Here is a 58,489-nt window from a genome sequence, read left to right as displayed (position 1 = left end):
ATCGCGCATCGCTATGACAGCGATCGCATGGCTGCCGAGGGTGGGAGCTGATTCAACTCGTTGTCGCCCAAGGGGAGGGAGTGTTGTACGAATTGGTTCGGTCACCTCCTTCACGATTCCGTCGATATCGCGCATGTGTGGCGGCGGACAGGACACCAGCGAGGGCGCAAGAGTTGCGCGTCCCTCCGGTGGCTGGTCTGGCCGATCAGTGTGTAGAAACCTTAATGCAACGGATGAAATATTAATTAAATTACAATTTAGTCCCTGTAACTTTTAGAAATTTTCAGAATGGTCTTTTTAGGGTAAAAAATAAAAAAAATGTTTTTAGTTTATAAATTAAATGGCTATTTAATTTAAAATAGTTTTTATTAATTTGGGCCATTTAAATATTTTGACAGTAATTAAAATTAATTTTGTATATTTTTTAATTTGATTAAAATTAATTTTATATATTTTTTAATTTGATTAGAAACATGAATAAAATTATTTTATTTATTAAATTAATTTTCAAAATTAATGACATTAAATTTAATTTTACAATTTATTATTAAAATTAATTTTTTAATATAATTAAAGATTTGAATAAAAATTATTTTATTCATAAATTATTTTTTATTGACACAAAAATTAAAATATTAATGTGTTTAATTTTTAATTTTAACACACAAAAACTAATAAATATAAAATAAATTAATAATTAATTTATATGCATTTAATATAATTTATTTGCATGATGAATGGTTATGGATTGGAGTGAGCATCCAGTTGGTTTAGTTCAAAATCGAACTAAACCGAATAAACCGAAAATTAAAATTTAATATTTATGAAAATCGAATCGATTTTAATAAAAAACTGAATCGAATTAAATCAGTCTGATTTGGTTCGTTTGATCAATTTAAATTTTTAATAAATTTTTTTACTTAAAGTATTTTAAAATTTAATTGAAATATTTTAATATTGATTATGATCTAATATCTCTATATTATTAAAAATAATATATTATTATCACTAATCGATTCGATTCAGTTTTTTCGATTTTTTCTGATCAAAACCGAATCGAAATAACTGAAAATTTTTAAATTAAAAACCAAACTGAAATGAATAAAAAATCGAACTGAATTTCTGAATTAATTTGATTTGATTGATTTTTTCGGTTTAAACCGAATACTGCTTACATTTAATTATAGACAAATTTTGAAAAGACCAATGTGTTTGGATGAATGATTATTCATTTTTGGTAATTCTAAATAGGATCTACGTGTTTTGTCTTTCCTTATTATTTTAGGTTGTAAAATTCTTTTCTCATCTACCTCCCCTTAAATGTAACTCAAGATTTTTTTTTTCCAGTTATGTAATTGTTATGTAATTAGATTATGTAAATAGGAAATTTTTATAAATCTATTAAGAAAATGAAACATTAAAAAAAATTACATAAAACATTGGACATGGTACAATGGATGAGCCCTTTTGACTTGTGAAGATTAAAGAAGCTGCCACTCATGTGTTTAAACCATAAGTTCTCTTTATAGCTTAAAAGGAATTGTTTTTAAAATGTGTGTAATCATCCAATTAAAATGGCATGTTAGAGGATGTATGTTTATCTATGTGATATGTATGATATACAACAATAATATTTATGCATGAGATCTTAATAGAAATCTTAGAATTAAAATTTATAATTAAAATTTTAAGTATATGTTAAGAACATGGTAACTTATCACCTATTATTATAACATAAAATTCGAGTTCAATTTTTATTAATTTGTTGAGCAAACCCAAGGTTAATTTCACCTGAATATATTTAGTATTATGAAATATTGGATATTTCTGAACAATAGTTTTACTTAACTAAATTACTTAATTTGGATTAGCAAACCCATTATCATGTAAGTTTAGGGTAAGAGTTAGGTATAATATATAAAATATGATAAAGATAAAGAGTTGTCACCTAACTGATTTAGAAATCACATAGAGATGTGATTGATAAATTATGTTATCTACCTAATTTAATTTATAATAATTTATTGGGCAAACTCAATGTTATTTAAATTAAATGGGATCCTAGTCTATCAGGAGATTTACTGCTGGATTTCCTGAATTAATAGATAGGGCTATTAATTTGAATAAAATAGTGAGAGACTAATTAAAGATTAAAGACTTTATCTAATAATTAGAAAAATACATGAGACTAATAATTAAATATCTCTATAGGAATAGAATCTAGTTCCATCATGAGTAAATTATCTATTCTTGTGTAGCATACTTGATGCTAACTAATTAACTAAATCGAACTTCTTATACTAGTATCACAATTTGAGAATTGTTCTGAAGCAGAAAAAGAGACTATATGTTCTCGATCAAGACATATCTAATGTTCTTGATAAGAATGCTAGTGATGATGTCAATGACAAGTACGCTCGTTGTATTGATGATGATGTGCAAGTTACGTGTGTGATGTTAACTAACATGAGTCCTGAGTTTCATGAATATTTATAAAGGAGAGGTGAACTTACGAGTGGCGGACCTATGAGTGGCAAATGGAGCAAAGATTGCTATATTAGTTGTAGAAATTTATTATCTTGCCTTTACCTTCTGCCTTAGTATTAGAATTGAATAATTATTATTATGTTCTAACACTTTGCAGAAATATGATTTCAGTTCCATTTTAGCCTTGAATATTGGATTCAAGTTTATTATTGAGAATAATACTTGTTCTTTTATAATAAAGGAGCTTATTATGAAACTGAAATTTATATAGATAGTCTATATAATGTTTCTTCTAAAAAGTCTATTCTCAATATGAAAGAGAGTCAAATTAGATAATCAAATTCTATATTAAATTTGGCATTGTAGACTTGATCATATAAAATAAGAATAAAACTTGGCTTAGAACAAGTCAGATAGAAGCAGTGGGAGTCAGATAGAACTTAGAACAAGAACCAAAGACTGTAACGTTTACCATAGATACACAAGCTATCATCGAAAATATCTGTAATACCCGGCTAGACTCCGGTATCGAAATTCCTACCGTCCGGTGGAATCTCGGATGTCGAAAACCTCTAGAAGGGTAAAATCATGTTTTCATAAAATGTTTTAATGTATTTTAAGGTTTTAAGTAAGAAAGAAATTGAGTTTTGAATGAAAAAGACCATGGAGGCATTTCCAGATTCGGCCGCCGAACCTCAAGTTCGGCCGCCGAACGTGGGATAGTTTAGGGGGGCACGTTAGGCTTCCGAATGTGGCTCATGTTCGGCCGCCGAACCTCATGTTCGGCCGCCAAATATGCATGCATTTTGGAGTCGCCTTCGGCTTCCGAAGGTGGCCTGGCTAGCCACCTATAAAAGGACCCATGGCCGAAAATGGGCGAGCTTTCTCCCCTATTTTCGGCCAACGGTGAGTCCATGCTCTCCTATGGTTGGTTTTGGTGATTTTCCTCAAATCTTTCAAGACTTAACGAGTTTTAACTTGGTTTTGAAGAGTTTTGGAGCTTAGAGCAAGTTTTGGAGCTTGGAGGTCCAAGGAGCTAGATTTCTCCCATCTCCAAGTTAGGATCGTCTTTCCTCTCGATCTTCAAGAGGTAAGCCTAGATCCTACCTTTCTTGTATGTTTTAAACAAGTTTTATGAAGTTTATGGGGTAGAAATGCATATGTAAGTTAGTTGATTGCATGTTAGGGTTAATGTTGAGTTTATGAGTAATGTATGTTGTTTGAGTTGCCTTTTGTGTTTGTGTTGGGGTTTAGGATAGTTTGAGACCCCTAAATGCTTATTTGCTTGTGTATGCTTGTTGTAGAATAGGTAAATGCATGTTTGAATGGTTTGGGAGGCAAAATGTATATATGGAGGCTGAGTTCTACCCTTTGAAAGAACTCAGGTTCGGCAGCCGAAGGACTTTCGGCCGCCGAACCTGCCTGTGGAGGCAAGCTTTTGGCTGCCGAACCCTGCCCCTCGAAAGTGGACTTTCGGCTCTGGAGGGAAGATTCGGCTGCCGAAGGTGCCGCCGAACATGCATGAGTTTCGGCTCTGGAACCACTTTCGGCCGCCGAAGGTGCCGCCGAAAGTGGCTGAGTTTCGGCTCTGGAGGGACTTTCGGCCGCTGAACCTGCCGCCGAAAGTGCCCTGTTCAGCCTTCCTTTGCATGTTTTCTATGATTGTTTTAAGGTGTTTTAGGGGGTTTTTGGGGAATAGTTTAGAGTCATGTTCATGTATGTTTGGTCCCTCATTTGAGTCCACCTGTGTAGGTTCGGACCCTAGGAACCGAGGACCCCAGCAGTGAGATAGCTGCATCAGTGTCTTGTCAGAGCTAGCCTGAGGTGAGTAGAATGACTCTTTATATTTCAAAGCAAATAATGAAAGTTTTAGCATGATTCACGCATCATGAATGCCATGAGATATATTAGGGTGCTTGTATTAGAATTCACAAATATGTTGCATTGCATATTATATTGTTGATGTGGATGAATGTTGGATGATCCTTTAGCCTGCACTATGATATGATATGATATGAGATAGTGATGATACGGTATGAAAGACTAGTGAGGCCCATTCTACGCCCCTGGCACTATGTAAGAGAAAGACCAGTGAGGCCCATTCTACGCCCCTGACATATTGGAATGTTATGTTATGTTAATGTAAGAGAAAGACCAGTTAGGCCCATTCTACGCCCTGGCACCATTGGAATGTGTAGTGGGCTATCGGTGACAAGTTCATCCTTGATGTGATTTGTCTGTGATGTGATGCATTCCATGATGGCATATGTTTTAAGTGTTTTTATTATTCTGCTCACTGGGCTCTAGTAGCTCACCCCATTCCCTTAATCCCCCAGGTTGCAGGTACGGGATAGGATCAGGAGGTCAGCAAGAATAAGAAATGCTTTATGTAATAGCTAGATGTGGACATAAAAATGATGTAATGTAAAGTATAGTACAGTAATGTAATATAATGAGGTTTAGAGTTGTGCTTGACCCTAGTATGTCGGTTAATCCCTTTGTACATGATCTATAAAATATTTTATCAATGTTTATGTAAACCAGACTTTATGTATGATATATTGCCCCATTGGAACATTTGTTGAGGGCTCCAGTGTGGGGTTTGATGTTTATGGTTATGAGTTGTGCATGCACAAGTTAAGCTTGGTGAATGAAAGAGTAAGTTCAAAATTTTTATGTTTATGTTTGATCATGTATGGGATTTAACAGGTATACAGGATGTATGTTAGGCTTGCTCCGGATCCCGGTGGCCTTAAGCCGATCTGGATCCTAGTGCCGGTAGCGGTCCGGTTTTCGGGTCGTTACAATATCTGTTAGGATAAGTCATAATCCAATAAGGTTAGACCTTATTGTGGAGACTTATAATAATGTCTCACTCATACCTGATGAGCCTAACAGTGATGAAGAAGCAATGTATGACATTGATTCTTCAAATTGGCTTGAAGCAATGAAATCTGAAATGGATTTTATGTACACTAATCAAGTATGAACTTTGAACTTTGGTTGATGCACCTAAATGCACCTAAATGAATAAAACCTATTAGATCCAAGTGAGGTTTTAAGAGAAAACTGGTATGGAAAGCAATGTACAAACGTACAAAGTTAGGCTAGTTGCTAAAGGGTACAGACAAAGATAGGGTGTTGACTTTGATGAAACCTTTTTCACCGGTAGCTATGTTTAAATTCATAAAAATTTTATTTGCAAAAGCAACATACAATGATTATGAAATTTAGCAAATGGATGTCAAAGTAACATTCTTGAATGAGAATCTTCTTGAGGATGTGTACATGACACAACCTGAAGGTTTTGAATCCAAGAAATTTCCTAATAAGGTATGCAAATTGCAAAGTTTATTTATGGACTTAAGCAAACTTCGCGGCGTTGGAACATTCATTTTGACGAAATAGTCAAATAGTTTGATTTTGTCAAAAGTATGGATGCCTTGTGTATACAAGAAGATTAGTGGGAGTGGAGTTGTATTTTCTATTTTCTATACAGATGACATATTAATAATAAGAAATAATATTCCACTACTATAAATCTGTAAAGATTTAATTGTCTAAGAATTTATTCATGAAGGATTTGGGAGAAGCTATTAAGATCTATAGAGATAGATTTAAAAGGTTGCTTGCTTATTCAAATCCATTCATATTGACAAAGTGCTAAAAACAATTTAGCATGGAGAAATCTAATAAAGGACTCTTGACTATGTCACTTGAAGGGACTGATAGATATTCGAATGGAAATTTCCAATCAGATTTTAATGATAACAAATCTTAATCTAGTTATAATCTAAATGGTGGAGCAGTAAGTTGGAAAGGTTTTAAACTAGAGATCACTATAGATTCTATTATAAAAGTCAAGTACACTTCTGTGTCCTAGGCAGCAAAGGGGACAGTTTTGGATCAAAAGTTCATTTCTAAACTTGGCGGGGTTCCTAGCATTGTTAATCCAGTTATAATGAACTGTGACGACAATAGAGTCATTGCATAAGCAAAAGAACCCATGTCTCATTAAATATCCAAGTATGTACTTAGACGATTCTAAATGATTAGAGAGATCATTGAAAGAAAAGATGTGGAGATAAAGCGAGTTCCACTAATAAGAATCTTAAAGATTTTCTTACTAAGGTATTGTTCCAGTAGAAATATAATTATCGCATTTATACTTATGTGATAAGTCATATGAGTGATTGACTTTAGTGCAAGTGAGAGATTATTAGTAATATGTCCTACAACCAATCTGTTAGTTATAGTTGAATATAATTATTCGTGTATTTTAAGTATTTTAATACAATTTTATAAAGGCAATTATTTATCTTTAGTGTTAATTTAATTGAATCTCAAGTAAAGATAAAGTTCATGAAACTATATTATTGTGCAAATAAAATTATAATTGTGAGATTTCTATTGCATTTAAGTAATGTCTCCAAATGTTTCTGATCGATATTCTTATCATGATTTGACAATGATTAGAACTGTTGAGACTAATACATATTATGTTCTTTCATTTTAGAGAAAGTAACTAATCTCATAGATTTAAATATATGAGATATATAGAACTAATTGAGATATCTAGAACTAATATGTAAGTACTTATTTTATGAATAATTGCATTGAACTGACCCACATGAGAAATCCATATAAAAAGTAATCTATATCTATGGATTACTCAAGTGATGGTTGTGTAAGTGATCATTCGATTTGAAATTAATAAATAATCTTATAGGGACTTTTATATTTTGATTCATCTTACACGTTGATTGGTTCATGAGTAACAAACGAGAATGAATTGAATATATTAGGAACTATATGGAAGTATTTATGTGATTGAGATAAAATTCATCACTCTAGGTTAAATTAAGGAATGTCCCATTTGTTCTCTGCTAGTAGTGATTATGAAATTTTTGCGTAAGGTAAAATGAAATTAGCAAATAAGATTTGAAATTTCATTCAACAAATCAATGGCTACTAAATGAGAACTAATATGATTTAACATTGTAGATTCGTTCCATGCATCAAATGTTAAATCATAGCATTTGTGATGAAGGGATATTAATTACACTAATAAACTATGTACCGAAAGATTAAATCAAATTACTTTTGACATTTCGAATATTTGGATAGTATTGACATGTTACAAGACAATGTTATTGGTTTTTAAATTAATTAATTAGTTAATTATATTTGTTGGCAATATATTTAAAATTTAATGAGTCATACATAAAAAACTATAAGAGAAAATAAAATGAGAAATCAAGTAGGATTTGATTATATATAAATTAACATGAAATAAAATTATAATTTAAAAAAATTACGATTTTGATCTGATTAATTAAGTAAAAATTTAATTAAAATTATCTAACATTTATATAATTTACTTATTAAAGTTCTAAATTATAATTATAATTTATTTATTTAATTAAATAAATAAATACTATTATATTAAAATCCTAAAGTTTTAGTATAAAAAAATATCTTATGAGAGTCCGTAGAACTTGATAGAAACCCTTATGGGAGGCTTAAAATTTGTTGGAGAATTAGTAGAAAAGACAAAGAGTTACCACTCAAAACATATATCTCCCCTCCTTTCTCAATCCCTTAGAACAATCTCTTAGAATATTCTAAGTCCCTTAAAACAATCCCTTAGAAGATTACCATTCTGTATTAAATCCCTTAGAACAATCCCTTAAAATGTTCTAAGTCCCTTAGAACAATCCCTTAGAAGATTACCACTTTGTATGAACATTTGAATGTTTTTTGAATGTTTTGTAATTTGCGATTTGTATGGATATCATTAGGGATTGAATCGAATTAAACACTTAAACGATTTGCGGTTTGCCATAACCCAATTTAATTAAAGTGATTCATCTCATATTTTGTTAAAAAAAATAAAAAATATTTATATTCATTTTAACTATTATTGATATTATTGATTTTCTCGTTTAAATTGAAAAATGTTGGTGAAAAATGTTAGTGAAAAAATCTATTTCTTCCGCTGCTGGCGTTCAATCCGAATTTCATCCAACATCTCATGCAAAACATGGGCAATTCCCTGAATTTCTCACATAAAACATGCCAACAGAGAAAAGAAGGCATGCAATCCTCCCTCAAATTATCTTTGCTTACGTATTTCTACACATCAATATAGATAAAAAGAGCCATTTTATTAGAGATAAAAATTAATTAAATTTAAATATAACCCAAAGCCTATTGGAGGTATAAAAGTCCGAAGCCTAAGAATAATTACACCAGACCCGATGGAAGCTCCAATTTGCACTGCTCCATGTTTCCAAAAATTAGCTATCGAAAAATCGATGGAAATATGATCTTCTCAACAATCGACTATGTATAGCCATATAACACACTCTGCGGAGTTGAGGTGACAGAGAGAAAAATAAAAAATAATAAAAAAAAAAGAGCTCAGATTCTTACAAGTTGAAGGCGGACCATCGCTGAAACAGGAAATTTGCATGCAGCACCAGGTCATGTGTAGACGTGAAGGAGGCTGTAGGGGGAGTCAACCAGCGAGAGATGACCTTGGCAAAGCTCTGGCTTTCATAGGTAACCTTGAAGGACCGGAATGAACCTGAAGCAGTCGTCATTAATGTCCTCAAGACAATATATTTACAATCCACCCTGGGAGGAAGGAAAATTCATTTTTCAAACAAGGGAGAAGGTGTCGTCCTCTGCCACCGGAGGCAGAAGAGGAGGATATCCAGACAAGGGGACTCTAAAAGTCCAGAGAAAACTCTCTCTTTCTCTCCAAAGGCTAGAGAGAGAGTTACAGAAAGCAAATAAAAAGAGCTTATTTCAGTGTCCCACAAGTCACAATATATGACAGATTTTCTTTTTCTTTTTCTTTTTTCATGCTATCTTAGCAAGGGTGTTTTTTATTTTCTTATTGCATTTTCAAAAATCTATTTGTTGAACTTTGCTTCCAATCACAAATTACATATGTTTTTCCAGAAAATCCTGGGATAGTGGTCCTATTACATATGCTCCATAACTTGCACTCTCGGGGCATCAACACTTCTCAGCTTGGTGATGTGGAGAGCACACTTGTTGAACCACAAAAAATATTTTCCTCGCACCTTCCTCTATATTTAAATTTAAATTACATTACAGCTTAAAATTAATAAGAATTTAATTTGAAAAATAAATAAATAAAAGAGAGAGAGAGAGAGAGAGAGAGAGAGAGAGACATATGTGGAGAAGAGCCATTACCATTTGCCACTGTTTTAAACTTAAAATCAGTGGAAAAAAAAACTTATTACAAGGACATAACTTAAAGGGAGAGCTACATACAAAGAGAGAACTACCAATGCCAATTTTCTTATAGCTCTTCCACTCACATAAGCTCTCAAACACCAAATGCTAAGAAGCAAACACCCCTGTAAACGGTTTGCCAACTGTAATTTGATCTGCAATTAAAAAGAATGATCAAACATAATTAGGATTCTTGTAATTCGTCAGGAATTGAATCCCTAACTCTGGATTTTGGCTAAAAGTACTTACTCTGAGGAATTTTATGAACCCAAAAACATGCAGCTATAACAATGTAACACAAGAAAAGGACCACTCCTTTCATGTAATGTGAAGTTCCATCCTGAGAGAGTATCAGAAATTGCATTATTACTAACAAATGCATAATCGCTGGTAAGGAAAATGAAATTTAGAAAGAACAAGATGAATAGACCTGTAAAGTGAATGCTGTGATGATTATTGCAAAACCAAGAGAACCAGTTTCAAGGAGGCTGAAATCAAGATCCATACGGACATGCATAATCCAACCAACAAGAACACTTAAAGGGATCTGAAGGGAAAAACAATGTCACAAAGAATTCTTTTCACAAGGTAATTAATATTGCAAATGAAATTTCTTTTGTCTCTCACCACAAACATTGAGATCTGAGTGGCAGATCCCAATGCAACACCCAAAGAAATGTCCTGCACAACACCCAGAAATGTTAAACAGCTAGCTAGTTTCTGGGGATTAAGGTTTAAATAAAAAAAAAAGGGATATTTTCGTACCAACTTGTTCTTGAAAGCAAATATGATTGATCCTGCATGTTCTGCTGCATTCCCCACAATTGGTAGCAGGATTATGCTAATGAAGCTGACAGAGACGCCCGAAGAATCTGATGCAGCCTGATGCAGGAACATTGAAGAAACTTAAACAAAAAAAATGGTAGTGATCATAGCCCAATATAATTGAGAGTAATTTAGAGATGTACCTCAATTGTGCCCACAACATACTCGGACAATAATGTTATGATCATTGTCATGCCAACCAACCAAGAAAATGCACTCCAAAATCCAATAACTGCTTTTTCTTCTTCTTCTTCATTTCCTTCCTGTAATTCCTCTCAAATCAGTAAATTCTAACATCGCTAAACATAAAAGTCATTTTTGGAAGGTTGGGAAATAAGGAAAAACCGTTGTAAATAATTAGTTAATCACCTCCTGAGGTTCAAATGATTGCCTGTGAGTTTTAAGCTGGAAGAAGATATAAGCAGCATATGCTATAAGCATAATAATGCTGCTAGCTCTAGACAGCTCAAGAGTATGGTAGAAAGTGTCAGGGCCTTCCCCTGTGGCATATCTGAACATTAGTGGTAACATGTGGCACAACAACCCCATCAATAGAAGTAGTGAATTCACATCAGCCTGCTCCTGTTAAAGTTCATTAACAAAAATAAATAAAAGTTTAAACATCGTAGCTTCTTGGGAGTTCCTGATTAGTTTTCTCTTACTCTGTCATATCTTTGCTCCTTTTTCAGGTTGGCCAAGCCTCCACAGATGAGAGAGGTCCCAAGCACAAGAAGGAGATTTGACAATATGGAACCCAATAGGGAGTACTTCAAGACATGGATTTTGTTTTGGTAAAGAGCAAACAATGCAATTATCAGTTCTGTTGCATTACCACATGTTGCATTAAGAAGCCCTCCAACTGCAGATCAAAATCTCATCTTCTTCAATATTTATATGATGATAATTTAATAACTTTTAACCAAAAAGGAAAAAGAAAAAGGAAGCCAAAATTAGATTACCTGTTGGCCCAGTGAAACATGCAATTTGTCTGAAATTTTATGATCAGAAAAAGTGAAATGGAAATAATAATGTTAGAATAAAATCTAAATTAGAAAGGAAAAAAAAATTATATGAAGGCAGTTGGAAACTTACTCAGTGAGGAAGCTGACACGTTCTGCAAGCGGAGCGAGTCCAACAAAACTAAAAGCAAATAGCCAAGGCTACGTGTGGCGGGACAAAGTTCAGAATAAATTAATCTATTATCATAATTGGGTTAAAAGGAATCATTCACAAATAGGAGGAAATATGCAAAAGATGAAGGAAATTACGAGAAAGAAACTTACTCTGCCAAATTTATAAAAATCAGCAGCTATGGCAAGAGGAATAGCTGGGAAAAGCACGGCCAGCTTAGTTCCAAGAATGACTAGTTGGAGGTTGGCCAAGAAATGCCTGAGAATTTGAAAACGAACGCTTGAAACGAGAACTGCGTCAGATTTCTTACGCATGATTGAAGACGATACATTTTGCAGAGATCTGCTCCCGTTCAAGGTCTCCTTAGGGGGATTGGGGAGGACATGTCCATTTTCCAAGTCTGAGACCTCGTGCAGCGAGCGTGAGTCCTCCATAGCTGATAGCTGCCACCCTCCACACTTGGAACTGGTTCTTAATAAGCTAGGTAGCTATATTGTGTAATATTCTGAGAAAATACCAACCTGTTATTTAATTAAGCCTAGGATGGGGAAGAACAAATAGCCCTTTTTTTTTTTTTATTAATTTTATCAAGTTCTTACCTTTTTCTTTGGCAAGAAAATTTTATTAGGTGATATTCATAAACTTAAAGAGCTAGGGATAACCTTTTTTAAATAAAATATCTGTAACTTAAATTATAATAAAAAGAGCCACATGATTTTATTTCATTAACAAAGATTTTTTTCTTTAACTTGATATAGTATTTAAAAATTAATTAAAAATAATTTTTAATTAAAATAAATTATATTTTAATCCTTAAAATTTTATAAAATATATAATTTGATTCATATATTTATAAAATTTAATTATAAAGTTTTGTTTTATAATAAAGTAGTTCCTTAGTTATAATTCATTCCTATTTTTTTATACATTAATTTTTAAATATTATAATTATTTAAAAATAAGTGCATATATTTTTTATAAATTAATTTCACATATTTATTATAAAATATATAAAATAAAAATTAAATAAAAAATCTGAACACATTATGTATTTAAATTAAACTTAGAAAATTCTTTTTTCATTTAGATTTTCCTTTCTTAATATTTTTTTTATTTAATTAGAATAAAAAGAAATATTAAATTTTTTATTTTATTTTTTCACATATAAAAGATTAAAATCTAATAAACAAAGAGATTAATTTGTAAATATAAGAATTTATCAATAATTATAATATTTAAAAATCAATCTATAAAAATATAAAATATAATTTTAATTAAAAATATAAATTTAAATTAAAAAATTATTTTATTAGTCAAACAAAAGTCAATTAAAGATCAATCTATAAAAATATAAATTTAAATTAAAAAACAATTAATAAATATTAAAAAATAAATTATAATTTATCAGTGATATTTAATGAAATTAAAAGAAAAATCTCACATCACTGATAGATGAGAAAGTATAAAATCTTTTTTATAACAAATTAAAACATAAAATTCTATTTAAAAATCTATTAAACCCAATGATATTTTTTTTAAAATTATCCCAAAAAAGTTTTATGGTTAGTTGATAGCTCACCATCTTAATACCAGCTAAATTTACTTTTCATATGTCTATGTAATAAATAATTATTAATAAGGAAAAGTTGTAGAAAAATAAAATTTTCTTTTAAATTCATTAAAATAAAACTTGTATTGAGAATGCTTATTTCATTTTTTTTTATTCTAATGATACAATATTCTTAAATTCGATTTTCAAATATAAACACTCACATTCGAATTTAAACATCAATTCACGTTGAGCTATTTGTTCTTATAGAAAATAAAAACATGAGAGATTTAGTCTTGTAAATTCAATCGTACTTAAGAAATTGGCTGTTGAAGGCTGAATTTCATATGAATTCAACTTTAAACACTGAATCTTCTTTTGAAAGATTTGAAAATCAGTCTTTTTAAATCAAAATTTCTTAAACACCAATCTTTGATTTTAAAGCAAAATGTCTCAATTATGTTCAACGGTCAAATAAAATATTCAAATTCTATTGAAATGTTCTCAAGGTAAACAAAGACTCTTAGAACTTTAAGAGATAGGACTAAGATATATTTATTATTATTATAATTTAATAGCAATGGATATAATAGGAATTTAATATTTTTAAGTTTTATTTATTTCACGCAAAATATTTTTTATATTTTTTAATATTTGAAATATTTAAAATAATTTAGTCAATAAAAAATATTGTTTAATTAAAAAAAATTAAATCGTTTTAAGGAAAATCATCTACAATTTGATTTATTAATTTTTTAAAATTAAAATTAAATAATAAAAAATAAATATTTTGTTAAAAAAATATTTTAAAAAATATATATTTGAAGAAAAGTATTTTTTAAATATAAGCTATTTTTAAAAATAAATGAAATCTTTCCATTATTTATTTTATATATTTTTACTCTATATTCTATATTTAATTTATATTCTACATTTATATTCTGGATTTTTTTACTTTATAGTAATAATAATAATAATAATAATAATAATAATAATAATAATAATAACACAAATTCATTATTGATAATTGTACATATACATTATGAGGAAAAAGAGGTGTTTGAAAAAATAAAAATAAGATAAAAAACGAAATTAAAGCGAAACATATAAAGAAAATGAAAAATAAATAAAGTAGAAAATGAGAAAATCAAGAAAATAATAAAAATGAAATAAAAGATAAACATATTAAAGAAGCCGAAAAAAGTAAAAATAAAATTAAAGAAAAAATGTGAAAAAGAATAAAAATTATATAAATAATTCTGAACCTTCGTTTGGCAGAAATAAATTTAAAAAATTAAACAAATTTTTATAAAATCATATATAATTTTATTTTATATATAATGAAATTTTGTAAATTAAAATTAAATTTTTTATTTTAAATAATAAAATTATAAGAAAATAAATTAATTGAAATGAACTACTTGTGAAATTATTAATATTTTTTTTTCAAAAAAGAGAAGGTCTATAAAAAAATAAAAAGCGAAAAAGAATATGACATAAAAAAGGAGGATCAAAAAGGGATTTTGGAGAAAAATTTCTGAAAAAGCAAAATTTCCAAAAAGCAAACGCGTCATGTTTGAAGTAATAAAATAATTAAAAACATAAATAGAAATTAAAAAAAAAAAAAAGAGTGCAGAAAAAATAAAATCAAGAGAAATAAATAAACAAAATAATAACATGTTACTGTAATGTTCAGATTCTTGGAAAATCAAACCACCAATTGGCCTGAGGAAAAGTTTCCCTACTGTTCTCTTTGTATATATTCTGTTCGGAATACATGCGGCAAGAATGAAGATATTTTGGAGCTTCATTATACCTCTCTCATTGTAGAGAGAGAGCTTTTCTCATGTAGGGTTCCCTTTTGTTTGAGGCCTCAGATTTTGTTAATATCAATCTAGTTGCGATTATTTTTGCCCTTATCGGGCGGGGTGGCTCCTCCCTCTCCGTGGATTTCTCTCCCCTTCTAGAGGAGCTTGTAAATAGTTTTGTTAGTGTCCTTCTCGCTAGTAGGTGGTTCTTTTCAAATCGGAACGTTAATCATTGATCTTGTTTAATGTGTTTTTTTTTGTTTGATGTTTGTTTTTTTTAATTTATTTTTATAAATTTACTTTTTAAATTTAATATTCAAGTGAAAATTATAGTGCAAAAAACTTTTAAGACTACTCTTTCTTTCATTTTCTTTATTGATAGAAAATATGAACATCTCTCGACGACGAGTCATTTACTTGATGCAATTGTGGAACTGCATGCTTCCCTGTTTGGAGAGTCTGGTTTTGTCTTTCTCTCCCGAATCGGTGTGCTTGTGCTTGTGCTTGTTAATCTTCCCTGCTTTTTCGACCCGACTTTTTCAACTTTTCATTTGGTTTATACTTACTTTTTGTATTTTAATTAGTTTATTAAAAATTTCGATTATTTTTAAAAAAATAAATTTTATTTTCTACATCGGCAGAAATAGTTAAAGAGTTTGGAGAAAAGGAGAGAGGATTATCTTTAATTTTGTGAATAGAAAAGTTAGATACTCGATTGGATCTTTAAAAATTTTTATTATCATTTATTGGATTTCTATCTCTTTTAATTCTAAGGACCAATATGTTTAATGAGCTATTTTTATAGGTCTTGAATTATTTCGAGTCTTAATGATCTTATCAATCTAATGATATATTTTTTTTTAAAAAAAAAGAAAGATATTTATATATGGAAACAAGTGAGAAAATTATTAATTAGAATATCCCACTAGCTTTGCAAGCGTAGGTCTGAATTTCAACATTCGGTTAAAATTAATTTAATTAGCTTTTAAAAGCTTTTTCCATTTAAATTAAAATAATTAATTTAAATTATTTAACAATTATATTCTATTTATTATATACAATCTCAATTTTTAATTTATTCTCCAAGTGGGACATATTTCCACATTACGAGTATTACACTTTGTGTAAATGACTTGGATTGCTCATATAATTTACGGACTTTAAATACTATTAATTATGGTAAAAAAAAAAGAAAAAAAAAAAAAAAAAGGAAGAGAACTTTTGGATTCACATTTGGCAAAAGTGAAAAATCAATAATAGCAACTTTGAAAAAATACGGATAAGTACCAGCCTAACAAAAGAAGGTACATTTTGATGAAGAATAAAGCAAAATCACACAAGAAATCATGAACATACCAAAATCCACAAAATTCCAACGTAGCAGGAGAAAAATACATTAAAGCATACCCTAAAAAATCCTTTTTTAAATAAAAATATTTGAGACGATAACAAAGGCCCCTCCATCTGTCCCACGACATTGGAATCATCCAAACCTGTGGTTAACAAGCATTGCACTACCAATAGCATAACTCAAACAATAGCATTACCAAAATAAAATAAAATATATAATTATTTTATCCATATATACTTTAAAACTTATAAATTGCTATAAATTTAAAATTAATATAAGCTAAAGCAGATCATTAGAGACAATTTTCAAATAACAAAATTTTCATCAAATTTTTAAATTCAGAATAAAGTTTTTTTTTTTTTACTTTATAATATGAATTTGTTACATATATATATTATTTTAAAATATAAAATACATTATTTAATATTTGAAATGATTAAAACAAGATAAACATTTTATAATTAAATAAATTTTTAATCATGTTTTACTATTTTGGGAACTTTAAATTTATGTATTTTTAACACCTAAACATATATTTGAAAGGGACTCCAATATTTTTTAACTCAAAAAATTATATTATAATAAAAAATAAAAATTAAAGAACAACTACAAAATAAAATTATCTTAGCACTAAGAAGACTTTATTATAAATAAAAATATTTTATTATTTTAAATAATGATTAAACAGTTTAAAGTAATTGAAATTAGTTAAAAGAAATTAAAATAAAAAGAAATAATATAAGTGGTTGTGAGTCTGTACTATGGACAGTAGGAGAAAGCATAAAACTTTATTGCAAGCACATTACATAAAGAGAGAGCTATATACAAACATTTTGTTCTATGGAATTCCAATTCATTCCAAAACACCAAATGCCATTTTTCTTATAGCTCTTCCACTCACTTAAGCTTTCATACTCCGCAAACAATTACCCAAAATGCCAATCAAATCGGAACTGCTTTTTTCCAATGGCGATCAGCAAACTCTAAGCGACATAATCAAATCCTAAGCAGCAAATACTCCAGTAAACGGTTTCCCAATTGTAATTTGATCTGCAATTAAAAATATGATTAAACATAATTAGGATTCTTGTAATTCCTCAGGATTTTGGCTAAAAGTACTTACTCTGAGGAATTTTGTGAACCCAAAAGCATGCAGCTATAACAATGTAACACAAGAAAAGGACCACTCCTTTCATGTAATGTGAAGTTCCATCCTGAGAGAGTATCAGAAATTGCATTATTACTAACAAATGCATAATCGCTGGTAAGGAAAACGAAATTTAGAAAGAACAAGATGAATAGACCTGTAAAGTGAAGGCTGTGATGATTATTGTGAAAGCAAGAGAACCAGTTTCAAGGAGACTGAAATCAAGATCCATATGAACATGCATAATCCATCCAACAACAACACATAAAGGGACCTGAAGGGAAAAACATTGTCACAAACAATTCTTTACATGAGATGAAATTTCTTTTGTTTCTCACCACAAACATTGAGATCTGAGTGGCAGATCCCAGTGCAACACCCAAAGAAATGTCCTGCACAGCACCCAGAAATGTTAAACAGCTAGCTACTTGCTGAGGATTAAGGTTTAAATAAAAAAACATTGGGATATTTATCATACCAACTTGTTCTTGAAAGCAAATATGATTGATCCTGCATGTTCTGCTGCATTCCCCACAATTGGTAGCAGGATTATACTAATGAAGCTGACAGAGATTCCCCAAGAATCTGATGCAGCCTGATTCAAGAACATTAAAGAACCTTTAAAAAAAAAATTTTTTAAATGCTAAATGATCATAGCACAATAATCGAGTAATTTTAATCGAGTAATTTAGAGATGTACCTCAATTGTGCCCACAACATACTCAGACAACAATGCTATGATCATTGTCATGCCAATCAACCAAGAAAATGCACTCCAAAATCCAATCACAGCTTTTTCTTCCTCCTCTTCTTCCTTTCCTTCCTGCATAATTCCTCTCAAATCTGTAAATTCTAAGCATCACTAAACAGTAAGTCGTTTTTGAAAGGTTGGGAATAATTAGTCAATCACCTCCTGAGATTCAAATAGTTGCCTGTGAGTTTTAAGCTGGAAGAAGATATAAGCAACATATGCTAAAAGCATAACAATGCTACTAGCCCTAGACAGCTCAAGAGTACAGTAGAAAGTGTCAGGGCCTTCCCCTATGGCATATCTGAACATTAGTGGTAACATGTGGCACAATAACCCCAGCAATAGAAGTAGTGAATTCACATCAGCCTGCTTCTGTTAAAGTTCATTAACAACACAAAATAAATAAAAGTTTAAACATAGTAGCTTCTTGGGAGTTCTGATTAGTTTTCTCTTACTCTGTCATATCTTTGCTCCTTTTTCAGGTTGGCCAAGCCTCCACAGAGGAGAGAGGTCCCAAGCACAAGAAGGAGATTTGACAATATGGAACCCAATAGGGAGTACTTCAAGACATGAATTTTGTTTTGGTAAAGAGCAAAAAATGCAATTATCAGTTCTGTTGCATTACCACATGTTGCATTAAGAAGCCCTCCAACTGCAGTTCAAAGTCTCATTTTCTTCAATATTTATATGATGATAATTTGATACTTTGTAACCAGAAAGGAAAAAGAAAAAGGAAGCTAAAATGATCTGTTCTCACAGGTGAGAATTAGATTACCTGTTGGACCAGTATAGTACGCAATTTGCCTGAAATTATATGATCAGAAAAAAGAGAATTGGAAATAATGATTTTAGAATAAAATCTAAATTAGAAAGAAAAAAAAAATGAACGTAGTTGCAAGCTTACTCAGTGAGGAAGCTGACACGTTCTGCAAGTGGGGCGAGTCCAAGCAAACTTAAAGCAAATAGCCAAGGCTACGTGTGGCGGGACAAAGTTGAGAATACATTAATCTATTATCGTACTTGCATTAAAAGGAATCATTCATAAATAGGAGGAAATATGCAAAAGATGAAGGAAATGATGAGAAAGAAACTTACTCTGCCAAATTTATAAAAATCAGCAGCTATGGCAAGAGGAATAGCTGGGAAAAGCACAGCCATCTTAGTTCCAAGAATGACTTGTTGGAGGTTGGCGAAGAACTGCCTGAGCATTTGAAACCGAGCGCTTGAAACGAGAACTGGGTCAGATTTCTTACGCATAATTGAAGACGATACATTTTGCAGAGATCTGCTCCCATTGAAGCCCTCCTTAGTAGAGGGCTTGAGGAGAACATGTCCATTTTCCAAGTCCGAGACCTCGTGCAGCGAGCGTGAGTAGTCCATAGCTGATAGCTGCCACCCTCCACACTTGGAACTGGTACTTTATTAATTAGCTATATTATATAGCAACTGATGATTGTGCAGTATACTACGAAAATACCACTCATAGTTCGTATAGGACAAAGCTTATGTATGGTTTAAAGAACCGAGGTGAGGTGCCGTTACATGCAGAGTTAAAGCAGCTTCCCGGAATTTTCCCTTGTTGTTCCCATTCTTGCATGCATCTCCACGTACCTGCTAATTCTACTGTGTAGGTGGCATCACAAATCTAATTTCTCTCTAAAACTTTGTATAACACACTGATATAATAAAATATTAATTAATTAATTATTTTGTATTTTGCTTTGGTTTTCAGATTTCTCTGACAACTTTTACTCAGAAAACGTTAATTAATGAATGTAATAAATTAAGTATGTTGTTTCAAGTGATGCAAATTGTTGGTGCAGGATTAATTAATACAAGTTTTCAGTTAAATCGCTTTATGTTAATTAATTACTAATTAAGAATCCATTTCTGATACGTTGTGCGAGTTTTAATTATCTATCAGTTTTATTAGACCAAAAGATTTAAAAAGGAAAAATAAAATTTTTTATTTCGAATTAAATTGAATTTTTATGAAATTTTTTGAGATTTTTTTTCAATTAAAATTTATAATTTATAACAAAAATTAATATAAATACTTAATTTAATCATACCCGAACTGAAGGTTTTTAGTTTCTCTTTACCAGTTTTGGTATTGACTATTGAAATACAAAGCGTAATTAAGAAAATGAGCAAAATCCACAAGGTAAGTAGAACTTTCGTGGAAGGAGAATCAAACGCTGTCGTTTATTCCCTAACTGATGAAAATGAAGATGATCAAGGATGACAAAAACAGAAAATGTCATTTGATTGGGCATGTTTCAAAACAAGTACTGAAATTCTAGACTGGAAATTTCCACTCCAAAACAATTATTTTATTTTTATTTTTGTTTTTCATTTATATTTGATCCTCTAACTACTTGTTATTTTTTCCCTTTGCTGCTTTAAATACATAACCCTGAACATTAATATGTATGATAATTTCATAGACGATTTTTATTTTCTCAATTCAATATAAAAAAATTAATATTTTCTCCTTAATTTCGTGTGTGGATATAAAAAGGGATTATCCCTTAGAAAAAGAAGACTCTTGAAGCATACAAAATACTCTCTCTAATAAAACTTAGGGAGGTAGGTTAGCATGGAAGTGGATATTAAGGAGATATGTTAATCACAAAAATATTATTATTATTATTATTATATAAAATATTTTATTCTTATTCAAATTTAATAAAAAATATTTTTTAATTTAGAAAAAATAAAATAAAATAAAATAATATATTATATCCTAAATTCGTGTTGTTATTTCCATGTTAACCATTTTAATCATAATTTGACATGCAATTTAAGGGATATAAAACCCAAAAAACGTTCTTTGTTTCCTTAAAATGCATTTCACAAAAGTAATCATACCATCAATTTTTGTAAAAGTAATAAATATTAACTGTAGTGGTAAATTTTATTGTGCTTTTAAAATATTAGATTCAATAATTAAAAATAATATTATTAAGAGTCACAATTAGTTATTTTAAATTACAAAATAAAACATACTAAATTAAAGAAAAAATGTTTATATTTTTCTTTCTATCTTTTAATATAATAAATAATATTTTGTGGGTTTGAAATTCACAAAGCTAACTAATAAAAGTCAGGGTAAATTTAAAATAATTCATGAAATTTAATATAACTCACATTTTAATTTTTATTATTTTAAAACTACATGATTTAGTACTAAAATTATGTTTTATTATTAAAATAGTATTTTTGTTAAAATTTACTATTAAATTATAATTTAATTATTTGAATTTTATTTTTTTAGTAATTTAATTTTTTTTAATTTTAATACTTTAATTTTTATAATTTTAATATTTATAAAAATTTAATTGCTTTTATTTGAATTGATTTATCCAATTAAAAATTTAACAAAAATATTATTTTATTAATAAAATAAAAATTTAGAAATTAAATTATTTATCATTAAAAAAAATAGAAACTAAATAGTAGATTTTACTAACTTTAATATTATACTATTAATTACCTTAAAAATAATATACATTAATTAATTAAAAGATGACAATTTATAACTTTAATATATTTATAAAAAAATATATTAAAAATTTAAAAATTTACTAATTAATTTATTTTATAATTATAGTTATGAGGTGTATAAAAAATTTAAAATATTAATTAATTAATTTCTAATATTATATAAATTAAATAATAAAATATTTAATCATTAAAATTAATAAAGGGTTAATTAATAATTTTTTTAAATTTTAAAACATGTTTTTTGGTCGTAGGACTATTTACAGTACAAAGCAACGGGGCGGGGATGACAAATATTAGAATTTGCGAAAAGGGCAGAACGATCATAGGAGTTCAGAAGTAACCAAAACCAGCGCGAAATAAACCCTGGCGGTTGAGATGGCTGAGAAATTGGCTCCAGAGAAACGCCACAGCTTCATCCATAACGGTCTTTATCTCTCTCTCTCTCTCTCTCTCTTTTCCTTTTTTTTTTTTAAAATTTATTTCTAGTACCATTTTAGAATTCGCGTTTGAATTTGATTTTCGTTTCTCTTTTGTGATTAGGTCAAACTGTATTTGAATGGGATCAAACCCTAGAAGAGGTCAATATCTACATCAATTTACCCCCAAATGTTCACTCAAAGCAATTTTATTGCAAGATTCAAACCAAACATCTTGAAGTTGGCATCAAAGGCAATCCCCCGTATCTCAATGTAAGTTCCACTTCTTACATTCTAATTTTATGCTAATTTTTGGTTTCTTGATTGATATGTTTGCTTTTCTCTCGTTTTGCAGCGTGAGCTCTCCTGCCTAGTGAAGACTGATTCTTCCTTTTGGACTTTAGGTACTTTATTTATGTCTCTGTGCCTCATTTTTTAGCCTCTTTGATTTCTAAGATTTTTTTTCCATGAAATCGGATTCCTTTTAAGCATACGATTGTATTGCCTTTGGTATTTGTAATTGCCTGTTGGTAGTGAATTATGTTCTTCCAGCAATATGTATTGCTATTTTGTTTCAAATTAAGATTTGAAAATCACATTAAATTCTTTGATCACATGTTAAAAATTGGTTTTTTTTTTTCCTTTTCATTGCAGAGGATGGTATAATGCACATAACACTGCAAAAAAGGGATAAGGGTCAGACATGGTCTTCTCCTTTATTGGGTCAGGGACAGTTGGATCTTTACTCCTCTGATCTCGAACAGAAGCGGCTCATGCTTCAGAGATTTCAGGAAGAGGTGAATAACTATTACTTCCCTTAGTACAATACTTAGATATTATTACTTATGTTTTCTGGTTCTGGATGATTAATGCATTTACTTGGCTTATGATAATAATAGTTGATCTTGTCTCAAGCATTATTTTTTGTAGTCTTTTTTATGTGAATGTCACCCTTTTCATTCACGACCAATTTTCTTCCAACAAAGTTGTCTCTTGAGAGTGAAAACCTTTTACTGAAAGCAGTTTTAAGATAAGAAGTTGGTGCAACTTTGGTAAGGTTGCCAACTGCCATGGTGTAGTGCAGACCACACAGAATTAATGTATGACAGATTTTGTCTTTTTGTATTTATGAAATACTACATGACTATGTTGAATAAATTTTAAGTGGCACAAGGAATTGTTCTGTGTTCTGGAATTAGAAAATGATTTGAATTTATTCAAAGCGTGAAACTGGGAGTTCTATCTTTCCTGTTGCTTCTTACTGCTACTGGATTAAACTACAATGAACCATGTATGGCTTCCAAGAACAATTGACAGTGTGTGATATATACATGGTTCTGAATATCAATTGTCATGAATGCTATTAGTAAATGCTTGGGTCCTCCACTTGTGTGAAAGCTAAAATAACTAATAGCTTTAGCACGGATTATACTGGTAAGCAAGTAAATTAGTGAAGTGCTCAGAAGATGATCTATCCTCTAACAAAAGTTAATTGCTACCTGCTTATTTGAAGCAGCTGGCTTTTTCTTTAGCTTGAAGAAGCAGATTGGAAAACTTCCAAAAATAAGAATGGGGAGCCTTGCTTAAATTGAGTGTTTGGATTCTATAATATGTCCAAATTTTCGAATTGTGGAGTAGGTACTGGAGAACAAACGATATCATTTTGCTGTCTAGATTCTAGAATATATTAATTGTTTTCTTACAGCCTTGGACTTTGACATGTCCAAGTATCTATTATAATGATCTTTGTTTATTGGGCATAAGATTATTTTTAGCTTCAACTTACTCATGCCATCAGTAGAACTGTAATGTCGTGTATAAAGTGACTTCCTGAGTAAAGTACTGGGTTCTAGGAAACATGATGGGGGTTTTATTTTCTCATAGTGAATGAACTTTTTACAACTGTTATATGCTTGTCTATGGCATCATTCATTTTGGTTGCTACAAATGCCTTAATATGAGCTACATAATTTACAATGGAAACCATTGTATACGTATCAGCTGATTTACAGCATTCATATTTTTCCACGAGGATTCTTTTGCTGTTTGTCAACATGTGCTAGTAACAGAGTATTACTTTGTGCAGAATCCAGGTTTTGACTTCTCCCAGGCACAATTTACAGGGAGCTGTCCTGATCCTAGGACATTTATGGGCGGAATCCGCATTGGTTGACAATGTTGATGTGCTAGATGAATGGGACTGACCCCTTTCCAATAACTAAAACAATCAATCATGCTTGTCCTCTGTTGTGCTTCTTTCATCTTCATGGTTCGATTTCGACCAAAATTATGGCAATATCTGTAATAAGCACTGTAAGGTTTGGCCAGTTGTTTGTCCTGCTTAGAGTTACTTGTTTATGAGTGTAAAGCTTCCCCCCCCACACACCCCACCCCCTCTCTCCAAGATTTCTTTATTTTATAGCTATGTGTCCTTTCTTAAGTTTCTTGTCCTATTTTCTGGGGCATGGTAAATTATACTTATTCTGTCAGAAATCAAAATCTCAAGCCAGCTTACTAGAGTTTAACCATTATGTATTAGCCGCAATATTTTATCAACATGTTCCAAAGGAAGACTTTGACTCCACTTCTTAGAGACATCTACGTACAAAATCCATTAAGATTGAGGAATTGAAGGTTTTACGGAATGGGAAGGGGCTACACAATGGGATTGATAGGCTTATTAATAGGGATGAAGAAGCATTAATAATCATTTGTCAAGAAGTGAAGATGATAGCGCATATCAAGCTTGTTGGTGGCAAGTTAGGTTTTTAATGCATTATTTTTTTTGTTCATGGACTTGTCAAGATCTCTTTGTTACATTTTCAGGATAATTCAGACCCTACAAATATGGAGTCCTTAACGTTGAATGTGGTCTTCTTTTTTTTTTCTTTTTTTTTTTCTTTTTTTTTTTTCTTTTTTTAATCGAAGTATGTGGTTAGTTACTAATTCCCCCCCCCAGGATCTGTATAGCCAGGCTAATTACCCCTGGTGGGCTGAGTAGTTTGGAAGTCAAACAAGAACTAGGCAAATCTAGTAATCTACCTAGAGAGGTGTGTGTAATGTATGGCTAGCAAAAGGTAAATGGCTGGAGATTTGAGGATAAGACCTGCAGGTTCTGGCACTATGTCAGCAACAGCTGTAGCCTACAGGTTTTTCAGCATTTACTCGTTTGTTTGATGCAGAAAATGGAAATCAATCTTTTGAATTAGGGATGGATTAATAGGCATATGTTTCCTAATTGACTATTACTGGGTTTTCCAGGTAGTTGCGTGATTTGAATACAGTGCTTCCATGGATAATTGATTGTGCGCAGAAACTTTTGACCTGCAACGGAAAAGTTGAGGATAAAGAACGGTGGGAAGAGTTGATCTCTTTCATTGGCTGCCAACGAAACAAGCAAGTATCCGATTCTAAACCATTTTATGATTATAACTACTGCAACTAGAACTAGAATCATATTCTTCCGCTTATTATAACCATCCTTATTTTATGAATTTAAAATGTTAAAAGAAAAAAACCAGCGGTACATAAAAATGCATGCTTTACAGGAATTTTCTTTTGATTTTCCTCAGTTCTCCAAGTTGACAGCAAATGTGAAAACTCAAAAGCATTGTGGAATAAAGCATGAAGAAAAAGGTCGGTCTTAATGTTGCTGACGCAAGACTTGCAATGACTTTCCATTCGAAATATCACAAGTTTAAAGTAAGTTTTATATTATTACATTAAAATCCATTACATTTTTTTTAAATATTCATTTTAGAATTCTTTGTCATAATAATGTAAATTCAGTTTTATATAAACTATTTCTATTATTATTAAATTAAATATTTATAAGATTTATACAAATATCAGGTGAGGTGTTTTCTATAAAGTTTTTTTCAAGTGAAAAAACATATAATATCTTTATTAATATTTTAAAATATTAATCATAAATAGGACTGAATAAGTTATAGACATTCAAAATTTCATATTTAAAATTTGTGAATTAACATCATAAAATTTTATGGAAAAAGGTAAGCTGCTGCCAAAAAAAATATGATTTAACGCAATTTCAGAATTCACTTCACAATATTTTTTTAAAAAAGGATATTTTTATAAAAAATGGAAAATTGATAAATTAATTAAAAAAGCTTCTTACAAATACACCTAATAATTTTTCTAGTAATACTGAACAAAATATTGGTTAAAAATAGTAATCGAATAGGATATAACATTTAAAATTTATAATTTTAATAATTTATTTATTGAATTTAAGAAACTATTATGTGTAACTTTTTAAATAAAAAGCTTTAATTTTTTAAGGTTAAGTTAATGGAAATCTTTAAAAAATAATACCTAATAATTAAATTTTACCTCTACGAAAAAAGCACCTTATGGCAAAAAACAGTAGTGAAAATTTCGTTAAGCACATCGTTAAAAATAATGAAAAAAAAAAAAAAAACTTACCAAATAATAATAATAATAAAAGGTGAATTCAAATGTCTCTATCGGCTTAAAAGTTGTAAGTTCGAAGAAAGGAGGACCATCAAATCCGTGTTGCGTTTTCTATAAACGTAAGCCCGCAAATGTATCTTTTCCAGCGCGCCTCATCTCATCTGTCTTTCTCGACGCATACGCTTACTCAATCTTTTGTCCATTTCTCTCCGATCGGATACCGCAACGACAGATTTTCCCGTTTCCTTAAAATCTGTGCTCCTCTTTTCCCGTCTATGGTGTTTTCCCTGATCATCAAACCTTCCCTTTCTCTTATCTTCTTCTTCACTCATGACCCCTAAACACACCGCAACCCACAATGGTAACCGCTTCCCACAAAACCCACCAGCCTCCCACTCCCCGTGTTTTAATTGTCGGCAACTACTGTCACGATGTTTTAATCCAAAATCACAACGTCGTTGGCGAATCTCTCGGGGGCGCCTCCTCCTTCATAGCCAGCGTCCTTAATGGGATGTCAATTCCTTGTAGTTTAGTTGCCAAAGTTGGCCACGATTTTAGATACCAAGTTCATCATAGCCCAATTTTAGTGCCCGCGTCCAAGACGACCGTGTTTCACGCCTTTTTTGATTCGGGTGTACACGACAATGGAAACCATGATCGAGTCTTAAAACGGGTATGCGCATGTGATGCAATTAGACCGACTGATCTTCCTGACGCGAGGTTCGATTTTGGATTGGCGGTTGGGGTTGGCGGGGAGATATTGCGCCAGACACTTGAGAGAATGATTGAGATCTGTGATGTGGTTCTCGTGGATATTCAAGCTTTAATAAGAGAGTTTGATGCTGTTGATGGGACAGTTAAGCTTGTTGAGTTACGCGAAACAGAGTTTTGTTCCCTATTGCCTCGAATTGGGGTTTTAAAGGTCTCATCTGAGGAGGCTGTTTTTATGGATGTGGAAGAGGTGAAGAAGTGGTGTTGTGTGGTGGTGACGAATGGGGAAGATGGATGCAAGGTGTGTTGGAAAGATGGGGAGATGAGCATTTCGCCCTTTTTGGCTAATCAAGAGGATCCCACGGGTGCAGGGGATAGCTTCTTAGGTGGGTTTGTGACGGGATTGGTTCAGGGATTGACTGTACCTGATGCCGCTTTGCTGGGTAATTTCTTTGGTTCGCTTACTGTTGAGCAAATTGGATTGCCAAAATTTGATTCGAGGCTGCTGCAGGTTTGTTTCAAAAACGTTTCGTTGTTTTTGTTGTTACGAGAGTGTTGTTGTCATGTCTTTTGATTACTAGTTGATATATTTGCTGTGAATTTTACTGTTTTAAACGTTTTCTCAACGAAACTTGTGAGTTCTTATTGCTGGACCACAGCTAAATATAATTTTAGAAGGGGAACGACAGACTAGATGATATTAGCTATTTTAGGTTTGATAATTTGGTTTATGTTGTATGGTTCAATGCATGAGCATCCTCTTTTATGGTAGATTTAGTTTCTTAAGTATTAGGTTTGTCACTTGGGAAGAACTTCTTGTTCTAAGCTGCCATTTTGTGTGGAGGGCCAAGAAAATGAGGCTAGGTTAGGTAACTTGTACACAATGAAAGACTGATTGGGGTAATCAACAATGAATTCTCTATGCAGATTGTTGGCTGGAAAAATATATTTCTATACTCTGTATGGTGAAGATGGATGTGGATGCACAGTTTTGAAAACGTTATTGTGTTGGAGTCATAATTCCAATTAGAGTTTGGAAGAAAGGTGAGGGAAGTTAACCCTTCCCACACATGGCAGAGATAGGAGCCTCATGCACCAGGCTGCCATTTTTGGTTTTTGTGTTGAAGTTCTAATTCCATCAATCTCATCTATTAAGTCTTGATTGTTTATGAGGGTTAGGATCCAATCCAACATGCAAACAAAGATTATCAATGTTCTATTATTCAGGGTACTTGCATATGGGGTGGTTGAACAATATATGAATATGACAAATATAGGAGTGCTGGTAAAATTAGATGCTTAGGTTTTGGACTTTCTTGTTTAACATAAAAGTGATGATTTGGCTCCTATTGTAGACTAGTGTATAATTGGAATCTAAATTGGTACCAAAAACTTAGTATGAGGTTGTGAACTGCAGAATGAGCAAGATACATGAACCAATTAAAGGGACTTCCGTAGAAGTTCATGATTGTAATATTTTGCCTTGAATGATTCAGTAAGAAATTATTGCTCCTATGAGGCAAATTTGCAATGTAGTCTTTATTTCTGGCTGTGATAGAAGAGCCTCATTGTGAAGCATATCCTCCACTCTATATGGTTATCAATTATAGAAGTTACTTATTTGACAAAAAAAAATTTATAGAAGTAACTTGTGTGTGTATTTGTGTGTGTGTGTGTGTTTTGGTCTACATCATGAATTTACTTTATTTATTGCTTTTTAATGTTTGACAATGATGTTTGAATTTCACCAATTACAATCCTCTCCCCAATACGCAAAAAAGATTGACCATGATGTTCTGTACAGTGAGAATTAACTAGTTCCTTAGGTGGTTGGCTTCTAAGAATCTGCTCCTCTGAAATTTGTGTTGCTTTGCGATTAAGCTATTGAACTGCCAACTATCATGGGCTCTCTGGAAATGATTTCATGGTTGTTTCTAAATTCTGGAAGACGAATGTGTATTGGGGATTTTAGGAATTGTTTGAATGCCTTACTGAAATGTTATAATGGATAGATACCCACTTTCCCCATTTCTTCTTGTAGAGAGTGAAGGATGAAATACAGAGGAGGAAGATGCAGTGCTTGCATTATGAAAGGAACCACGATGAGCTAATGTTCCTGAAGGCTGCAGGGCATGAGCAGTTCCATTCTTCCCTTGGTGCATCAAAATTGTTAACCCAACAGCCCATTCAAGAATACACAGACTGCTCTGAGCAACCTAAATTGGGCATTAACCCCGTGTATGAGGAAGCAATGCAAACAGCTGAGGGAAAGCCATGGGACAGTTAGGTGCGAAAAACTGCTGCTCTTGGGCTTGTTCATTTATTTTAATTTTATGTTTTTAGGGGCGGGGTTTGGTACTGAAAATCTAGGGACAGCGTAGAGAGAGGATGTAATGAGAAATTCACTGTGTATTTCAATTCATAATCACTTGGTGCAGTGAATTACACTTAAAATTGTTAATGCGATTAGAATAATGGTGCTTGCACGAAATTAGAAGAATTTTTAAGTAATTAGAGGTTTTTTAAAATTAAAAATTTTAAATTAACTTTAAAATATATTTTTTAAAATAAAAAAAATTATACTTTATAAAAACAATTGAAAAAACTCTACTTTAAATATTGAATAGCTAACTGAAATTATATATAAATAGAAAAAAACCGTATCCTAATTTATGATTGTGGTTTTCATTGATCTTTTCTGAAATCTCAAAATGGCATAATAATTCACAAAAAGAGAAAATATGTGAGCGGCAGCAAGCAACGATTACAGGTGGCGGTGATGCAAAGCAACGAGACCATCTGGTGATCCATAAATTTATAATTTTACTTATTATTATTTTATAACTAATGTGTCGTGGTTAAAAAGTTTTCCCAAAGAAAAAAAATTATATATTTAAGATAAGACTAAAGGCATATGCACGTCATGACAAGTTTTTATTATATTACTCTTAATTTAAATTTTAAATTTCATTAAATTTTTATTTTATTTGGAGATTGAATAATTGTAATTTTAAAAATATAAACACTAAATAGTTATATAGTAAAATTGTATGATTATACCTATTTTTAATATAAAATAAAAACATTAAATTTTATTGAAACAATATAATCATTATAATAATACATAGTTTTAATTAAATACTAAAAGATAGTTAAAATTATCAATTGACAAAAAAAAAATTAATGAGATATAATATTAAAAATAATATGAAATTTAATATGATTATAATAATTAATTTATATAATAATTAAAATATAAAAAAGAAAAGTGAATAATATTTAAAATAATTAAAAAAAATTATAAGACGGATTAAATAAGTAATTGTTTATAAATATTGAAACTTTCCTAACTAATATATTTTATGTTAACTTAGTCGATATTCAGCTTAACCTTATGCAAATTAGGGTCTAATTACTAAATGCTTAAAAAGTTATTTAAATTTTATTAACATTTAAAATTAAAATAACTTATTTGATTAAACGATCGTTAAAATCGCTATCCAATTAATTTAATTGAAAATTAAATTATGATTTGGTTTGTTTTAATATATTAAACTCGATACTTATTAAAATCGGATCAACTTGATATAAATCAGTCAAATTTTAATAAATTAATAAATTAAATGGTTTAAATTTGATATTTTAAATTCAAATGTTCTCTTTAAATTAAAAAAAATAATTATTTTTTTCAATAGAAATTGACCCCATGACCACCGCACTCTCAATAAAATTCGTTAACCAGTTGAGTAAATTCTTTCAGTATGATAAACTTTCATTTAAAATATATAATATATAATGTGCTTTATTAAATTACATTAATATAAAATATTTATCAATTAATTCATACATAGAAAAAGAAATTATAATTTAAATAATTAATATCATTAATAATTTATTTTATTAGTTAAATTAAATTATTAATTTACTTTAATTTTTATTTTTTTTTAATTATAAAATACATAAAAATTAATTATTTTATATAAATATAATAATATTTATTTTCATTTGTTATTATAAAATTATAATTTAAAGTAAATATTTTATTTCAAATTTAATATTATTTTCTAAAATATTTAAATCTTAAAATTTTAAGCATAATTTTTTCTAGTTATCTGTAGAACATATAAAAGCATTAATTATAATAAAAATATAATTACTAATTTTATTATTATTTATTTAATAATACACTCATTAAATTTCAATTTATTTTTAATAGTTAAATTTTAAAGCTCTAACCTTTATTTTTATCGATTTTAAAATCAGTTAGAATTTAAAAATCATAATCTATAAGTTTAATAATTATAAGCACTAAAATAAAAAAACTGATGACTTTAAATTAATTTTTTAAAATTCATAAATTGAATTTATAAACTCACAAAATATTATAAATAAATAAAGTAACATATTTTTAAAATTTATAAACTATAATGTAATTAAATTTGAAAAATTTTAAATTCTACTCCATTAATTCCCAATTTCGATTTAAAAAAAAATTCTAAAAACTTTAAAAAATTATTAAAATTTTTATTTTTTTCACTTTAAGCATTCAACAAAATTATCAATAAAAAATTAATTGCTAAACAAATTAAATTACTTTTTAAAACTTGAAAAAAAATAGTAATCTTAAAAATTATTTATATTATAACATCACAATTAAATAATACAAACAAGTTATTTTATTTGAATATATTTTTTCATATAACTTTTTAAATAAATAAAACTTAGAAAAAAAAGCTTAACAACCATTAAATTTGACATATACAGTTAATTTCACATATTTATTATATATCTTATAATTAATTTGCATTTAAATATCTCAACAGACTACGTTACAAATGACAGACCCACAAACTACAAACCAAACCCAAAATCAAAGGAAGCACCAAATTCAGGGGTAGCACCCCAAGTGAGGGTTGGAAAAAGCTTTTGTTTCTTATTCAATCCACTAGCACCGCCGCCACAAAAAATTTGCACAGCTGAAGCTCAGATCCACAACAACCAAAAAAAAAAAAAAAAAGAACTCAATGGTATGTCTTGGGGAAAGGAACCAATTTGGACATCTTTCGGAATTGGGAATAAATGGAGGAGGATGGCGCGTGGTGTGACTATGTCTAGGAAAAGAGCGTGAGGTCAAATCTTTTATGAATTGACTTAAAATGAATCGGATTCTCTTTACAAGACGGAATCACGATCAAACGCGTACCGGCCGAGATTCGCTGCTGTCAATTTTTTTTGGGTGAAAAAAAAAAACACGTCTACCTTCTGTCGATTATTTTTATATGCCATGGATGGAATTGGAGCTTGAATTTCTCTATCCGTTGCCTTATCCCTGTCTCTGCATGCATTGGTCTGTTATTTTTTTGATTTTTTAGCGTCCAATCTTACTTTTCATAGTCTCTTCTATTTCTGCCGCCCCCAATAATTTAGGGTTCCGCAAAATCTATCTGCCTATCAATTCTCCTCGATTTTTGCAAAAGCCCTTCAATCTATACGATCCATGAAGCAGCAAACAAAGAGGAAAAAGAAGAAGCACCGTCCCTCACGCGCCTCCAATCCGTCCAGCAACCACGCACCTCATGACGGAGAGCAAAATCCACAGCAGCAGCACACTAATATGGTTTTGTCGTTGATGGAGGCGTTTGATTCCATCTCGTTCGAAGAAGCCTCCTCCGCTTGCAGAGAAGGCGACGGTGATGTAAACAAAGCGGCCGGGATCTTAGCTAATTTGACAGATAATTTAGAGGATCCATCTACGAGTTCGGTTTCGAGTTTGGACTTGGGTTCGGGTTTAAACTCGAGTACTGCGGGTTCTAGTTTGGGCTCGTCGGATGGCTATATGGAGGTGAATATGAGTGTGGTGAACAGGAAGGGCTTTCGAGGAAATCATAAGCAGAAGAGAGTCGTCGCCGTTACGGGGACGGTTTCAACGGTTCTGGGAAAGGAGTATATCAACGCAAGCCCTAGGAGAGATTCAACGAAAACAAAGGAGTTTGTTAATGGTGTAGTGGTGAAGGAAGAGGCTGAGCAGTTCTTGTGTTCTATGCTTAGTGACGATTGCGAGCTAAGCATGGCTGTTGTTAGAGATGTCCTCTGTGAGTATTCATTTATCTATTTTTTGGTTTTCGCCCTTTTCAGCCTTAATGTTTTACTTAAATCTATTGGAAAGATGATTTTATCGGTCGAGGTTCTGAATTGTGAAAAGTATAAATAATTGCTGGCATATATATGTACATGCATATATTGATGGAGGTCAAATTTTTGGAGGGAGCAGGAGAGAAGAAGGGGACGGGGTTGAATTGAATTTTCACTGATTCAGCATGAGTTGACGTGAAAGGTTTATCTTATTTACTATTGTTAATTACTTTCCCTATGCTGGGACTAGATGTAGTTGATACATTTTGAATGTTGTAGAAGGGAGAAGTCAAACAAAGCGAACTTGTAACTGGTTAACACGGTGATCTGGTTGTTGAAATTTACAAGGTCAAATAAACTTGAAGTTTGATTCTTGTCTAATTCAATGGAGTTGTTTACTTGCGGTTTATTATTTGTTCGTTTACACCAAGTCCACCTTAAAAATGATAGCATATGACATTTTATTGGTAATATTGCATGGCTAACATTTTAATCAATGCTTATAGTTGAAGTGGATGTGTTGCAATTATATGATGTTTGATCATAAAATTTTTCTTTGCAGGTCAGTGTGGGTATGACGTTGAAAAGGTACTGAGAAAATTGTGAGTTGGACCGTGTCCAAAATCTTTTAGATTTTGAGTTTTTTTTTTTAATTTTATTTTTCATGTGTTCTCATTACTACTTCCATTGCCTGCAGTGATTGGCATATGTGTCTATTCTTTATTTCTTTAACATCTGTTCATGACAGAGCAATGTACTGAGGCTTTACAATCTGCGTGGGAGTAGTTTACGAAGAGAAAGAATATTATAATCAAGTGAATTGTTTTTTAAGCGCAAGTAGTTGGAGGGATAGCTCTAGCTGCTGCAATTCGATAGTATGGTTTTGTGCATCTTTTTCTAAAGTCATAATATGTATTAAATTACTTTTTTATTTCCAGGCTTTAGATGTGTTGCTTGATTTATCTGCTTCCTCCTACGAGCAGTCAAGGAATAGTAGATATTTCAATAATCCCATGAACTATAAAGAAGATAATGCATGTGCTGCTGAGCGTAATGATAATGTAAGTAATGTCTTATGCATTACTTGAACCTCTCTGATTTGTTTTATTTTTATAGAAAGTTTTTGTTGATTTCCATGTTTAAAATTTATTAGTCTATCTAGTTTTTTTTGTCTTGCTGTTGTGACAAAAGACACTTGGGCTGTGAGATATCTTTTCAGAGTTTTTTTTCAAATCATGCTGAAAAACAAAAAAAAAAAATGAAAATCATGCATGATCGAAATTTATTTTCGAATTCATGGTGGGTGGCATGTATGATTTAAAAAAAAGCTCATCTTTTCATGAGCATTGTTGTGGTAAGAGTGTTCATGTTTAAGTTCACTACCAGAGTACTATTATAAAGTAAGGAGATAATCTTTATTTCTGTGTTTCAGAATATACATGTAATCCTCTTTGAAGTAGTGGTTTTTCAAGTTGTGAGGTGAAATCATCGTTCATTCCTGGATCTTATTGATGTTTGTGTACTGATTATATTTTTTTTTCTTGTAATAATGGCAACATACCTGCTACCTGTTCTCTGTTCTCTTCACTATTTCGTCTTTATGTGACTTGCCTGTTGCTTTTTTCAAATAGTGAAATTGATCTGATTGAGTTTTTTCAGATTGTGTCAAGGATTTCTTTCCAGTAAATGAGTTGGTTGTGTGGTATTCAACTGCGGATGCTGTAGTAGTTTTATTTGTTTGATTGTTTATTTTTCCATTTTTTCTCTTTAATATATTTAATGTCAGCTCCAAATATATTGACATTATTTCTTTCTTATCAAGTAAATGTTTGGAAATGTATTCGGTGCTTTGTTTTTACATGGAAATTATTGAAATATTTTGATCAGGTTACAGATAAAGCATCTGATTGCACTTCTCGTTCAACTGAAAATGAGGGTAATGAAAGCATATGGAGCTATGATTGCAGGTATCTTACACTGATTGTTGTTGTTGTTGCCATTAATCATTATTGCTCAATGGGTTGTTTTTTATGCCCAATGTATGTTGGTTTGCCTGCATGCAATGCTTCCATCTTTTTGTGTATCTATGGGTATGAATCCTTGGCCTAGTTTCAAGAATAGATGTTTGAAGCATTGGGGAAACATTTCTTTTGGAGAAGATTAAAAAACTTGCTAAGGTATTATCAAACATGATTTTGTTCCTCCTACTCTTGTTGCTGCTTATATTTAAGCCAGAGTTACCTTCATTAAGTAACTAATAGATATCTTCGGCATGCCTCTTTTTACTTCAGAATATTTCAATGACACAACTACACCAAGGGCATGTAAACTGGACTGCAATTTTGACATCCCTACTGATTTTGTCGCAGTCAGATGCACTGTTAATTTTGCTGAAAAATCTACAGACTTTTGGGCTTAATGCAATGTTGAGTCTGCAGGAAGTTGGCATGTTGTCAACTTAGTTTGTGGGTTACATACTTCTTCAAATTAGATTGTGGGTTTCTTAGGGGCATGTTATTCAACTCATCCTTGTTGGGATTAAAGCATACTTCTGCAAATTATATTTGTGGGTTATTTACCTTCTTTTTTTTTTTTTGGTGAACAAGGAATATCATTTAAGTTAGGCCTGCTGAAAAGTGGGTGATCAGCTGTTAGTTTGTCTGTCTGTCTATGAATTGTTTCACTTCGATGTAATTTTTGTCGAATTTTCATAACATCCAACATCAAGAGTGGACCCACCTCAGAACGAAGAAACTTTGCTTTTTTCACTGTTGCAGGAATTATTCTGAAGCTCCATTAACCACCCCTAGAGGTAATGAGTCAGATCTCCCTCAAAAGGTGTTGGAATCTTTGTTTCACATCTCCAGAAGCTCTGAACATGAACCAGGCTCCATGAATTGGAGGAATGTAGTAAAGAAAATGCAGTTGTTGGGTTCTGGAGTTGATGTCTGTCCATCTAGTGATGCAGTTTCTCAACATGACACTTGTGGTACTCATCATTAGTTCTTTTTGTTACACTTCTGGAATCCGTTATTTCAATATGATCCTGTTACCACATTGAAATTTGATGTTATATGATGAATGCTTTTTGCAATAGATTCTGAACTCTGCTTGTCTTGCAATGCGTGGACATTATAGTTCTACTATAATATATCCTTCTACTGCTGACTTTCTTGGAATTGCAGCTAAGGGGGCTGAGTATCACCTGTTTCGACAATCTGCTAAGCAGCATTGGGATTCAATGAGATCTTACTACCAAAAAGTAAGTTTTGCTATTGTTTTGTTACTTTGATGCCTTTGATGGTGTTAAATACCAGTGTTATGAAAGAGGCGTGCAGGCGCCAGGGATGGTGCCAGGCGGGCGCTGTGCCTGAGGCGCACCAGGCGCAGTGCATGGGCAAGGGACGCCTGTGCTCTTCCAGGCGCCCTGTATAAAAGGGCTTCAGAGTTTGCCCTAGACTTTAAATTTTAGGACAATAACTTCAGCAGCAGCCGCAGGAGAGAGAAGGAAAAAGAGGGGAAAAAAAAAAAAGAAGAAGAAGAGGAAGAAAAAGGAAGAGAAAAAAGAGGATGAAGAGGAAGAAAAACCAGTCTTTAAGACTTCAACATACCTATATTTCATCTCTTCAGTTCATTCTCAACATTTAGTTCCTTTTTTTTTTAAGTTTATCGTTCTCCTCCTTTTCTTTATTTTTTCTCTTTTTCTTCATTCTCTTTCTCTTTACTCTTTCTCTCCCTATGGCTGTCATGTTGCTAGCATGCTGCTCTGACATTGCCAACCAGCCTGCTGCTATGCTGTTACTGTTGATTTTTTTTAACTTTATGTTAATTATCTGTTTGTATTATTAACATGTTAATTAATCAAAGTAAATTGTGATTGGTGAATATAGTTAGCAAACAATAATTTAGAGTTTATTGTGAATGTGGACTGTGATAATGTGATTTGTGAATTGTGATTGTGAAAATAGCAAATAAGTAAAGATTATGTTGCATTTGATGTTTGGTACTTGATTTCATTGCATTTAGCTTTATGTTGAATTTTAATAGATTTGTTTTTTGTGCATCCCGATGTTCGAGTGCTGGCCTGCGCCTTGTGCCTAGGTTCCAAATCCCCTTGGTGCACCTTGAGTCTTTCACAACTATGTTAAATACTACATCCAAAGTTTTTAATAGCTTGTTTGGATGGAGGCTCTTCGAAAGTCAAGGATGATTTTTTTAAAGTTTCATAATTGTAACCACCTTCGCTTGTTTAGCATATAGCTGGAGTTTTTCATGGTTTTATTTTATCTAATTCTCACTTTACTGTAAATACTGAAAATCTCAGCCCATGGAAGGTTTCATAATGTTTCCTTATAATCTACCATTGTCTATTCTTTTTCAAAATTTCTATGAACAATAGGCATAATTGTGTATTTCCATGCATATTGCCTTACTATATTTCTTTTGTTGCAAATGAACCTTTCCAATTAATTTCTTTTAAAATGATTTTGTTTTAAGTTGAACAGAATTGGATGCTTTCATTCTAAACAAGAAAATTGCTAGCAAAGAAATCAGTTAAATTGAATTGGTGTAAAGTTCTTGATTCCAAACAGGAGGGTTAAAAGGAACTTGCATTACCTTCTGTTTTGCCAAATATAGTGTAAGATTACAATTTATTGGTTATAACATGTCTGACAAGTTCTTCTGCAGGCTGCAGTAGCATATTCGAAGGGAGAACGGGAATATGCAGCCTATCTTTCAGACCAGGTAAGCCTGCTTCTAACTTACATTTTTGTTTATGTCATTATATGTTTTGGCATTTAAGTCTACTTCATCGCCTTGTTGATTTAATCTACTTGATCTAACCTTTTTCCTGCAAATATTGTAATTCTTGGACTGCATAGCTTCCCACTATTATTGTAATGCTTAAAGATGTATTATTTTACACTTTAGATTCTGCCATGGATATATTTTAAAACTGCTGGAAGGGGAAGCCAGAATGTTTTGTGCTTTTGACCTCTTTCAGTGATGTCCTTTAAGGTATCCAATTGTACCCGTTAAACTTATGTTTTATAGATTGCTTTGTGAGGATGTCACATTAGTGTTATTTCATTTTTTTATGACAGATCTAAATGCCTTTTGGTTGTGATTCCAGTTACTTCACCCTTGTAGTTCTTCTGGACCATATCGAACGAACCCCGCCCCCCCCATCCTTCCCTTTTTTTTTTCCTTCTTTTCTCTTTATAGTTTTATGAGATTTATGTTATGTTTATATTTGCTTTAAGCTGGTGAACTTTCATGAGACATTGTCTTGGTGTCTTGCAATTGGACAGGGCAAATTACAAACTAAATTGGCTCAAGCAGCAGACGAAAGAGCAAGCCAGGATATTTTTAAAGCTAGGTCAGTGCACAGAACAATGCCCCAAAGGATGCAGATAATTTTGTTTATTTGACTCTACAATCTACATTTACTATCTAAGCATGGGCTAAAATATCGTTAGTTCTCTGCAGAAACAAGGGCATAGAAAATATAATAACGATTGATTTGCATGGGCAGCATGTCAAACAAGCAATGAAGCTATTGAAACTTCACCTTCTCTTTGGAACATATGTTCGTTGTGAGTGTCTTTTCCACCAAACATTCCCCTGGCTTCACAAGTGTCTATCATGTCAGCTTTTCTGACTTTTGTAGTCCTATTTAACTATTTGTGTATGCTTCAGCAATTCAAAATCTCAGAGTAATCACAGGATGTGGAAGTCATGGTGTGGGAAAGTCAAAACTCAAACAAGCAGTACGGTTCTTGTCTTAGCACTACCATCTTCTTTCTCTCTTTCTCTCCCTCTCCCTCTCTCCCTTCCCCATGTGTGTCTGATTCTGGACAATTTTGATAAGAATGTTTAAGGCTTTACTTTTTGTTTCTTTTTAATTGTGTGCTTAAGCGTCAAATCCGTTGGTACATATTTGGGCATCAAAACAGAAAACACCGAGAAGTGACGGTGAATCAAATGATTCAATTTCTAATAGAAGTGGTTAGGGATGTTCATAGTGCATCCTAATATCTTGCAAAGTTCAGGTTTCATATCTTGTATCTGGACAATTTGGAATATTGAAATGTGGCTATTCCAACAAAAGCTAAGCGACCAAAAACTATTAATTAACTTGTCAGCCATTTTGATTATTATATTTTGCTATTTACTATTTTCAGATCATAAAACTTCTGGAAAGGGAGGGGATTAGATGGAGCGAAGAGAACCGAGGAACAGTGCTTATTAAGCTTGATGGATTGAAAGAATATAGCTTTCTGGATTCAGATAGTGATACTGAACCACTGTAGGATAACTACTTCAATCCCAACTCACAAGATGTTCCTTGATATATATTTATTTAGATTTTTTTTTTTGGAAAAACAGTCAGTAGGGTGGCGTGGGTCATCTACTGCTGATGACAGGGTTTCAGATGTTCATATTTATGTAAAGCTCCTTCATATCTGTAGTTGGGTGAAGGGTTAAGCTAGACATAAGTGCCCCTAGAATGATGTGGTTGACCATGTAGCAACCTGTATCCTGTTCATTTATTAGAACTGACATGACATATGGTCAAGATGTACATCTGCATGTTGTAGACTTACCATCTTACTTTGTTTATCAATGGAAAAGAAGTTTGAATGAATTACTTGGTGTTGATTCTCTGATTGGATTGTAACTTGTACGCTAGTGGAAGTGATAATTACTAGTGGATTGCTTGGTGCTTTTTGTCGGGCATCCAGGATCCTTTGCGACTTCAGAACAGCCGAAGTTTGATCTTCCAACAGCAATGAGAATGTCAAATTAGCAAACGGTTGGAAGTAATTTTAACAAAAGTGAAAGGGGGTGATTTTCTTGCTTCATTTTTAGCTCACCAACTCTGGTTGCCGGCTCAATATACCTGAAAAAATAGTAAGGAGCACAACTTAATTCGTTGACATGCAGGGGTCTTGAACGCATTCGTTTTGTTAGAGATTGGCCTTCCAAATCAACGCGGTACGTGGATAGCTCCCAAAATTGTGGGAGATATTTGTTGGAACAGAGCGTTTTTTCCTCAAATTTACCCTTATATTGTATATTCTTTAATGTTCAGTCATATTTTTTAAGCTTCTAGCTAAATTAACACACCTGATTCATTTTTTTTATTAATTAACAACGGATAAAGCTGAAGGCTAATGAAGAATTGAAGATCAGTGTATCAATGTATTTATTTTACTGAATATTGTACATATTAATATTAATCTTTATGAAATCCAAAGAAAAAGAAGAAATTTCATTGTAACTTGGAGGTCTAGACATTTTTTGGCCGTATACATTCTCTTTCTTCCTTTATTTTTTTTTTTAATAATTGTTTTGTTTTTTACTATTTCTTTTTCTTTTGCAAATAGTTTCGATTTTTTTTTTTTTTTACTCAACTGTATAACTTGCCCCCGCAAATGAAATCTCTTTTTGCAGAAAAGAATAAAAAAAAAAATTTATCGGAAATATCTAACAGCATTGCGGAGTGCGGACCCCTCCCCGCCCGCCAGCGGAGGCAACCCTCTTTTTCTTTTAATGTTTTGTATTTTTCAAACAGAGGGTTCAACTTCATCCGCCAGCTACAGAAGGCTCACTATTTTGACAGACCAATCAAAGGACTCCAAATAACTAGCCACTAATTTGTAGGATAAACCCCAGAGACCGGCATGGGAGACTCTGTTTGCCAGTGACCCGCTACCTTTCTCTCTCTTAAGGCAAGATATAAAATACCCAAAGCTAATAACTACCCATTGCGGCCATTTCTGGTGGACCTGAAAGAAGATAAAGACAGAGTCGCTGTGAGAGAGAGCAAAAGACTTTATTATGTATGACAACGCTTGAGTCATCCTCACTGGTGGAGGTGGAGTCTACCATGGATGTCACCATCATTTCGCCTAAACCAGAACCGATACTCCCCAAAACCAACAAGAAGAAGCGGCTCACCATAGAATCCAACATCGGTGGTGGTGATGGTGATGGTGATGACGACACTGAGAAGGACTGTGATGTGGAAGTTTGGGATACGCTTAGCAAGAGTTTCAGGCAGGTGCAAGCCGTTCTCGATCAGAACCGCAACCTGATTCAACGTGTAAACGAGAACCACCAGTCGATGATACCAGATAATCTCGCAAAAAACGTTCCCTTGATTCGCGAGATTAACGAGAATATCTCCGAGATCATCTCTATTTACTCCGATTTATCTGTCAATTTCTCCAACGCTGTGCGGGAACGGCGTCGCATTAAGAAAGGAAGCAGTGGGGAGAGATCCGATTCCTGAAACTCGATCGATGAATTTAAAGTAGTCTCAACCACCACTATTTATCTTACCATTCGATTTCTAAGCATTTTGTATGAGGTCGTGTCAGGGTCTTACTGGAGTCTCTAATGTCCGGTGCAGTGAGTCAGTGAGTCTTTGTTTGCTGTGTGGTGTGGTTTCTTTATATATGCTAGCGTGTTGCGGTTACGGCGGTGGTGGCGGTGGACGCGATAACAATAATGGTTTGCTTATGTGGTGTTGGTTGTTATGTTTGTTTGTGTTTTTTTAAGGATTGTTTCATGCTGCGGGACTGCTTTTATCTCCATTACCTCTTTCCCCGTGGACGTAATAAGGTATTTATGTTCTATTTTACTTTTCATTTTGTTCTACTCTCTTGTTTTGCTATTTCACCTTCATATTTTTCTTTTATTATTTGCTTCCAAAATGTTCCAAACAAATGTGTAGACTTTTCTTTATTGTGTTTTGTTAGTTAAGGGTTGTTGGTAAAAGGGGAGGGGGAAACAGAGACTAGTATATACGGTGAACAGTAGATTGCATTCCTTCTTATAAGCATCTAAACCCGAAGCCTTGATCTAGTAGGTACTAGGTAGAAAAATGCCTATATCCTAAGCCAACTATAGGAGGGTCTTTCAATTGTGGGACTGCTGACTACTGCCAATAGAAATAGCAATTTCACCCTCTCAAGTCAGATTTATCCACTTTGCCCTGATCTACTGAGGACTTCCGGCCCCCACCATTGTTTGAAAATATGCAGTTTTTCAAAACATATAAGATAGAGTAATATAAATCATTTAAATTGAAAAAAGGATATGTTTGAATGGGGATGTCTGCCCTGCTTCACTTCATTGCCATTTTTATGCTCCAATAGGTGATGCATATTGAAATAATAAATGACTCTTAGCAGTCGGACACACCTATGGTGATCATTTGAGCATTAAGGAGGCCTTCTATCGTAAGCTTTTTGGGCAGATTGTCTTGAAAAAATCCAGAAGACGTTCTTTAAGAAAAAGCAGAAAAGCAAGGTGAGAAGGAGTAAGAGCAGAAAAGATGAAGAATCTACCCTTCCGACGACTAGAATCGCCTCAGGCGCGCGTTTAATAACTATGCTTGTTCTATGTCCAACAAATTGACAAAGGCCAATGGATGGCTCCGCCAGTGCTCTCAAATCCTTTCTTTGCCAATTCTTAAAGTGGGTACATGTATTTCTTGGTAAAAGTTAGGGAATTTAATTTAGCAGAATTGGGTGTTGGTGCTGCGCAGAGTTGGAAGAGCAGGGAGGGGAAGTTGATTGCTGGTTGCTGCTTCATAGTAGCACCTGCATGGATTAATGAAGATTGTGTAGTTTGCTTATAATGTGTAAAAAGTGGTCATCTAGCATGAAATGCTGCTTCATCTATGAGCTCCTTGAACTCGCTACTGGCTTTGAAAATTGGATCATATTAAGTGGTTCTGTCAACTGTTCAAGACATATGAATGGTGAGGATTAGACAGGTAAGACAGCTTCAATTCATCCCTCGAAGATAATTCTGCAGTTCCTTGTAGGTACATTCTAGAGTCTGCTAATCTTGCTTGAGGGGCCCTCCAAAATGATATCTTCCAATGGGGATCACAAATAAAATAATCTCATTATATTTCACCATCTCTGGTGTCTGGATATTTTGCTGTCTTTGATGCCATTTGATTACCTGTGTTGTAGATTCTTATTCCAATCTTATGAAATGAACAGTTTAGAACACGAAAGAAGAAAAGAAGAAGGCGTGAGTTTTGACATCTAATTGCTTATTAATTATTTTGTGCCATGCTAAAATAGCAAGTCTTTGTATCTACTCAGAGCAGAGACGACATTTTCTGCATACGCCAATTGCATTACAAAAATTGGAACTATACAAAAATCTTCACTTTTCAATTCAGGTAAAAAAAAAAAAAGAAAGAAAGAAAAAGAGCCCCTATGGGCATTGATAGAACAGCTAAGTACAGTATACGCAAATTCCCCAAACAAAAACAACTGAACATATGAGAGAATGCACAAAATGCCAAGCGCAAAAATTGCATAACTAATCTGCCTTCTGAGCTCTTAGCTATAGTTCATTTGCCCTTGCTCTTCAATAAACAAGTGCAAATAAAAATTCTACATATACAAGCTAGTGCTGGAATTAATTTTAGATTCATCGTTAAATTCAACAAATTATGTGCTGTTGAAATTTAGGAATTACTCACCGTTTAACCCATTCATATCATACAGGCATGTTGTTGCATTACCTGCAAATAACCTATTACTTTCTTCCAAGATAAAACAAGAGGTTTCTACCATGTAGTACCTTCTTTGCCATTTAATAAAGACCCACTTTAAATCAAAAGCTCATGGTACATCAGATTAAGAAGTGTTACAGACAGGTAAAAAGGAAATTTAAAGAGTTGCATTTGTCAAGTCAAAAGAGCAAATCATTGTGAGAGTTCGCCACTGTCTGCAATCACAACCTTGCTCTTAGGTGTGCCACTCTGTCTGCCTTCAGCTTCAATCTTATAAACCACATCCATTCCAGAGAGCACCTTTCCAAATACAACATGTCTGCCATCCAACCTGCATATAATTGGGAGGACATTGAAACTAAATAAGTTGTTCGCAAGACCTTCCCATATTCAATCTTAAAAAGTACGAGCTTGCAATTACCAGTTAGTTGTGACAGTTGTGATGAAGAACTGAGATCCATTTGTGTCAGGTCCCGCATTTGCCATCGATAAAAGCCCTGGTCACACAAGTTAAAAGTCCTTTCATACCTCTCTTTTCTTATCTCATGCTTGGAGGAGACTTAGTCCCTTAGAAATAATAAAAATATTAATCATACCAGGTCCGGTATGCTTCAGCTTGAAATTCTCATCAGCAAACTTCTCTCCATAAATTGATTCTCCACCTCTTCCATCGCCGAGTGTAAAATCACCTCCTTGGATCATGAAGCTGGGAATAATCCTGTGAAATACACTTCCCTTATAATGAAGTGGTTTTCCACTCTTCCCAGTGCCTTTTTCCCCTGCAATGAAGAAACATGTAATGATATAAAACCGGTTTCTCTAAAGTAACCAACCACATTCCATGTATCACTCCATGAGGAAAATAATCACATCCCACACATATTTTCTTCGGTTTCTTCAAACAAAGTGTCCAAGATATAAATTCCTTTTTCTTTTTTAACAGAAGAAACATATATAAATTCACTTCAGCTGTTTTTGTGTTTTCATATTTTCTGTTTGAGAACATTACAACGAAATGAATTAGCTGTCCAAATGTTTTTCAAGATAATGTAGTCATATCATAATTACTATAAGTCTATAATGAGACTGCACATATAATCAATCTGATGCAGACAAGAACCGATTATTCATGCTTCCGTAAAATAAGTTTAGTCTCACCGCATACCTGTGCACAATGCTCGGAAATTTTCTGCAAATAAAATGCATAAGTTCATTAATATCACTCTAATCAAGCATTGAAAAAAGCAATACAAGTCATCCGTCATCTAAACTATTATACCTGCAGTTTTAGGAACAGCCTTCCCAAACAGACCCATGACAACACGGCCTGAATGATGATGGACAAATTTTAGCACCGATATTTTAGACACAATAATTTGAAAACTCAGAAAAAGAAAGGCAATAATTTACTCCTATAACAAAGAACTAAACACATGAACATATAATTTTAATTAAAATACGAAATAAATATAGGAAATTGCAAATCTCTTTATACTTATCATATGAAATGCAAAAAATCATCTTTAACCAAGGTTCTTCTCTGCTTCTGAAAAGCGTAAACATTGCATACCAACAAGAACAAAGAACAAAATCCCCCACATTGATGGGTCAAAGTGGTTAGGAAATATTAATTTAGACGAGCGAAACATACCGGCAGGTTTTCCAGCAATCTCAACATCAAAGTACACTTTATGGGTTATCTCTTTCAATTCTTCCTTGGAATCCTTCGCCTACGAAAGCAACTCAAGCCGATTATATGCTAATCAATTATTACCACTAATATGCAATAAAAAGGATAACGAAGTAAATCTATATTATCTAGTTTGAAGAATGCAAAATAATGATAATAAATCTCGAAGTCTCTCTGGAAGATACAGAGTTTAATTGGAAGCTGATCGATCCAGACACTGAAACAAGATTCAGTAAATTCAACAATAGAATTTAGAGGGTTGATTTACCTGAATAAGAGTTAGGATTCCAAACAGGACAAAGATCCATAGCAGCGACCACGATCTCGCCATCTTCGTTCGCTGTCGTCTCAAAACTCCAAGTTACTGCGAGTAAGAACTGAGTACTAGGAAGTTAGGAACTAATAAAAAAAGCCAGAGGAACGCGTCCGATCCAGGTGGTGGACCCGCTCAATATGAAAGAAAACACTGGGCCGCGGGGATTGCTTGGGCCGACCCAGAACAACTTGGGCCACCGGACCTCCTTCGTTTTTGTACCCAAGAGAGACTCTGCATACATATTATTATTAAACTCTAATTAATTAGTATTCATGACGAAATAAGAAAAATTCAAACTGAAACGTCAGGACAGTATTGTTCAGTTGAAACTGATCAATCAAGCGCAAAACTACTTTAATTGCGAAGAGTAGAAAAAAATTAGAATTCTTTAATCGTTAACCAAATGTCGTTGAGAGCAGGTCAGAGAGTTACTCAACTACCAGTCCGGAGGAAGAGCAGACACAGACTGCTAGTTGAGTGTGCAAGTGCTCCATTTGAATCAATGCCCCTTTCTTATCGCTTTCTTTTTCCTTATCACGCAAATTCCACAGGCGTAATTGTTTCCTACCAGTAATTTGTTACTATGGAAGTAGCAGATAATGATGATCAACATGCGCCTCTTCTTCTTCCTCCTCCTACTTCTGTTTCCACTTCTCAAGTCGACGAAGAACACAGCCATCAATCTTCTTCTCCTTCTTCTTCTGCTCTATCTTATAGAGTAAATATTTCCATATCGAATGTTGCTCCTACCGAGATTACAGACGATGTTTGGTCATGCCTTGTTGTTCTCCTCACTTTCTGGTTCTTCGGTATGCATTTCTTCTGTTTCCGCTCTCTTCTTCTCCTTCTTTTTGTTTTTTGCTATGATTTGATTGAATTTTAAATATCTTTTTATGAGCTTAACATATTATTTGGTTTGAAAAAAAAATTGTAGTGATACTTTATTTAAATAGTTTATGAGATTTACTATGATAATAAAAATATAAATAAATAAATCATCGTTATTATTATTATTACCGTTGATTTTCAATTAAGGATCTCATTTATTTGCTCACTTGCAGCATCCATGATTATGATTCTTGGATTCTACGGGTCTGTGAACTTGCTATTGGGCCCCAATTCATCACGCCTTGTCAAAACCAACACTTTATTTGTTCAGTCTATTAAGGTTTTCTTTCCTTTCCCTGCTTTGAGTTACTGGGCTGCGGCCGGAGCTCCTGTAAAGCAGTCTCATTTTGGTTTCTGAAACAGGTGCAGCAGCTGGATAAGCCAAAACCTGGGCCAATGCTATATGAATTTCACAAAAGTCCACCCTTGGATGTTGAAATTACTTGGACTGAAACACACAACTCAATTGTGCCTATTGATTTTCAGAAGGCAAATATTTCTGTTTTTTTAATCCCTCTTTCCGCGATTTGCCCTTCAATGCCATGTGAATTCATGGACCCAACTGCATTTCTGACTTACAGAGTCGTATAACATCTGTTTGATTTGATGTTTCACTTGCATTTACTTTATTAATTATCTGCAGGAATGGGTATACTTCCTAAATGAAGGGTCTATGGTTGATATCTTTTACACTATAAAATCCCCAAGTTCCTCACCTTTGTCCCTTGTAATTGCTCAAGGTGATACCTTCTTCTCCTGCTTCTGTGAGGTGGACCACCCCCACTCCCCTCCTTTCTTTCTATGCTTCAATCTTGATAGTGGTTCCTGTGGTTTTCCTGTTGAATTCCTCTGTATTATGTAGTTACATGCTTATTTTTTAGTCCATTAAAACTCTTCAGATAAGATTGGATGACATGGAAAGATATTATGGAACAGCTTAATGTTTGCTTCAGTTCATTTAAGTCCCCTAATCTTTTACAAATATTTTTAGTATTGTGTATGTATGGGAAGGAAGTGCTTGCCGGATAGCAGCTAGTTACTATTTATTGCAATTCCTTAAAACAACTTTGCATCCGTAATTGTGCATTTCATTATTATCTGTATTACTGTCCACATTATTCTTCTAGAAAAATGTCTCAGTTTTGTCGTTGCAATCGTTTAATGTTCGGCAGTTTGAATATATGTTTCTATCATTCTTTTGCCATTATCAATTTATGTTGTATAATATCTTAGTCACGGGCTGATTTTGCTCATTTACAGTATGCACGCTGTGAAATTCAGTTCTATATGCCTGGATGAACGACTTGAACTAATAGTAATCAGAACACAGAATTAGTATCATTTTTGTTTCTTAGTATTTTTTTCTAAACGTGCAGGTAGGAAAAGCCTAGCGGAGTGGATAGATGACCCTTCATCTCCTAATTCAACTTTGTCTTGGAATATTATCTGTGGTAATATCCACATGTAAATGGAAGCATTATTTGTATACTGTTGAGGCCATGGATTAAGTTGTCTTACGTTTTTAATTCATAGGAACTGGCAAAATCCAACAAAATATTTTCAAGTCTTCAAATTATTACATTGCAGTGGGGAATCTGAACTCGAAAGATGTGGAGGTATTAATTCAACTATTGACTCCATTCATTGTTGATATAAAATCATTTTTCTACGTTTGATGAACTTCTAGTGACTTCACATGCATGCCACAAATAAATGTAGAGTTTACGCCTTCTTGATGAATGTAGGCCAGAAAACATGCTTTATTGTGTAAATTTGCTGTAGAATACTCGTGGAAATTTATCATGAATGGACCTGTGCTGCAGTAACAGAGCAACGCACTTTAAAATAGGATGAAAATGGAGAGCTGGCCAATTGAGTACTTAGTTATTGCTCTCTCTAAGTCTTTACATTTTTCTCATTCGACCAATTAATCGGAGTATTATGATCATTTAATTCCACATTCTGACCTCAGCAAATTCGTTTTGTTTCATTTTATTACAGTTAATTAAAAGTGACGCAAAATGTTTGGGCAAGATGCTAGGAAAGGGTTTTTGATCGTGCAACTAGAAAGAATTCAGCATATGGACAAAATATGTACATTTGGAATAGTTGATTTGTAAGTTGAATAGATCTGTATAATGGAATCTTTCATTTCATGCACTTAGTTTATCCCATGGGTCATGTCCATAAAAAGCTAATCATCCAAAATAGTAAGTTGCTTTGAGGATTATTGGCATCATGATTTATATGAAAATAGCAATATGGTTGGATCTGTCAGGCTTAAAGGAAGCCTGCTGAATAAGGCATCAGTATTGATCAGATTAGCGGCTTGCTTTACATCTGACTTCATATTTACTCTGAAGATTCTTGCTTTAAGTTGTGTTGTATTACACGGCATTTGTAAATCTGTCTGTAAATCCATTTACAGCTATTTCTTTATGGAAGCCATTTTTTTAAGTTCAAAGCATAAAGAAATAGCTGCATGTGGATTTTTGAATGTGCTTGTCCAGTTAGTTTACTAAGTCTTCACATGGACATTAAACATTACATGACTACGTCCAGTGATTTTGAGTTATACAGGTAGAGTTGAAATTTGTGATGAAGGCTTTCATTTACAACACAAGTCAGGCGTATTACAAGTGCTCCCTCAGTCATAATCTGTGCAGTTCGAAGTTATATCTCTTTGGGCCAAGCGTCGCTGTCTTAACATCTCCAGGTCCTAAAGAGGTAATTGGCTAAGATATAAATTACATCTAATTTCCATCTGAGGATGGTCAAGCATATGTATGGAACGCAAAGTTGTCAGATTTGATTCCTAAATAAGAACATGTTCTTTCAGGGATCATTGGACGATGACTGGCATGTCAAAGTATCTTATGGACCAAGATGGATCACGTACTTGATTGGATCAGGTCACTTTCATTTCCATTCATATCATTTTTGTGCATTTAAGAAACAAAATGCTCATATTTACATCTGCCGCATGTAGGCGTGATGACAATCCTCATCTTTTTAATCTTAAGATTCCTTAATATTTGCCAAGCTTCTAATAGAGGTGGAAATCAAGCCAGAGAGATAAGATCTGAACGAGCCCCGTTGCTCTCACAGAAAGATGACGACATCTCAAGTCACGGTTCATCTTATGATTCTATCTCACAGGATGAGCAGGATCTGGATGAGTTACTTGCAGTGAATTCATCACTCGAAGGGAAAACATTAGCACAAGGAGAAAATCTCTATCGTCTTTGTGCCAGTTGTTTTGATGCCCGAAGAGACTGCTTCTTTCTTCCATGTGGGCATTGTGTAACTTGTTTTAACTGTGGAACAAGGTATTTGCAGATTATTGTAATTTCTGTCGAGGAAGAAAGTAACCTGTACTTTGTACATACTCGTAATCTTGTTTTTATCATCAATATCATCATTTTATTGCATTTTCTTTAAATTAGGATCATATGAGACATCAAATTCTGTTTTACTCGACAGGATAGCAGAGGAGACAGGTACTTGTCCCATATGTCGCAGAACCATAAAGAAAGTGAGGAAGATATTTACAGTTTGAGAAGTTCATTTCAGCAATTATTATGTAGACCCCCTTGCTATACAACTCTTGATAGACCATTGTAAATTTATTATTATTTCTTCTTTTTCTTTTTTCCTTTGCATTTGTTTTTTTTGGTGGAAAATGATAATTTGATGTAGGATTGTGAAGATGTTTAGTTCCAAGAAGAAAAAGGAGAAAGAGGTAAGAACTCATGTATAATTTTTTCAAATTGACAAGCCTTCCAAGCAATTTAATGTTTGTCCTGATGGTAGATGGTGCAATGGAGGAGAAGGGAAATAAAAAAAGAAATAAATTTTGGGTAATTTTTATGATTACTTCTGTTTTCATAATATGTTAGAGCTATTATCATTATTAATAAGCTAAAAAAAACATTTATAATATTTTTCAATTTAGTCAAGTATTTTTCCCATTTAATTTATAAACTTTTATATATTGTTGCAATTTTAGCTAATAACTTAATTAATTTAAATGTTTGCTTTATTATCAATACTAGTTAATTCTCTTAAATTTTCAATTCTAACAATATTCTTTTACTAATTCAAATAAAATATATGTCAATTAATTTATATATATGTGTAAGCTTATTTCTAAATACTTATCATTTTCAAAATTATAAAGTAAAAAAAGAAAAGAAGTCTATGAAGAAAAAAACACTAGAAATCCGATCTAACCATCTGGTCCATCATGAATCCGATTATAAAAACTATAAGCGTCGCTCCTTTTTACTGGATAAATCGTTAGAACACCGTTCACCATGTAAATGATGGCAAAAAGACTTCTTCTACTAATAGTAATTCAAAGGACTATCAAACACATTGAAAAACTAGAAGAGACAATATTAACAATCAAATAAATTTAAAAATTCAGATTTAAAGGAAAAGAAAATCTATAAAAAAAAATGAGCGCATGTATCACCAAATCAATTACAGATTCTGACCATTAACTCCACATAGAAAAAAAGAAAAAAAAAAAAAAAAGCGTCATTATGGATAAGAACTAGAGCGTTGATCCCCTCACGAGTTAAAAAGGAAAATTCTAATAGAAAAAATTGCTAAGATACAGTTGCGGTGGCAGTTGTGGTGGTGTACCATGCAAGGAAAGATTTTCTCTCTAACCATCTTTTACCGGTTGAAGAAAAAGAAAAAAAAAATAAAGCAGAAAAACAATCTTCTTCTTCAAAATACAATATACTCATAAATAAAATAAAAATAAAAATGAAACCACTTCCATCCAAAAGGGGAAGAAACCCACGTTTAAGCAAAAACGGAAAAGGCACCCTACTCAAATGGGGCAGAGACAACTGCGACATCAACAAAGAAAGAGAAATAAAAATAAAAATAAAAATGAAAGCACTTCCATCCAAAAGGAGAAGAAATCCACGTTTAAGCAAAAACGGAAAAGGCACCCTGCTCAAAAGAGGCAGAGACGACTGCGACATTCTCACAAGAAACACCAACTATTGCCCTCGAGTTGGAGATAATAACCTCTTTCTCCAGTCGTTATTATTATTATTATGAAATAACTCTTTCCTGTATAACAAATTTTCATTAATATATGAAGAAGTATTATACGATTAGAAAAATCGAAAAAAGGATTAGAAAGTTTTTAATGGAAAAAACGATAAATCACGTGATTTTGTAAGAGAGCAATATTTATATACCAAACATATAAGCCAAAGTATTTTATGTTATTTTTTTTTTAAGAAAAATCCCTAGCCACTCACTCTCTTCCCCAATCTCTAGTCTCTACAGCCAAGTAGCATCTCTCTCTCTCTCTCGTTCTCCAGTTAGCTCCATTCTCTCTACCTCAAAATGGCGGACATCGGAGTCGTAACCGTCTACGGTAACGGCGCTATCTATGAAACCACCACGAAGAAATCCCCCTTCTCCGTCAAGGTGGGCCTTGCCCAGATGCTCCGCGGCGGCGTTATTATGGACGTCGTCAACGCCGATCAAGCCCGGATAGCCGAGGAAGCAGGTGCCTGCGCCGTCATGGCCCTGGAGCGTGTTCCCGCTGACATCCGGGCGCAGGGCGGCGTTGCCCGCATGAGCGACCCGCAATTAATCAAAGAAATCAAACAATCCGTCACCATTCCCGTGATGGCCAAAGCCCGTATTGGCCATTTCGTGGAGGCCCAAATACTCGAAGCAATCGGAATTGATTACATTGACGAGAGCGAAGTTCTCACTCCGGCCGACGAAGAAAACCACATTAACAAGCACAATTTCCGGATTCCTTTTGTATGCGGCTGCAGGGATCTCGGAGAAGCCCTCCGAAGAATCCGAGAGGGAGCGGCCATGATCAGAACCAAAGGCGAGGCTGGCACTGGCAATATCGTCGAGGCGGTTAGGCACGTGAGGTCCGTCATGGGAGACATTAGAGTCTTGATGAACATGGATGACGATGAGGTTTTTACTTTCGCCAAGAAGATTGCGGCTCCTTACGATTTGGTGATGCAGACCAAGCAGTTAGGGCGACTTCCGGTGGTGCATTTCGCGGCAGGTGGGGTGGCGACCCCAGCGGATGCAGCCATGATGATGCAGCTGGGATGCGATGGGGTGTTTGTGGGTTCTGGAGTCTTTAAGAGTGGGGATCCGGCGAGAAGAGCACGTGCAATTGTGCAGGCAGTGACGCATTATAGTGATCCTGATGTGCTTGCGGAGGTGAGCTGTGGATTGGGCGAGGCTATGGTTGGAATTAATCTGAATGATGATAAGGTGGAAAGGTATGCCAATCGATCAGAGTAATTGCAAATTTAGCTATTGAATCACATTACATTTGGTGGGGGATATGCGTGCTCCTACACTATACTATTACTTTTAGGTATGGCTGGATATTTAGCCCTTTCAACTTGTGAGATCATTGGTCAATCTGTGTACTCTTAGAAACATTGTTTATTTCAATCCTCAAGTTTTTAATCGTGGGCAGTTGGAAATTGTTACCGTTGAATTTGTTTTTCCCCTTTTGGGTGGAAAAATGATTATGTTGAATGGGTAATATGTATGAACTGACATTACATGATGAAATAAGTTTCAGACTTCTAGAAAAGTTACTCTATCTACTTGTTGTTGTTAATGAGTAAATATTTTGGTTGTACTAGTATTGGTTTCTTGCTTCTCATTATTATTTCTCTTCGGGGGTTTAGTAGTTTGTTATTTTGGATATGTAGAAGTATGGTTTTATTAGCTTATCAGTGTGTTGCTTGGTTTAATCCCATGTTGCATTGTTGGTTTTTTGATTTTGGGGTTTCATTATTTATGGAGTTGTGCATTTGAGAGCACTAGACGAGTCTTTACTTTCTAGTTACATGATGGATCCTTATGCATTAGCAAGGACACCTTTAATCTTAAAAAACAAGTGCCACAACTTTTGCACCCTGAAAAACCAAGGCCTGTTTCATCTTTCATCTTTCCGCATTTCTAGTAATAGAGGTAAGATGGTATAATGATTGTTGAGTGAAACTTGATTTGAGCTTAGTCTGCTGCACCATTCAACCTATTTTTCAATGTGCATCCCATTTTACTAGTCTTACTAACGACTGGACAGATGGCAGAGCTTATTCAGAATGTTATGGATACAAAATAAATAAATATATCTTGGGTTGTGCTATGTTCTGTTTGGAGTAATTGCTGTTAATGCACTGAAATAATTAAGCCCAATTTGAGGGTGGGCTTTAGGGTAATGTCCGATGTTGTATCGGATGAAACGTCATCTAGCCCAACAAAAGCATATATTATGGGGCGTGCCGCGTGGCCGATGTTTTCCGCAATTGCTTTCTATTGGGCGTTGATATGCTGTTGTCAGATTTTGGCCGGAACTTGACCCCTGGATGGACTGAAAGTATTCGTCAACTGCTTTTATCATTTTTTAATAGAATTGTTTAGGGGTAAATTATACAAAACTAAAGTTTCTCATCTTTGATTCAAGTAACATAAAGAATCAACCAAAACACAGAAGCAAACTAAAGAATCAAAGAAGTAGAAGCAGCAAGGCTTTGGATTGCCGTTGAAGAGCTGGAAGAACTTAAAACTTTCATCAACACTCTGCCGCGCTTCTAATTGTCATCGGTCTCTAACTCTCTGCATTGGCAATTTGGCATGAACATTAATCCAGTCTTCCTTCTACAGCAAAAGTTAAAGAGGGGCCTCAACATCACGATGGAAGAAACAATTGTTAAAAGCATGAAGAAGAAGGGGTAGGCTTAGTGTCAACCTCCAAATTTCACCCCACAAAAATTTTGAAAGGAGGAAGACCGAAGTAGCCATAGGCGAGTGGCAGGCTGGTTGGCCGCTGGAATGCTGGTTGGCCGCTGGACGCTGGTTGGCCGCAGGACGCTGGTTGGCCGCAGGATGCCGGTAGGCCGCTGAGGAACGATGGGCCGCTGGGAAAAAGCACCGCGGGATAGGCTGGGCGCGCAAGTCACTGGGCATGCGGATTGGGCTGCCAGGCGCAGGCGCTGGTCATCAACGGGCTGGACCTGAGGGAGTCCACCCAACAGGTTGCTGGGCCGTTCTCTGTGGTTGGCCTACGGATCTAATAAGACTGCCAGGCAGAGGGAACATTCCAGAACTGGGGAAGCTTGTCCAGCACACCTCTGCCAGACTGGGGGAAGATTCCAGAACACCCCAGCTGACAGGGAAATCTCCAGAGGCCTGAAACACTGCTGCCTTTGTCTATAAATAGGTGTGCCACGAAATTGTAAAGATGGAAGTAGATTATTTACCTTGTGAAAGCTCTTGTAAATTGTACAGCCACTCTAGTAAAATACACATTTCTCCTTCTGCAATTCTCTTCTTCTTTGCTAGTGTGATTGTTCCCATTTGCCCATTACTTTGCTGGTTTGTTGGATAGGCTTACTTGTGTGGGTTTTGGGGAGAACAACCTCACAAGTGCTGCACGTTGACAAGCTGTGAGTTCTTGTGGCGTGACACGTGGTATCAGAGCCTTGGTTGCATTCGGTTGGCAGAATTGTAACCATGACCAGCAGGGACGCGGAAGCTAGCAATCTCACCGACTCGGCTGAAGAGAGAGGACGGGAGGAGATTCGTGTTCACTCTAAGAAGAGAGGGAAGTCGAAGGAAGTAGCAAGGGGTGCTATTGTACCTTCAAACCTCGCGGAAGCCTTTGAGGCAAGGCTTGTCAAGGTCGAGTTGGCTGTGGGTGATATCCTGGAAACGCTTGACTCTAAGGAAGGAGAGCAGGCAGAATTGAAGATGGAGCTTGAGGGAGATCTGCAAGGTGCTCTAAATAGCTTCATGGATTCTGTTCGTAATTCAATGGAGGAATTTAAGAGCACTATGCAAGCTGAAGTGCTGTCCCTGCGTGATGAGCTAAGAGAAGCCAGGGGGGATATTAATCTGTGCAAGGCTGCCTTCTCTACTGGTGTTCCAGCTGTTGCTACTGCCCATAAGATCAAAGTCCCCGAACCACCGAAATATGGAGGTAAGCGTGATGCTAAAGAATTTGATAATTTTATTTGGCATATGGAGAAATATTTCGGTGCTATTCATCTGGATGACCCCATTGAAAAGATTAACACTTGCACCCTTTATTTTGAGCATGATGCTGCACTTTGGTGGAGGTATCGTTGTGCTGAAACAGAAAGAGGGCAAGCTGGCTTAGAAATGTGGGAGGCATTCAAGGAAGAACTCAAAAGGCAATTCTACCCTGAAAATGCGAAGGAGTTGGCCATGAAGAAGCTTCGGAATCTGAAGCAAACGGGGTCGATTAAGGAGTATATCCGGGAGTACTCTTCCTTGATGCTGGAAACCCCACAATTGCCTGAAGACGTGAAGTTGCTCTACTTTCTGGATGGGTTGCAAAGGTGGGCTGAACAGGAGTTGAAGCGACGGGGAGTCCAGAATCTGACTTCTGCCATTGCAGTGGCAGAATCTCTGGTGGAATTCTCCAAAGAATCCTCGAAGAATGATAAGGGGAAGAAGAAATTCCACAACGACAAAAATGGGGCAAGCAAACCTTATAAGGGAGAGAAGTCTGCCAAATTCACCCATGGTTGGAAAGGGAAGCAGCAACAAGGTGAGTCCAGCAAAGAACCTTTCAAGCCCAAACGAAATTGTTTCTTTTGTGATGGACCTCACTTCATGCGGGACTGCCCCAATCGTGCAAAGATGAATGCTATAGCTACAAGTTATGATGCTTTACAGCAGCAAGCACAAGGGGAAAAGGCACAATTGGGTTCGATGCACATCATAAATGCTGTGCAGGCCAAGGCAAACAACCAGGCTGCTGGAAGTGTTGCCAAGGCTATTGTTGGCTTAAAGCCTCAACCAGGGAAGGCTCTTATGTATGTTACTGCCAAGGTGAATGGATTTAACACCAAGGCACTACTGGACAGTGGCGCCAATCAGAACTTGGTGTCCAGTGATGTGGCTGCTCAAATGGGACTGAAGCTGTCCAAGGAAACAGGCTGGATGAGAGCTGTGGATCAACCAGCCAAACCATTACTAGGTATAGCACATGGTGTTCCCATAGAGATTGGCTCTTGGCGTGGGAGTATTAATTTGAACGTGGTCGAGCTGAAGGACTATCACATGGTGATTGGACTGGATTTCATGGAAAGAGTACTGCCTCTATCCTTCACTGAAGATGGGTGTATTCAATTCAGAAGTGGTGGTATGGATTACAGAGTTGCTGTTGAACGAATTCCAGTTGGTACAGGAATGCTATCAGCAATGCAAGTTTCAAAGGGAATAAAGAAAGGAGAGGAAACATACCTTGTGGCCTACAAGGAAGAAGGTATGATTCCTAATTCACTTGCTGTCCCTAATGAAATTGTGTCAATTTTGGATGAATTTACGGATGTAATGCCACCTGAGCTGCCCAAGAAACTACCACCAAGGAGAGGCGTGGATCATGCCATTGAATTGGAGCCTGGTGCTAAGCCTCCTGCCATGGTACCTTATCGAATGGCACCCCCGGAGCTTGATGAACTGAAGAAACAGCTTAAGGAGCTGCTGGATGCGGGGTACATTCGACCATCAAAGGCGCCCTACGGTGCCCCAGTGCTGTTCCAAAAGAAACATGATGGAAGCCTGTGAATGTGCATTGACTATCGAGCTTTGAACAAGGTAACCATCAAGAACAAATATCCTATACCATTGGTAGATGATTTGTTTGACAAATTGGGCAAGGCTCAGTGGTTCTCAAAGCTGGATTTGCGTTCCGGGTATTGGCAAGTACGCATTGCTGAAGGAGATGAAGAGAAAACCACATGTGTTACAAGGTATGGTTCATACGAATTCCTTGTAATGCCATTTGGTTTAACCAATGCACCAGCCACTTTCTGTACATTGATGAATAAAATTTTTCACCCATACATGGACAAGTTCGTAGTAGTCTATTTAGACGATATTGTTGTTTATAGTGAGTCCTTACAAGATCATGTTCAGCATCTTAGACTTGTGTTCCAAACTTTGCGTGAAAATGAGCTATATGTGAAGCCAGAAAAGTGCTCGTTTGCACAACCAGAAGTAATGTTCTTGGGACACAAGATTGCGGGAGGCCAGATTAGCATGGATTCGTCCAAAGTAAAGGCGATCATGGATTGGGAACCACCAAAGATCGTTTCTGGGTTGCGGTCGTTCCTTGGGCTGGTGAACTACTACCGTAGATTTATCAAGGGGTATTCAAAAAGGGCAGCCCCCTTGACTGACTTGCTGAAGAAGAACATTCCATGGGATTGGAATGTGAAATGTCAAAAGGCGTTTGAGGAACTGAAACATGCTGTTTCAGAGGAGCCGGTCTTGAAGCTGCCAGATTACTCCAAGCCATTTGAGGTACAAACTGATGCATCCGATTTTGCTATTGGTGGGGTGTTAATGCAGGAAAGACATCCCATTGCCTTTGAGAGTCGCAAGCTGAATGACACTGAAAGGCGTTATCCGGTGCATGACAAGGAGATGACTGCCATCATACACTGCCTAAGAGTGTGGAGGCATTACTTGCT

General features: G+C 33.9%; 9 protein-coding genes and 1 long non-coding RNA gene across 17 annotated transcripts; 7 read left to right on the top strand and 3 right to left on the bottom strand.

Annotated features, from left to right (window-relative positions):
* Nucleotides 1-9,697: 9,697 nt before the first annotated feature.
* On the bottom strand, nt 9,698-12,329 carry LOC110621968 (vacuolar cation/proton exchanger 3). 3 transcript variants are annotated; one of them, XM_021766297.2, is made up of 12 exons: nt 12,023-12,329; nt 11,865-11,908; nt 11,674-11,741; nt 11,541-11,569; nt 11,244-11,440; nt 10,951-11,163; nt 10,725-10,844; nt 10,522-10,638; nt 10,384-10,437; nt 10,187-10,303; nt 10,006-10,096; nt 9,698-9,911 (listed from the first exon to the last, which is right to left on the bottom strand). In XM_021766297.2, exons 1-12 carry the CDS (start codon nt 12,144-12,146, stop codon nt 9,865-9,867), a joined length of 1,221 nt encoding a protein of 406 aa, XP_021621989.1. In that variant the 5' UTR covers nt 12,147-12,329; the 3' UTR covers nt 9,698-9,864. The 3 variants fall into 3 exon arrangements, with proteins under 3 accessions (XP_021621989.1, XP_021621981.1, XP_043815188.1); XM_021766289.2 differs by having other exon boundaries at nt 11,865-12,329; XM_043959253.1 differs by lacking the exon at nt 10,384-10,437 and having other exon boundaries at nt 11,865-12,329.
* A 4,860-nt stretch (nt 12,330-17,189) lies between these two features.
* On the bottom strand, nt 17,190-19,741 carry LOC110620295 (vacuolar cation/proton exchanger 3). Its single transcript, XM_021763984.2, has 11 exons — nt 19,414-19,741; nt 19,223-19,290; nt 19,094-19,122; nt 18,774-18,970; nt 18,478-18,690; nt 18,268-18,390; nt 18,046-18,162; nt 17,906-17,959; nt 17,725-17,841; nt 17,544-17,634; nt 17,190-17,470 (listed from the first exon to the last, which is right to left on the bottom strand). The coding sequence occupies exons 1-11, from the start codon at nt 19,696-19,698 to the stop codon at nt 17,424-17,426; spliced, it is 1,341 nt and encodes a 446-aa protein (XP_021619676.1). The 5' UTR covers nt 19,699-19,741; the 3' UTR covers nt 17,190-17,423.
* Nucleotides 19,742-22,103: 2,362 nt separating this feature from the next.
* On the top strand, nt 22,104-25,490 carry LOC110614431 (nudC domain-containing protein 2). 2 transcript variants are annotated; one of them, XM_021756070.2, is made up of 5 exons: nt 22,104-22,249; nt 22,366-22,514; nt 22,597-22,645; nt 22,896-23,038; nt 25,201-25,490. In XM_021756070.2, the coding sequence occupies exons 1-5, from the start codon at nt 22,201-22,203 to the stop codon at nt 25,240-25,242; spliced, it is 432 nt and encodes a 143-aa protein (XP_021611762.1). In that variant the 5' UTR covers nt 22,104-22,200; the 3' UTR covers nt 25,243-25,490. The 2 variants fall into 2 exon arrangements, with proteins under 2 accessions (XP_021611762.1, XP_021611689.1); XM_021755997.2 differs by lacking the exon at nt 25,201-25,490 and adding an exon at nt 24,328-24,770.
* A 1,136-nt stretch (nt 25,491-26,626) lies between these two features.
* On the top strand, nt 26,627-29,819 carry LOC110614283 (inositol 3-kinase). 2 transcript variants are annotated; one of them, XM_043959249.1, is made up of 3 exons: nt 26,700-27,897; nt 29,428-29,674; nt 29,785-29,819. In XM_043959249.1, the coding sequence occupies exons 1-2, from the start codon at nt 27,034-27,036 to the stop codon at nt 29,671-29,673; spliced, it is 1,110 nt and encodes a 369-aa protein (XP_043815184.1). In that variant the 5' UTR covers nt 26,700-27,033; the 3' UTR covers nt 29,674; nt 29,785-29,819. The 2 variants fall into 2 exon arrangements, with proteins under 2 accessions (XP_021611583.1, XP_043815184.1); XM_021755891.2 differs by lacking the exons at nt 29,428-29,674; nt 29,785-29,819 and adding an exon at nt 28,314-29,421 and having other exon boundaries at nt 26,627-27,897.
* Nucleotides 29,820-32,382: 2,563 nt separating this feature from the next.
* LOC110614101 (SMR domain-containing protein At5g58720) lies at nt 32,383-40,167 on the top strand. Its single transcript, XM_021755613.2, has 11 exons — nt 32,383-33,478; nt 34,081-34,106; nt 34,457-34,579; nt 35,406-35,485; nt 36,296-36,507; nt 36,704-36,780; nt 38,208-38,264; nt 38,831-38,898; nt 39,009-39,115; nt 39,219-39,289; nt 39,704-40,167. The coding sequence occupies exons 1-11, from the start codon at nt 32,884-32,886 to the stop codon at nt 39,830-39,832; spliced, it is 1,545 nt and encodes a 514-aa protein (XP_021611305.1). The 5' UTR covers nt 32,383-32,883; the 3' UTR covers nt 39,833-40,167.
* On the top strand, nt 35,492-36,114 carry LOC122724397. The gene is made up of 2 exons (XR_006351758.1): nt 35,492-35,695; nt 35,810-36,114. It is a non-coding gene; the product is annotated as an uncharacterized LOC122724397 (long non-coding RNA).
* Nucleotides 40,168-41,118: 951 nt separating the features above from the next.
* Nucleotides 41,119-42,185, top strand: LOC110614021 (protein ELF4-LIKE 1). 2 transcript variants are annotated; one of them, XM_021755502.2, is made up of 2 exons: nt 41,119-41,838; nt 42,087-42,185. In XM_021755502.2, the coding sequence occupies exon 1, from the start codon at nt 41,368-41,370 to the stop codon at nt 41,815-41,817; it is 450 nt and encodes a 149-aa protein (XP_021611194.1). In that variant the 5' UTR covers nt 41,119-41,367; the 3' UTR covers nt 41,818-41,838; nt 42,087-42,185. The 2 variants fall into 2 exon arrangements, with proteins under 2 accessions (XP_021611194.1, XP_043815180.1); XM_043959245.1 differs by having other exon boundaries at nt 41,121-41,838; nt 41,938-42,185.
* LOC110613766 (E3 ubiquitin-protein ligase APD2) lies at nt 42,012-50,837 on the top strand. Of its 3 annotated transcripts, none has more exons than XM_021755188.2 (10): nt 42,012-42,149; nt 47,135-47,241; nt 47,325-47,450; nt 47,605-47,701; nt 48,338-48,412; nt 48,495-48,577; nt 49,542-49,688; nt 49,801-49,873; nt 49,951-50,290; nt 50,445-50,837. In XM_021755188.2, exons 2-10 carry the CDS (start codon nt 47,140-47,142, stop codon nt 50,518-50,520), a joined length of 1,119 nt encoding a protein of 372 aa, XP_021610880.1. In that variant the 5' UTR covers nt 42,012-42,149; nt 47,135-47,139; the 3' UTR covers nt 50,521-50,837. The 3 variants fall into 3 exon arrangements, with proteins under 3 accessions (XP_021610880.1, XP_021610966.1, XP_021610795.1); XM_021755103.2 differs by lacking the exon at nt 42,012-42,149 and adding an exon at nt 46,486-46,882; XM_021755274.2 differs by lacking the exons at nt 42,012-42,149; nt 50,445-50,837 and adding an exon at nt 46,336-46,882 and having other exon boundaries at nt 50,015-50,191.
* LOC110613933 (peptidyl-prolyl cis-trans isomerase CYP19-4) lies at nt 44,119-46,185 on the bottom strand. Its single transcript, XM_021755393.2, has 7 exons — nt 46,026-46,185; nt 45,719-45,797; nt 45,347-45,394; nt 45,233-45,256; nt 44,664-44,846; nt 44,489-44,564; nt 44,119-44,398 (listed from the first exon to the last, which is right to left on the bottom strand). The coding sequence occupies exons 1-7, from the start codon at nt 46,086-46,088 to the stop codon at nt 44,260-44,262; spliced, it is 612 nt and encodes a 203-aa protein (XP_021611085.1). The 5' UTR covers nt 46,089-46,185; the 3' UTR covers nt 44,119-44,259.
* A 1,376-nt stretch (nt 50,838-52,213) lies between the features above and the next one.
* On the top strand, nt 52,214-53,580 carry LOC110613697 (probable pyridoxal 5'-phosphate synthase subunit PDX1). The gene has a single exon (XM_021754979.2). The coding sequence runs from the start codon at nt 52,335-52,337 to the stop codon at nt 53,268-53,270; it is 936 nt and encodes a 311-aa protein (XP_021610671.1). The 5' UTR covers nt 52,214-52,334; the 3' UTR covers nt 53,271-53,580.
* The last annotated feature ends 4,909 nt before the right edge of the window (nt 53,581-58,489 follow it).

This window comes from Manihot esculenta, chromosome 1 (assembly GCF_001659605.2).
Source record: "Manihot esculenta cultivar AM560-2 chromosome 1, M.esculenta_v8, whole genome shotgun sequence".
Lineage (NCBI taxonomy): Eukaryota > Viridiplantae > Streptophyta > Magnoliopsida > Malpighiales > Euphorbiaceae > Manihot > Manihot esculenta.
The sequence above is the reverse complement of the archived record's forward strand: the minus strand, read 5'-3'. Positions and strand labels throughout refer to the sequence as shown.

Coding starts and splice junctions, on each gene's coding strand:
- LOC110613766 (XM_021755103.2), top strand. CDS start 46,657: ATGGAAGTAGCAGATAATGATGATCAACATGCGCCTCTTCTTCTTCCT. Junction 47,242..47,324: donor TATTTGTTCAGTCTATTAAG/GTTTTCTTTCCT, acceptor TTTCTGAAACAG/GTGCAGCAGCTGGATAAGCC. Junction 50,291..50,444: donor TGTTTTAACTGTGGAACAAG/GTATTTGCAGAT, acceptor TTTACTCGACAG/GATAGCAGAGGAGACAGGTA.
- LOC110620295 (XM_021763984.2), bottom strand. CDS start 19,698: ATGGACTACTCACGCTCGCTGCACGAGGTCTCGGACTTGGAAAATGGA. Junction 18,391..18,477: donor AACTATTTGAATCTCAGGAG/GTGATTGACTAA, acceptor GGAATTATGCAG/GAAGGAAAGGAAGAAGAGGA. Junction 17,842..17,905: donor CTCAGATCTCAATGTTTGTG/GTGAGAAACAAA, acceptor TTTTCCCTTCAG/GTCCCTTTATGTGTTGTTGT.
- LOC110614283 (XM_043959249.1), top strand. CDS start 27,034: ATGGTAACCGCTTCCCACAAAACCCACCAGCCTCCCACTCCCCGTGTT. Junction 27,898..29,427: donor TTGATTCGAGGCTGCTGCAG/GTTTGTTTCAAA, acceptor TTCTTCTTGTAG/AGAGTGAAGGATGAAATACA.
- LOC110614101 (XM_021755613.2), top strand. CDS start 32,884: ATGAAGCAGCAAACAAAGAGGAAAAAGAAGAAGCACCGTCCCTCACGC. Junction 38,899..39,008: donor CAGGATATTTTTAAAGCTAG/GTCAGTGCACAG, acceptor AGTTCTCTGCAG/AAACAAGGGCATAGAAAATA. Junction 39,290..39,703: donor AGTCAAAACTCAAACAAGCA/GTACGGTTCTTG, acceptor TACTATTTTCAG/ATCATAAAACTTCTGGAAAG.
- LOC110613933 (XM_021755393.2), bottom strand. CDS start 46,088: ATGGCGAGATCGTGGTCGCTGCTATGGATCTTTGTCCTGTTTGGAATC. Junction 45,798..46,025: donor GAATCCTAACTCTTATTCAG/GTAAATCAACCC, acceptor TTGCTTTCGTAG/GCGAAGGATTCCAAGGAAGA. Junction 45,395..45,718: donor GATTGCTGGAAAACCTGCCG/GTATGTTTCGCT, acceptor ATCATCATTCAG/GCCGTGTTGTCATGGGTCTG.
- LOC110614021 (XM_021755502.2), top strand. CDS start 41,368: ATGACAACGCTTGAGTCATCCTCACTGGTGGAGGTGGAGTCTACCATG.
- LOC110613697 (XM_021754979.2), top strand. CDS start 52,335: ATGGCGGACATCGGAGTCGTAACCGTCTACGGTAACGGCGCTATCTAT.
- LOC110621968 (XM_021766289.2), bottom strand. CDS start 12,146: ATGGAGGACTCACGCTCGCTGCACGAGGTCTCAGACTTGGAAAATGGA. Junction 11,441..11,540: donor ATGTTTCACTGGGCCAACAG/GTAATCTAATTT, acceptor TTTGATCTGCAG/TTGGAGGGCTTCTTAATGCA. Junction 11,164..11,243: donor AGGAGCAAAGATATGACAGA/GTAAGAGAAAAC, acceptor GAACTTTAACAG/GAGCAGGCTGATGTGAATTC.
- LOC110614431 (XM_021755997.2), top strand. CDS start 22,201: ATGGCTGAGAAATTGGCTCCAGAGAAACGCCACAGCTTCATCCATAAC. Junction 22,646..22,895: donor TTCTTCCTTTTGGACTTTAG/GTACTTTATTTA, acceptor TTTTCATTGCAG/AGGATGGTATAATGCACATA. Junction 23,039..24,327: donor TTCAGAGATTTCAGGAAGAG/GTGAATAACTAT, acceptor TACTTTGTGCAG/AATCCAGGTTTTGACTTCTC.